Genomic DNA, 72089 nt, shown 5'->3' on the forward strand with positions numbered 1-72089 from the left:
ACTCTATTTCCCCACTAAACCTAGCAGCCAGACATAAATTCTTCAGGAAGAAGATTATTTCTGGGGAATTCGATCAGCACACGGCAGGAAACTACCAAGTGTGGGGGAAGAGTAAAGATGTTTTCAGACATGCAAGTTCTCTAAAATTTACATGTTATGCACCCTCTCAGGAAGCTGCTGAAGTATGTACTTTGCCCAAACAAGGAAGTGAGCCAAAAAAGAGAAGATATATATAATCCACTAAATTTGAGATCTCTCTTTTCCTCTTCCAGCCTAATAGATTGCATATTCTCTTTAGTCTTGGTTTACTCTCTTGAGGAGGAATCAAATAACACAGTGGTTAAGAACATGGAATGCCTGAGGCACTAAAAGCAAAAATAAAGTAGTGAGACTAGATAAAACTAAAAAGTTTTCTGCACAACAAAGGGAACCATCAATAAAATAAAATGAAAAGGCAACCTACCAAATGGGAGAAAATATTTGCAAATCATATATCTAATAAGCTTGCTTCTTGGAAGAAAAGCTATGACAAACCTAGACAGCATATTAAAAAGCAGAGATATTACTTTGCCAACAAAGGTCTGTCTAGTCAAAGCTATGGTTTTTCCAGTAGTCATGTATGGATGTGAGTTGGACTATAAAGTAGGCTGAGGGCTGAAGAACTGATGCTTTTGAGCTGTGGTGTTGACTCTTGGGAGTCTTGAGTCTTAAGAGTCCCTTGGACAGCAAGGAGATCAAACCAGTCAATCCTAAAGGAAATCAGTCCTGACTATTCATTGGAAGGACTGATGCTGAAGTAGAAGCTCCAATACTTTGGCCATCTGAAGCAAAGAACTGACTCATTAGAAAAGACCTTGATGCTAGGAAAGATTGAAGGCAGGAGGAGAAGGGGATGACAGAGGATGAGATGGTTGGATGGCATCACTGACTCAATGGGCATGAGTTTGAGCAAGCTCCAGGAGATGGTGAAGGACAGGGAAGCCTGGCATGCTGCAGTCTGTGGGGTCTCAGAGTTGGACACGAGTGAGCAACTGAACAACAACAAATATCTAATAAGAGTATATAAAATATGTAAACCACTCATACAATTCAATAGGAAAACCCCCCAAATAATCAGATTTTAAAATGAGTATAAGATCTGAATAGACATTTTCCCAAAGAAGACATGCAGGTGGCCAACAGGCACATGAAATGGAGCTCAGCATCACTAATTATTCAGGAAATCAAAATCAAAATCACAATGGGATAACATCTAATATCTGTGAGAATGGTTATTATCACAAAGACAAGAAGGAAGCATTAGCCAGCATATAGAGAAAAGAGAACCCTTGTGCACTGTTGGTGGAAATGTAAATTGGTGAGCCATTATGGAAAGCAGCATGGAGGTTCCTAAAAAATTAAAAATAGAACTGTCATATGATCCAGCAATTCTACTTCTGAGTACTTACCTGAAGAAAATGAAAATACTAGTTCAAAAAAAAGTATGCACCTCTGTGTTAATTGTAGAATTTACAATAGCTAAGATATAAAAAATGACCTAAGCATTTATCAGTAGATGAATGGATAAAGAAATTGGGAGATAGATATATATTTATTTATTCATAATGGAATATCCTCAGCCATCAAAAAGACTGAAATCTTGCCATCTGCAATAACATGAATGGATCTTGAAGGCATTATACTAAATGATAAGTCTGACAGAGAATACCATATAATTGTATGATTTCACTTGTGTGGAATCTTAAAAAAAAAAAACCAGAGATCATAGATACAAAGAACAAATAGGTGGTTGCCAGAGGCAGGAGGTGAGAAAAAAGGGTGGAAGGCTTCAAAAGGTACAAACTTTCAGTTATAAAATAAGTCATGGGGATATAATATATAGCATTTTGTGTGTGTGTGTGTTAGTCACTCAGTTGTGTCTGACTCTTTGTGACCCCATGGACTGCAGCCCACCAAGCTCCTCTGTCCATGGGATTCTCCAGGTAAGAACACTGGTTGCCATTCCCTTCTCCAATAGCATTGTGAATAGAATTAATAATACTGTATTGCATATTTGAAAGTTGCTAAAGAGACTAGATCTGAAAAGTTCTCATCACAAGAGAAAAATTGTACCTTTGTGTGGTGACAGATGTTAACTAAACTTATTATGGTGATCATTTTGTAATATATATAAATATTGAATCTTATGTTATACTTGTACACCTGAAACTAATCTAAAGGCCACGTGTCAGTTATACCTCAATAAAAACAAATAAATAAAATATAAATTATTTTCCTAAAAAAAGAAAAAAGAATATAGATGCCTGGATATTGCCTTGCTCTGTTCCTAAATTTCCTCATTTGTAAATTGGGGATAACAAGACCTACTTCAAAGGGCTACTAATAAAGATCAAAACCACTTGGAGGAGAATGTGGCCCATAGAAAAGGTACTGAATATACTTAAAGGAGAATCATAGTCCCGAGGAAGAATTGAGGACTTTTTAATGAAGCAAAAGATAATTAAAGAAGCAAAGAAGACACTTATTCAAATAAGAGAATGATAAATATTATGGTATGGTGGCTGAGGTGAAGTCACTCAGTCATGTCTAACTCTTTATGACCTCATGGACTGTAGCCCACCAGGCTCCTCCATCATGGGATTTTCCAGGTTGCCATTTCCTTCTCCAGGGGATCTTCCTGGCACAAGGATCAAACCTGGATCTCTTGCATTGCAGGCAGAGGCTTTACTGTCTGAGCCACCAGGGAAGCCTGGTATGGTACGTGACTCAAATGTGAATAGCAGTTAAGTAGTAACAGTAGTGTAAAAAGTGATTACTACTCCAACTGAAAACGTAAAATAAATAATATATATTAGAAAGATGGAGAGGTTCAGAAAACATGATAAAAAGCAAATCTTCATCTTTCATAGCAGGCAGACAATGGAGAATGCCTACGGTTGAAAAATTAAGTTTAAAATAGGCTGCTGCAGTAATTTAGAGGAGGGGAAGGTTGCACTTAGGGTGACAGTGATGACAGAAATTAAGAAAAGTAAGATTTCAAAGGATATTTGGACAATAAATTCAAGAGATATTTAGAAGATAAAAACCAAGAAGTCTTGCCAGTACGCCGATATGGTAAGTTGAAGGAAAGTAAAGCATCAAAAGCTACCCCTATATTTTTGGCCTTTTTTATAGTTTGATGATTGCCATCAACTGAGATGGAGTACACTTAGAAGAGGGAATGTTTGGGGACTGGGGAAATGGGTGGAGATCACGAGCTGTTTTTGGACATCTGGGTTTAAAAATGCTTCATTCCACCCAAATGGAGTTTTTCAAGAAAACAGTGGAAATACTGATTCAGAGCTCAGAAAAGTTATTTGTCCTGAATTTACAAACATATGTTAGTCATCTGCAAAAAGTAGTCATTGAAATCTTGGACATAACTTTCCCCAGCAGGGGAAAACCAAAGAATGAGAGGAGTCAAAAGTCTACGGCTGAGACCGTAGGGATTCCATATCTAATGGTTTGGTAATGGAGTCAGAGAGCAGGAATAACCAGAGAGTTTGTTCTAGAAATAACCTGGAGGAAAACCAGAAGAGTGTTCTATCATGGAAGTCAAGTTCCGTTTAGAACATACTGAATGTGAAAGCAGCAGTTGTTTACATCTAGTTGTTTATAAGTAAGAGACTGGAGATTGGGAAAGAGTACAGGACTCACCACACAAGGTGCCCCAACTGAGGGATCTTGACCTAATTCCTCTTTGGACCACAGCCTCCACTTTTGCACTTTGAATTTGGCCTTCACATTCTTTGCAATATTTTAATTCATTAGTCCTCTCATGGGCTCACTTGCCTTTTCCTTTTATTTATTAATGCCCAGGAAGGCACGTCCAGGGATTCAGGAGCACGAGTAAAGAGTCAGGGTTAAAAGCATGGGCTCTGGTGTCAATTGCCAGGGTTAGAATCATGATGTGAGTGTGACCCTAGAAAATCACAGATGTTTCTATGCCTTGGGTTTTCTCACCTATAAAGTAAAGGTGATGATAATGGCTCCAATTTAGTGTTAAATGAGATATTGCAGTGCCTGGCACATTGAAAGCAAGCGATTAATATCAATTATTTCAATTATTATCCATGGTCCTAACTCCCACCAACATACTAGAAAATTCCTATAAACTGAATTTCTACTTTAATTTTTTTTTATTTTGGTGAAAAGCCTTTATCTGCCCCAAGTATTTTCAGTGTTCCTTTAATGTCACCATCCACCCAGCCACAAATCCTAAATCAGGAAACCTGGGAATGATCCTTGTTCCTGTTTCTTTACTTCCTCCATCCAAGCCTAAAATTCTCACAATAATCCCTCCTAAAACAGCTCTTTCATTTATCTTCTCCTGCTTCTCACTTCTTCCCCTGCCCTTAGACCCTAGATTTCTGCTTTAACTTTCCAAGGCATCTCTATCTCTAGAGGTTTCCATATGTTTTTTCTCTAGGATATTTTCTAAAATGAAAATCTGATCAACAGTAGAAGACACATAACAAGCATTTAAGAACCTTCATTTTTAGTTCTTCTTGCCTTTCAAGCTTCATCTCCTGCCACTGACCATACACCCCCCACACCTCAGGCATGCTGACATACATGTCATTTGCTGGTGTGCCTGTTCACTGGTGCCTCTGGTACTGCTCTGGTGGAGCCGCGAATTATCCTGTCCTTTGTATCTTCACTGATCTCCCTCCTTCCCAGTAAGGCAGGGGTAATAACATCTGCCAGTTGCACAGTCTCAAAGACAGCATTCGTCTCAAAGTAATTGTTTCTGTGTCTGCTTCTCTACAAGATTATGAAGCCGCTGAGTGAAAGCACTAGGGATAGCTCTTGTCCCCAACAAGTGTCTACTCATGTATGTGTACGCTCAGTCACTGAGGTGTGTCCGGACTCTATGTGATCCTGTGGACTGTAGCCCGCCAGGCCCTCTGTCCATAGAATTTTTCCAGGCAAGTATACTGGAGTTAGTAGCCATTTCCTCCTCCAGGAGATCTTCCTGACCCAGGGATCCAAGTAGTGCTCAACACATGTTTGGAAAATTCTCCACCGAAGATGAGCTGCCTTCTGACTTCTCACCTCAGGCTCTCTTCCCTTGTGATTCTGCTTCCCTGGTGGCTCAGAGGTTAAAGCGTCTGCCTCCAATGCGGGAGACCCGGGTTCGATCCCTGGGTCGGGAAGATCCCCTGGAGAAGGAAATGGCAACCCACTCCAGTATTCTTGCCTGAAGCATCCCATGGACGGAGAAGCCTAGTAGGTTACAGCCCACAGGGTTGCAAAGAGTCAGACACGACTGAGTGACTTCACCTTAACTCCGTTTAGGGATTCAAATACACAATAGTCTTTGGGATACTCAAAATGATTTCCATTTCTGGTTCCAAACTCTTCATCAAGCCCGAGACTATCACATCCATTTTTGTTATATCTCTCTACCTGAGTAGGCAACTTGCTCAACATAATCAAACTACACTCATCTTCTCCATAAACTATTCATTTTGACCCTAGAACCTTCCTAACCCTACCCTCTATCTGCTCCCACTCCGACATGATTCAGCTTTGTAGTTAAGATCTAGACTTGCTGCCAACTTTCAACTCTAGATGATTCCCCTTCCAATTATCTACTCTATCTTTTCAAAGAATTTCTTCCTTTTACCTATGTTCTTTACTTAGAAAACTGATCTTACTCAACTTCTCTAATCCTTAGTCCTAGATTTCTGGATGGTTTCACTCACCTTTCTCTTTTCTTCTAGTCTGAGAAAGAATGACTCTCTTCCGATTAGGTGGTCTTCCTCCGAGTCTTGGTGGCTCAGATGGTAAAGCGTCTGCCTGCAGTGTGGGAGGCCCAGGTTCAATCCCCGGGTTGGGAGGATCCCCTGGAGAAGGAAATGGCAACCCACTCCAGTACTCTTGCCTAGAAAATTCCATGGATGGAGGAGCCTGGTGGGCTACAGTCCATGGGGTCACAAAGAGTCGGACATGACTGAATGATTTCACTTTCACTTTCTCCCAGTCTTACATCCAAGTCTTTGACTCCTTCCCAGAAGCTCAAGAGAGAGTCAATTATTCCTTCTTTATTTTGAATCTCTCTTCTACTACTCCTTTGGACTTCCCTGGTGGCTCAGATGGTAAAGCGTCTGTCTACAATGCGGGAGACCTGGGTTCGATCCCTGGGTCGGGAAGATTCCCTGGAAAAGGAAATGGCAACCCACTCCAGCACTCTTGCCTAGAAAATCCCATGGACAGAGGAGCCTGGTGCAGGCTACTGTCCATGGGGTCGCAAAGAGTCAGACACGACTGAGTGACTTCACTTACTTTCCTTTCCTCTCCACTAATAGACATATTCTTCTTATCCTAAGCAAAAATTAAAATTGTTTTGGCTCAGTCCCTTCTTTTGCTTTCCTTTCATTGTCAACGTACTCTACGTCTGTTGGTTACTCTTTCTTAGTGCTGCTCTGTGACTCACTTCTGCTCTTATCGCTGTAATAGAGCTGTGCTGTAAAAGACAAATAATGATCCCCTAATTGCCACATCCAGACTTTTTCTCCATCCTCAGCCCCTTGCCTTTCTGTAGCATTTATATTGTTAGGACACACAGCACTGTGGTTAAGCAGCCCTGAGAGTTAAACTGCCATAATTTAAAGTTACCTCTGTAGATTGAAGTCTTTGTATTTTGGTAACTTTGAAAAATCTCCTTGTTGCTCCATTAATCTTCTATAAAAAGAGATGAGAATAACGGTATAGGTTTCATAAGGTTGTTGAGTGGATGATAATTTTGGTAAGGCATGTTGCAGTGCCTACCTCATTATAGATGTTCAATAAGCATTCACAACTGTGTTTGAACACACCCTTTCACCTTTGGGGGGTAAAGTTCTTCCTAAGCTTATTTAAACCATGTTCTTCTTCTCATCCACTTCTATGTATCCCTCTTTAACTTCTTAGCTGGGTGATATTGGGCATGTTTTTAAGCCTGATAAATGGAGATTATTACTTATTCATAAAAGATTGAAATAACGCATGTAAGAAGTTTAACTTTAGCATAACATCTGGCATTCAGAAAACACTGGCTTTCCTGACTAAAGAGACAGAGAAAACATCTCTGATTCAGTAACTTTCCTTCTTCTTGTCTTAAATCTGAATGTTGATTTCTGGTATAAGGCAATCACAGGGCAACTAGGAGAGAAAAACCAAGAGAACTGCAGAGATGACCATCTGATATCATTGAATAAACATCAGCAGCCCCTATGTCAGAATTTTCATGTTTGCTTTTGTTAAGCCATTGTGAACTGGCTTAAACTGTGTGATTTTCTATTACTTGCAGTGAAAATATTCCTAATGATACAGTCCCAATTTATGCTTCACAGTTTTAGGTAACAGTCTTTCTGTTATCCTTCTAGGCAGTTTATAAAGATGAACCCAGAGTATCCACAGTTATTTTAAATGTAACTACATCTATTTTGAATACTTCTGCTACAAATAAACTCTCTATTTAGCTCTTTGGGAAAGATGTTTTTTAGGTGAAATGCCTGAAGGTCTTAGACATCCATCGTTCCCCTGCCTGTGGTGTAAAATGGCAGTATCATCTTGTTAACTAAAGACAACAGGTTTACCTACATATGCAATATGCCAGATTTTTTTCTCTAACTATTCCACTAAGAAGCCACTTAGTAGATTGAAAAGAACATGTTTTGGAGTTGGACAGATGGAGATAAAGTTTGGTTTCACCACTTCCTAAAATATAAGTTTTTTAATCCTCAGTTTCTTTGATTATAAAGTATCCAAAAAAGGGGGGATAATATTCCTGCAAAAGGTTATTATGAAGAGTTAACGTTAATGCTGCCAAGGGCCTAGCATAGTGCACAGTGTGGAACACAAATAACCTGCTCTTTCACTGCTTCAATTATATAGTACACAATGAGTAAATATCACCACCCTGAAGCCTCTCACAGAGTATTAAAAAAGATGAGTTAAAATTCACCCATAAGAAGCTTTTGTAGATTAATCTCAACTATTCTGACCATACCCTTTCTGAGCTCCTATTAACATTTGTACAGTCATATGTTTTTCAAAAATTATTTCAGATAAGTAACTTCTACTTCAAATTATAGACTCTAACAACATGGTAATTACTCAAAAACTTTTTATAACGCGTATTTAAGGAAGAGTTTTCAGAACATACACCTCTTTCTGTCATAGATATTAGTGACAGAATGAATGTTGGTCTTTTGCAGATGGTCACATGACAAATACTAAGCCTAAATATGGTTAATAAATTTACCTAAATTTCTTAGACATATTTTCCCACAGGTACTGAGAATATTATGTGTGTGTGTGTGTGTGTGTGTGTGTGTATTCTCCTTAATAGTAATAAAGTCATTTCAAGGTATACTGATGAATAAGGTGGTTTCAAAATATGCCAGTTTTATTGGGGAAGAAGGACAAAATAAAACAATAAAACAAATAGAATACAACAAAAGCAGAAATGAAATTTAAATATTAAAAAACAACTTTTTCTTTTATGACCCAGAAACTGGCTTTGAAGGTAATTCTAAAATGTTTTGGACCCAACAGCCTCTAAGAGTGCCCATTTTGAAAGACAAAAATCACGTATGTGTATATTTGACTTAAAAAATAGATTCCTTCTTTATTTACACCTGGACTAAAGATCTCATTTTATGAACATGATTTCTATGCTCAAAACAAAGAACATAGAAACACACAAAAAAGGTCTGTCAGGAAAGATCTTTTTTCAGTGAAGTGAAAGTCACTCACTCGTGTCCCACTCTTTGAAATCCCATGGAGTGTAGCCCACCAGGCTCCTCCATCCAGGGGATTTTCCGGGCAAGAGTACTGGAGCGGGTTTCATTTCCTTCTATAGAGGATCTTCCTGATCCAGGGATTGAACCCCGGTCTGCTGCATTGCACGCAGATTCTTTACCAAGCCACCAGGGAAGCCCTCTTTTTCAGTGCTTGAGCCAATCGTCCAACATTACATATTTCAAATCTGTGGGGTTTTCCCCTACTTTTTGGACAAGTGTATCTTGACAAATACATTATTGGGTGTGTCCTTTAACATGAAAATGACCATAAGTTTTGTTGTAAATATCATTTAACGACTTAATGAAACAATACTTTAAATTTGTGTGATAAAATCAGATATTTTCTTGGCTGCGGTTACCTATTTCGCGACTTCTGAAATTGATTTCCCATCCCGGAAACGGGTCGCTTCATAGAGTCTGAAGTCTGGTCGTGTCTGCCAGGCTACAGGGTTAGCTTGCCTCTAACTGATGCTTTTTGAATTGCGGTGTTGGAGAAGACTCTTTAGAGCCCCTTGGACTGCAAGGAGATCCAACCAGTCCATCCTAAAGGAAATCAGTCCTGAATATTCAATGGAAGGGCTGATGCTGAAGCAGAAGCTCCAGTACTTTGGCCACCTGATGTGAAGAACTGACTCATTGGAAAAAAACCCTGATGCTGGGAATGATTGAAGGCGGGAGAAGGGGACAACAGAGGATGAGATGGTTGGATAGCATCACCGACTCAATGGACATGAGTTTGGGTAAACTCCGGGAGTTGGTGATGGACAGGGAGGCCTGGCGTGCTGCAGTCCATGGGATCGCAAAGAGTCGGACACGACTGAGCGACAGAACTGAACTGAGCCGAACCCATCCTTTCCCAGATCGTCAGATTCCCGCGGCTTTTGGTAACCTAGCAACCAGGCGAAGCCGGCCGACATTTCCGGAACACCGGGGCGCCGCGATCCAATCAGCTCTGCAGAGTCGCCGCGGAGGCTGACGGGCCATAGGAGACGTCCTGGCCGCCGGCGTCTGCACCTTGGCGACGGGAGGCCGCGGGCCTGTGGTGGCGATGGCCGCTGGGTCCACCCTGTCGGCTGCGAGTGTGACTCTGTTCCTCTTGCTGGTCCTCCCTCGCGTCTCACAAGCTCAGACCTTCTTTTTCCCTTTCCGGCAGCCGGAGACGTGCGGCCACAACCAGTACTTCGATATCTCGGCGCTCTCCTGTGTGGCGTGTGGCGCCAATCAGAGGCAGGATGCCCGAGGTGAGACGGCTCGGGACGGGCCCTGGCCAAAGGAGCAGCCCCGCCTTGATGCTGTGCCCAGATCCCGGCGTTGCTGAAACATCTTTTTTTTTTTTTTTTTTCCTGCGGAAAGAATGTTTCAGAAAGGTTAACTGCCAACGCCTGAGAGGAGGGTCTTCTTGAAGGATTGAGGCTTAAACACACAACGAAGGAGGTTGGGGAAACCTTGAGTCGGCTACCCGCTAGGCCTCGTAATGAATTTCTTGGCTCCAGTCCCCTCCTCCTCATCAGCGGGCCCTTAGGGAGGCCCCTGGAAAGCTGACTACCGAAGAAAGCGAAAAGGAGAAGTAATCTTTAGGGTCGCAGAGAGTCGGACAACCAGGACTGTCTGAGGTGCTAAGAGCAGGTGACAGGACCTGTTTGGGAAGGAATGCAAATGAGCGCTCGTAAACTTTGGTAGTTTTTTTTTTTTTTAATCTCAAATCTAGAAATGTAAAGCTGGAAGGGACCTTAACCATTTATGGTCCAGCCTTCTCAATTTATGGATTAAAAAATGGAAGTCCAGATGAGGTCGTCACGTCTTCTTTGTCCTGTAAATTGGAGACAGGAAGAACTCCTGTATCTCTTTGCCCTCTGCCCTCTGTATTTCCACTATACAAAATGTCCGTAATAGTATAGATTTCCTTAGTACTTAGCCCTTTCATTGTTGAATATTACTAATTCCCTCCAAAGTATTTTTATATTAATTTTTTTTTTCTTGAGATGTTCATCATTCATCCTAGTTGTTCTTTGAAACTGCTCAGGATAAGACGTTCCCCGTATTCTAAAGTCTAGGATGTTTTTAATCTCAGTTTGGTCACCCATGGTATTAACTTTCTGCCATCTTGAAATTTGATTTGTCTTTAAGTCATTGTGTAGGACAAGTCAGGCTTCTCAGGTGAGGAAGTAAGAAGAAAGCATTTCCCAGACTCATTCTATAAAATGTAAGGTTCATAGTCATGCACCCTGTTATCATAAGCATTCTACTACATGGATTCCTATTAAGTATCCACTTAATGCCTTCTTAGAGAATGCTGTCCTTACCTAGCCAGCAAATTGAATAGTGATTATCTTATAAAGTTTACTTTAATCTTTCCAAACAGAGGAAAACAGTGATTTATCTTGGTAACTTTCCTAATAAGATTTTGTTTTGACAGAATTTGAATTCAGTGAGTATATGTGTATGGTTGGGTGAAATAGACATGTAAAATCTCCCATAGCGATTAGTCAGTAGTTTGGTTATTAGTTTAATATTTATAATTTAATAATTTATTTATGCTTGCACTTAAAATTATAGCAAACACAATACCTAGTGTATGCCAGACACATTGTAAGATATAAATATAACACTTTTATATGCTAATAATATGACTAATTTAGTACTTATATTAACCCCACAAGGTACTTACTGTTCCTAATTGGAAGCCAAGGCACAGAACAGTTCCTTGCTCAGGGTCACAAAACTAAGCAGCAGAATCAAGGTCAGAACCCAGGCAGTACTGGCTCCACTATCTTGCTCTTAGCTCCTGCTTCTCAAGATCTTTAGAGTTATTAAAATTTTCCTATCTTGGAATTTTATTTATCAAGGTCAAAATTGGCTCTTCTTTTTAGGAACTTCATGTGTGTGTTCACCAGGATTTCAGATGATTTCTAATAATGGAGGATCTGATATTACTTGTAAAAAGTGCCCAGAACACATGGTATGGAGTATTTATTTTTTTAAAAAATCTTACTGTAAAAAATAGCAAATATCATTTTTTAAACTGTAATTTAATGCTGTACTCTAATATTTTCCCACAGACTTTAAAATTATTAAGCCAGCTTTGTTTTTACTAGAGTAAATTTTGGGAGATCAGTGAAATTTTGCATACTTGGAGAAAAATAAAAAGGTATTTTTAAAATCTGAAATTAAAAAAAAGCCATATTTTATCTCTATTTCATAGAGAAACTACTTTATAAAGGAAAATAGATGAATGAATGATATATAGAGTGAGTTCAGTGTCTTAGACTTACTGTGTCAACAGTTTTACATAATGATTCATGTTCATAATGATACCTGAGTGATAAGTTCATCAAATGCCAATTTCATCACTAAATAAATAATACCTGATGCTGTTTTATTAATCATTTCATTATATCATAATTTTTGGAAAATTAATGTATTAATAGTTACTATATATGATGATTCTTGATTAACAGAAATGTATCTTCCAATCATTTTGAATAATAAAGAGTCTTAGTGTGGCAATTCTAACTTTCATAGTAATATTTCTTCTCATTTTTTTTCAAAATGCAATATTACCTCTTCTCATTATTGTATTTTAAAAAAATTTAATCTGGGAATTTAATATTTACCATTTGTCCTGGTTTATGACTAGTACTTATAGGTTTGATGATCATTTTCATACTTGAAGTTTTTGGAAATATTGACCCTAGCTGAATTATGATGAGCAAAAGCTACTAATATGAAATGGTGCCAAAACAGACTAATTTTTCAGTGATGTTACTAAGCTTGGGGGGCTTCACTGATGGCTCAAGTGGTAAAGAACTCACCTACAATACAGGAGACACCGGAGATGCAGGTTCTATCCCTGGGTTGGGAGGATCCCCTGGAGTAAGAAATGGAAACCCTCTCCAGTATTCTTGCCTGGAAAATCCCATGGATGGAGGAGCCTGGTGGACTACAGTCCACTGAGTCACGAAGAATCAGATATGATGAAGCACGCACACACACACAACTAAGCTATCATAATTTTTAAATAGTCCTATATGTATATATGTATTAACAAATACAGGGGCATTTCTTGATAAATCCATTCTTTTCAACCAAAACTTACCATAATTTGTGTCATTGTTTTGTTATTACCATTGTTTTCTATTTATTTTGTTTATATCCATGTTTGTAATAAAATTACTGTATTTTTACCCCAGGTTTTTTTCTAAATCATGCAAGTCCAGTTTTGGATGATGTCATATTTTATCAGAAATCTTTACTAGTACAAACTATTAGTGGATTAAAAAAGATCTCATAATTTAAACAACTTTAAGTATATTTATTTACCATAAGATTCATCCATTTTGTATCATAACTTAATTGCTAAAAGCTAATTATTTGAATTTTAAAAAATTAGAATAATTATTTTAGAACAGGTAAGGCTAAACTATTAATTACCTATTTGTAGATTCAATACTGTTGAATTTTGTTGCATTTTATCTTGGTAAATTGAAAAACTGGATGACAATATTAATCATGGTAATAAAAGCTCATTTGAATTGAAAATCACAATGAAGAACTATTGCCTTTAGTTCTTAGTAGTTAATAGTAGTCAGTACATAGTTATAATGTATAGCTTAATGTTTGAATATAAACACAAATTGTCTTTCCAGGAAATTTTTATGTAGCTCATATGTGTATAATTTATTTACATATTGCCTACAAATTATGCCCTATTGTGACTTTTTAAACTCACATGATCAGTTAAGAAGGAGAACATTAATTAAGAAAGGGGAAATAATTTTTTTTTTCTTAAATTTAGAAAGGTGTTACTGAAGATGGCTTGAACTGTATTTCTTGCCCTGGTGGTTTAACTGCAGAAGGAAAATGCCGCTGTCCCACTGGCCATATTTTAGGTGAGAAGTAGATTCTAGAATGTGTCCTTCTAGACTCTTTTTTTTTTCTTTTCTGTTTTTAATGTATACATTGTAACCACAGGAAATATAAGTGCTATTTTTTCTGTAGCTATTTCATAGGCAAAGAATGTTCTCTAGCGCACTCTTTTCAGTTAATGGTATGATTAAGATCATACCATTTAGATCTACTTCATTCTTTTTAATCCACTCCATGGTATTTTATAACTTTTTGCTATTTTAAATATTTAGATTGTTTTCTAATTAGTAATGTTTTGATGAATATTCTTATGTACATAACCAAGTGTCTCTGTAGGTTAGGTATCTAAAAATGAAGTTTTAGTATTATAGAGTGTGTGAATTTATAATACATACCACCAAAAGCCCTCTTAAGTTGAGAAATTTACCATAAGTCTGTGAAAATACTTGTTTCCCCAAACCCAGTGTAACAGGAGTATGCAGGTAAGAGGAAAGAAAATTTTTTAAGGAAAATATATTAATTTATGATGATGATGATGATTTGGAAATTTCTGTATTGTTATTATTTTTAATGTGGGAATGGGGAAGGCTTCACTTTCAATACTTTATGTAAGGTGTTGACATACGTTTTGTTCTAACAAGTTGTTTTGAGAATTATTGGAATAATTACCAGTGGGTTTTACTAAGTATATAGAAGCTTATATATTGATTATGAATTACATCTTATTGTTTCTAAATTGTTTAGTGGAAAGAAATGTTAATGGAACATTGTTGTCTCAAGCAACTTGTGAGCTCTGTGATGAAAGTGAAAACTCTTTTACAGTAGCAAATGCTTTAGGAAACAGGTAAGCAGTATGCTGGGTGCTGTCTTCATTAATATCTTATTTACATATTCCTTAGGCTAAAAGTAGGCATTAACAGGTAAAGAAGCTGAGGTCCGAGAATGAGACAGAATAGGATTTAAATGGGCTTCCTAGGTGGCTCAGCTGGTTGAGAATCTGCCTGCATTGTGGGAGACCTGGGTTCAGTCCCTGGGTTGGGATGATCCCCTGGAGAAGGGAAAGGCCACCCACTCCAGTATTCTGGCCTGGAGAATTCCGTGGAATATATAGTCCATGGGGTCGCAAAGAAGATTTAAATCTTGTTTCTGTCTCTTGCTGGTTGTTTGACCTTTGTTTGTTAAGCCAGTGTTCTTGTCTTCAGAAACGGGACATACCATCCACTTCATAGGCTATTATACCACAGCTCAGAAACATACTTTACATACCTAAAGTTTTTAGCTAAGTACTATAGAGTAAGTGCTCAGTAAAAGGTAGCTATTTTTAGCTATTTTTGTTTTATTATTGATATTATGTAATTTGCACATATCTATAATATATAGTATATAATAATAACTTTTATTTGCAATCTACTTATATTTTCTAGGTACTATATTTATATATATTATTGATTTTATTTATACCTTGCCTTTTAATACAGAGTGGTGTATACTTTTGATATGTTTACTTTATTGCAAGTAATTGCTTAGTTGAATGAACCTATTCTAATCTATTAAGTTAGAAAGACAAGCCCTCAGTTAAATTAGAGCTAGTTCATTAACGTTTTAAAAATAATTTTTGTTGTATTGACAGGTGTGTCCGATGTGAACCAACATTCATTAATACCAGCAGGTCCTGTGCATGTTCAGAACCTAACATTTTAGTAAGGCTAATTACATTGATAATATATACATTTTAAAATTGAATTGTTGATATTCTTACATAAATTGTTTTTTTTTTTCTTATTTATTTATGAAGACAGGGGGCTTGTGTTTCAGCAGCACAGGGAATTTTCCTCCACGTATGATTTCAACTGTACGTTATGGAGAGCTAGTGAGTATGCTTCAGTTTTTTTGTTCTAGTGTTAAGGATATTTGTGCTTTTCTTCCTTTGGTAATTAATTTGGGGCTAAAATGAGCTTCAGTCCATTGTTGCCCAAATTGTCATAGGTTTGGCCATTAGAAGCCCTTTGAGTTTGTTCCTATGTCTTTTGAACATAACTGTATTTTTCTTGGAGCATTTCCTGTCTGGCACAATAAGATTTCCAGGCTCATCTTATACTTTTCCTGCTTTGATCCTAGAAACAGCTATTTCTCTGAGAAGCTCTTAAGGATAATATTTAGAAACAAAGATTACCATGCTTAGTATGCCCTCATTAGCAGACATAGCTAGAAAATATATACACACATTATGTATAGACGTGTGTGTGAGTGTGTGCTCAGTTGCTCAGTCGTGTCCAACTCTTCGAGACCCCATGGACTTAAGCCCACCAGGTTCCTCTGTTCATGGAATTTTCCAAGCAAGAATACTGGATTGGGTTGCCATTTCTTACTCCAGGGGATCTTCCTGACCCAGGAATTGAACCCACTGCTCTTGCCTCTGCCACATTGGCAGGTGGATTCTTCACCACTGTACCACTGGGAAGGCCATGCGTATACATACTCAGATCTATAACTGTTTCTGTGTTTATCTTATTGTTTTATGTAATTTCTAAGAGAAACATCTAGTCCTCTATAGTAATATATCAGACAGTCAATAAAGAATTTCCAAATATTTGAGTCAGTGTCTTCACATTCCCTTTCCCCGAAGACAATGAGCTTACATCTTGGTTTGTTTTCCCAACTTTAATTTTGAAAAAACTTTATTGCAGAAACGTTAAAAAAAAAAAAAAACAAAGACAATGACTGTGCATGGATCTTTTACTAGTTTAACCAATTATTAATGTTTTGCCAAATTTGCTCTCTCTGTGTATGTAAACATGCATACACACACATACATTCATTTTTTTTTTCTGAACCACTTGAAAATAGGTTGTAGCTGTGTAACATTTTACTCCTAAATATCTTGTAGCTCCTAAGGAAAACAGCATTTTTCTGGTATCACACCTAAAAAGGTTAATAGAATTATTTGATATACTATTCATATCTAAATTTGCCTACTTATTTCAATAGTCTTTTATCCCTGCCCTCTTTTTTGGCAAAGGGACCCAGGATCAGTGAAAGATCCCACATTGAAATTAAATCTCTTCAGTCTCCTTTAATTTAGAACAGAGATCTTTATCCTGTTTTGCTTTTTGGATTATTTTTTTCTTTTTTTTTTTTTTTTTCCTTTTATGGTCATTGAGTCTTGCAGAGTCAATGCCAGCTTTCTTGTAGAGCATCCCAGAGTCTGCATTTTTCTCATTTTTTTCTTATGATTAGACTCTGTGAAACATCTTTTTGGAAAAATATGACATGGGTGCTGTGTATAGCCCATTGTATCATAACATGGAGCACCTAATGTCAGGATATCCAGTTATTGGTGATGCTAAATTTGACTGGCTGGGCATGGTGCTGTTTACCTTTCCTCCCCCTTGTAAAGGTACTGTGACTAATAAGTTAGTCTGACTATATACATATCCTGTTTAGCAGTCATTGATTAATCTTATCTGAATCAGTTATTAAATTGGTTATATCAAAATGGTTTCACAATTTTATTGTTCCTTTTTATATTTTTAAGTTAGCAATCCTCTATAGAGTGCTTTCTTTTCTCTCTGTGCTTTTTTTCCTCTTTAGCTTTACTGCAGACCCCTGGTATCACTAGTGTGTTATGAACTGTCACTGTTATTCTTCTTTTCGAAGCTCAGTTCGGTTCAGTTCAGTTGCTCAGTCGTGTCCGACTCTTTGCAACCCCATGGACTGCAGCACACCAGGCTTCTCTGTCCATCACCGACTCCCGGAGCTTGTTCAAACTCATGTCCATTGATTCGGTGATGCCATCCAACCATCTCATCCTCTGTCATCCCCTTCTCCTGCCTTCAATCTTTCTCAGCATCAGGGTCTTTTCCAATGAGTCAGTTCTTTGCATCAGGTGGCCAAAGTATTGGAGCTTGCAGTTCAGCATAGGCTCTTCCAATGAATATTTAGGACTGATTTCTTTTAGGATTGATTGGTTTGATGTCCTTGCGGTCCAAGGGACTCTCAAGAGTCTTCTCCAACACCACAGCTCAAAAGCATCAATTCTTTGGCACTCAGCTTTCCTTATAGTCCAACTCTCACATCCATATGTGACTACTGGAAAAAGCATAGCTTTGAGTAGATGGTCCTTTGTTGGCAAAGTAATGTTCTGTCTAGGTTGGTCATAACATTTCTTCCAAGGAGCAAGTGTCTTTTAATTTCATGGCTTCAGTCACCATCTGCAGTGATTTTGGAGCCCCAAAATTAAAGTCTGTCACTTTATTTTTATTTCCATTTATTTCCAACAATTCCATTGTTTCCCCAGTTATTTGCCATGAAGAGATGGGACCAGATACCATGATCTTAGTTTTCTGAATGTTGAGTTTTAAGCCAGCTTCTCCACTGTCTTTGATTTTCATCAAGAGGCTCTTTAGTTCTTCACTTTATTCCATAAGGGTGGTGTCATCTGCATATTTGAGGTTATTGATATTTCTCCTGGCAATCTTCATTCCAGTTTGTGCCTCTTCCAGCCAGCCTTCCTCATGATGTACTCTGCATAGAAGTTAAATAAGCAGGGTGACAATATACAGCCTTGATGTACTCCTTTTCCTATTTAGAACCAGCCTGTTGTTCCATGTCCAGTTCTAACTGTTGCTTCTTGACCTGCATATAGGTTTCTCAAGAGGCAGGTCAGGTGGTCTGGTGGTCCCATCTCTTTAAGAATTTTCCACAGTTTGTTATGATCCACACAGTCAAAGGCTTTGGCATAGTCAGTAAAACAGAAATAGGTGTTTGTCTGGAACTTTCTTGCTTATTTGATGATCCAGTGGATGTTGGCAATTTGATGTCTAGTTCGTCTGCTTTTTCTAAATCCAGCTTGAACATCTGGAAGTTCATGGCTCACGTACTGTTGAAGCCTGGCTTGGAGAATTTTGGGGCATTACTTTACTAGCCTGTGAGATGAGTGCATTTGTGTGGTAGTTTGAACACTGGCATTGCCTTTCTTTGGAACAGGAATGAAAACTGACCTTTTCCAGTCCTGTGGCCACTGCTGAGCTTTCCAGATTTGTTCAGCAGTGGCCAAATTTTCAAAGCTCAAATTGTCCCAAATTTGGACTTCCCTTTGGTATAGCTTCTGTGTTATTTTAACATGTCTCCTTCAGTCTTCAGGCACTACTTTGGTTTCTCTATACCATGTTCCAGGCTCAACCAATAATTATAATTTTAAATTGTCACATAATACTCTAGTTTATGCATTGAAATTCATGTAATTGTATGTCTATTGAATATTTAGGTTTTTTGTTATTAATATTGCTGTCAACCATTTTATGCACATAGATGTGTTTTTCCTTTTGGAGAGATTATTGACTTAAGGCACACGTCCTAAGTGTTTTTAAATTCCTGGGTTAAAAGTATGTGGATATTGTTTTATAAAGGATCATGCAGCTTTATCCTTGGCATTTGTCTGTGGCTTCATTTTGCATGCATTTGCCAGTACTGTTGTCAATACTTTCCATTTTTACTAGGTTTTTTGTGTGTGTTAGCCAATGTTCTACACATATGTTTTTTCCTAACAAAATGAGAATTTTTGCTTGTTGAGGAGATGAAAATAGTGACTCATAATAATTTTATTTTAGATTTCTTGGACAGTTATGGTGCCATATTTCATATAATTTGGTTTTATCACCTTTGTCCATGTTCAGAGAATTTACTACGGATGGTGTTTCTCAGTGTCTCATTTTTAAGCAGGATATGCAGATGAGCTTTACAGCAGTGGTTCGTAACTAGAAGAGGCCTGTATCTGCAGTTTTCAGAGGATGTGCGTGCCTAGGTCTCATTCTAGAGCTTCTGATTCATTTGGTTTAGAATGAAGCCAGGCATTTTCTGTTTTCAGGAAATTCCACAGTTGATTCTGATATTCATCATTGTTTGAGAATCACCACTTTGGAGATTTTAAATGTTAGTTTCTCTGTGTATCCCCAATCTCCTGTTGCTTAGAAATCATTCACAAATATTTCTTTTTTATTACTTGCAATTTAATACAGTGTAATAATCCTAAATCACCAAATGTTAACCAAATCTGTCAAGATCTAATTTTTCTTTTATTCTTTTGCACTTTGATTTTCATTTTAGTGAAATGGGCATAATAGGTTTTTTTATTATTATTATAAACATACTTTATTTCCTTGTATCTTTTCTGAGCGATGTGATTTTGTAATTCAGTCCTACTTGTAATTACTGATATTGGTTGGAACTAATTCTTTTATTCTTATTAGAGTCTATTTTTCTGATAACACTGGGAAAGTAATATTAGTTATTTCCCACTCAGCAATGTGCACAGTAATGTCTTCCTAAGGGTGTAGGGTTAAGGAATTTCTATTTAAACGTAAAACTGAAATTCATCTTTTTGTTTACAGGGCATATCTTTCACTTCAGAATGGTTTGCAAAGTATTTGCAGTCATCAGCAGCTGCTTGTTGGGTATGTTTGAATTTCTAGAAAATAGTTTTTATTTCATTTCAAAGAAACTATGGAACCATTTTTTTCCCCAGTTAATAAAACTTTTCTAAGTAGATATATCTCCTTGGTCATATTCTATTAAAACCCTTTCTAAGTGGACTGAAAGAGACTAATAAAGAATATGTTATTCATTTCACACTTATTATACATAAATATGTCCAGACTTACTTAGCTGAAATTGAATGTTAGGGGAAACTGATTTGTACTATCATTTAGTAAATGTTTGTTGATGACCTACTGTATGCCAGGCCCTGTTCTGAAATCTTTTAAGTTATCTATTTTAGGAAAAGACAGAGAAAAATCCCGTGTGGAATTGTAAGTAATTGTCAGGTGATGCCAAGTGCTATGAAGACAAGCAAATTGGGATAAAGAGCATAGAGAGTAGAAGGTGGGCCTAATTTATGGAGGATGGTCAGGACAGGCGTCTCTGAGAGTATGATATTTGAGCCAAGACTTGGAAGTGGAAGTGAGCCACGAAAATATCTAGGGGAAGAGAATTCTAAGCAGAGACCACAGTAAGCGCAGAGGTCCCAAAGCAGGGGTTCTCTGGCATATTCACACTAAAGAAACAGGAGAGAGACCTAAGTGGCCAGAGCAGTGAGCAGGGAAAGTGGAGAAATGAGTTGAAGGATAAAGGGAGTGACTATAAGACCTAGAGTTTACTGGAAGGGGTGTAGAAGATTTTGTGCAAAGTTAAACAGTGGTTGGCGTCAGGGTTTGAAAAAGATCATTCTAACATGGAAAGTAGGTTTTGTTAGGGCAAAGACAAGCAGGGGGACCAATTAGGAGGTTATTAGAGTAATCCAAGTGAGAGGAAATGGACCTTTGGACAAGGGTGGTTCCATGGAAATGAAAGAAGTGTTAAGCTTCTGGATATATACGTTTAAAATTGAGCCAACAAGGTTTAGTGATGAGTTGGATATGAGAAGGGAGAGAAAGAAGATTACGGCAATGATTTTTATTTGAATAACTGTAAAAACGAAGTGGTCTTTTCCTGAAAGAGAAAATTGAGAAAGACGTTTGAGAATCAAACTCCGCAGATTTTGTTGTTCATAAAACAAATTACTTAAAATAGATTAGCTGTATATGCAATAGATATAAAATAGGTTAAATAAAATAAAAATAGGTTAGATTTCTATTCTAATATTAGGAACCAGTTATTATTCTTTCAAATATAATTATTTCATGTAACAGTTTTTTAAAATGTCATGTTGTAGGTTTTTAGTTGGTTCTTCTTCGTTCAGTTGCTTGTCTTTATATTTTCACCTAAAATTTCAGGTAAAATTTATAAATTATTAACCTGCCATATGGAAAGTTCTTTTCTACTTTAATTAGAGGAAAGGTATTAAAACCAAAAGAGTATCCAAAAAGAGAATTTGCAGAATTCAAATTCTAAGCATAATTAAATTAAAACTAAGCATAATTTTTGTATCAACTTTTGTTTAGGATATTAAAGTCTGTATATTTCTTTGTCATTGTTTTCCTGTAGGTGTATGGCAATCTAACATCTTGCCAAGCTCTTGGAAATATGTGTGTAATGAACATGAATTATTATGACTCCTCTACTTTTGATACATGTGGATTGTTTCAGGTTATCTTTGAAAATACTGCTGCACTGGGCACTGTTCATTCTGTTTCCTTTTGGTAAGGTTATTCTAATTAATGAACCAAATTTGCAAAACTGGTCATTGTGACCAAATTCAGTGCAATTACTTTCACAAATATGTACTAAGACCGTTCCCCCAATATTAAAACAATTGTGATTGTTTATAGGAGACAGAATCTTCCATGGCTGTTCTATGGAGACCAGCTAGGATTAGCACCTCAAATACTTAGTACTACACCTCTTCCTACAAATTTCAGTTTTAAAGGGGAAAACCAGGTACAAATCTCTATATTATTGAAGGTTAACTACATTTTGATTTATAATTTTGAAAGGTAACAAGAATATTACTAGACATAATTCTTGATAGATTTAAAAAATTTTAGTGACCAAACTAAATCTAAATATTAGCTACTGAGGAACTAAACAATATAGAGTCTAGTTTTCTTACTTGAGTGTGTGGATACCTCTGGATTGTGTGTTATGGCAGCAAGAAGTACCTGTGGGTTGGGAGGGGTTTCATCACCAAACACAAAGCCTTTTCTGTCCTATATCTCCACATTTTTCAAAGGGCTGCCAAAGATTGAGTGGGATTCTGTGTGTTTCCTCAGCATGTCACAGGTCCAAATTCTTACCTTCATTTCTTTGACCTTCTAGAATGAAAGAATAGATTATTTCCCCCTCTATTCATCCCCCATTCGCACATACACACACTCATTTAACAGGTTTGGAAAGAAGTTATCTGTCACTGCCTCTCAATTCTGAAGTAATAGTTTTTGTGCAAAAACCCAATCCATTTATATTAAGTGTGTTTAATCAGAGAGATACACTGATTAATTTTTCCTCAAAGTAATGATTGATGAATTCAATATTTGGTCTCTAGAAAAAGAAAAGATCATTTGGCAATGAAAAAATTTGTATAGACTATTATATATACTCTGAAAGTCTGAACTCTGAAAGTTTTTATAGACCGTTGTATATATATTCATAGACTTTCAGAGTATGTGACATTATTTTATTCTTGTTTTTCTGTAAGCAGAATACAAAACTGAAGTTTGTTGCTGCTTCCTATGATGTGAGAGGAAACTTTCTCAAGTGGCAAACTTTAGAAGGAGGGATTTTACAGGTAAGTATGATTCTAGAGAGAATCCCTAACATGTGTTATTTTTGACTGAGGCAAAATGAGGAAAAAACTAGATTATTGCTTGAATAGAACATCAGTTTGCTTGCTAGAGTTGATTTTTCTTGTTTTAAATTGGAATTTCTTAAAACTAAGTTATAACAGAGATGCCCCCTTAATTTTTCACTCTCTTGATAACATTAAATAAGTATTATATAAAGTATATATCCATGTTAAGTCTTGAGAACCCTTAACTATAAGCAAAGAAAAGATTCATGAGACATATTTATCAGTTGTGTTCTTTTGTTGTAGCTTTGTCCAGACACAGAGATGAGACTAAATGCTGCTTATTCCTTTGGAACAACTTATCAACAAAGTGTAAGTTGGAACTATTTTAGGCAGTCTACATTTTGGCTTTATTTTTCACATCAGCAATAATTGGAATAATTATTGAATATTGAAATTAGTAATTTTTTGTGAAAAGAAAGTGAAAGTGAAGTCGATCAGTCATTTCCAACTCTTTGCAACCCCATGGACTGTAGCTCCTCCATCCATGGAATTTTCTAGGCAAGAGTACTAGAGTGGGTTGCCATTTCCTTCTCCAGGGGATCTTCCTGACCCAAGGATCGAACCTGGGACTCCTGCATTGTGGGCTACTGAATAATTTATGAATGATTTTTATTAATATAATCAGCATGAAAACAGTACCTTGTCATCCATAGAGTCTTAAACATCATAATTGTGTATTTGCTTCTGGCATATAGGTCTTAAAAATAATCCCTACTTTTGAGCATTTTAGAATGAAGCAGAAGTACTTCATTTTAAATAAACAATAAAGTGTTATCACTGCCTCCTCCCTCCACCCTCCAGTAACAAAATGCTTCCTTTTCTCTCCCTCCATACTCGCCTCCCTCCCTCCCTGACCTTCCTTCCTTTGGTAATGCGTTTTAAAACTACAGTATGGGACAAAGCAATATTATGAGCCGTTAAACATTTGAAAGACCTTCAATAGTCTACAAAAATACTTCTTGATAAAATGCTTATACACACACCACAGAACAAAACTGTGATTCCAGCTTTGTTAAAACAACAAAAAGCACCACTGGGGAAAACAGATGAGAAAAAGAAACATTTTTAACAGTGGTTATCTCTGGATGGTGGGATTACAGATTATTTTCTTTCTTTTCTACATTTTCCAGATTTTCTATCATGAACTTGAATTTGCTTTTATTATCAGAAATGACTTGTGTTACTTTAAAAAACTGTTGTGTGTCTACTTTGGGCCAGAATAGTCAATACTTTTTAAATGCCACTGCTCTGTCCTCAGCATTTTATCATTTTTATCTCATCTGATCCATGAAATAGCTTTGTAAAATACATACTAGTTGTGTTTTGTCAATGAGGAAATGTTGCTCAGTAATATTAGGTAATTTGTTCAAATTCTTTCATCAAGTAAATGTTCTGTTAGGCTTGAAAACCGTGGTTTTTCCATCGAACACAGTTGCCTCTCAGGGAGTTCACAGCCTAGTAGAGAAAGCAGCTATATAGACAAAGAATTGAAAAGAATGTGATGTGTTGGTCTATAGATATGAACAAGGAACTGTGTTGGTTCGAAGAAGGGTCCTTAACAGTTCTAGGGAAGTTCAAAAGGCTTTACGCAGTGAGCGACACTTGAGCCTGCAGAATGAATATCAGTTTCCCAGGGAGCACAGTGGGGAAGGGAATACCAGACAGGAACACCATTTGCAGTGTCAGAGAGATGTAGAATAGCATAGCATACTTAGAGACTAGAAGTAGGTTAGTGTGACTGAACCAGAGACAAAGAGGAAGCAGTGGGAGATAAACCTGGCGCTATTAAGGGGAGTCAAATCATAACCAGTGTTTATCCGGAGAAAGAGTTGGGACCTCACCCCACAGGATAGGAGTTTTTAAACCTTTTTATTGCTGTACAGTTACAGTTGAGAATGAATGTATAGCCTCTACAGCTGGGTTGTAGGACAAGATTCAGGTGGTTCTTTACTGTTATTTTGGCCCTTATAAAAGGATCATATATAGTATTCATGTTTTAAAAGACGTATGAAAATGTGTATAAACAGTATAGTTGGAAGATACTTTCTTTTACAATTACAAATCTTTTAAAGATAATAAATATGCTTTCTAACTTTCAATTTGGGTACTTTTATTTTTAATTTTATTTTTCAGTGTGAGATTCCTATCCCTAAGATCTTAACTGACTTTCCCACTCCTACATTTTATGATGTGTACCTTGAATATACTGATGAGAATCAACACCAATACATTTGGGCTGTGCCTGTGTTAAACTTAAATCTTCAGCACAAGAAAATGTTTGTGAACCAAGGTAAGGCATCCATACACACCACTCTTTCTCTGAGCTGGAATCAATAAATAAGTCAACCAACATAGCTTAATAAACCACAGATTATAAGAAAAGTCATGGATTCTCTATGATGGTAAGCTTGTTTGTTTTTTTTAAATATTTGTCTGTTTGGCTGCACCAGGTCTTAGTTGCAGCATGTGGGATCTCAGTTCCCTGACCACAGATCAAACCTGGGCCCCCTGCCTTGGGAGCACAGTGCCTTAGCCACTGGACCACCAGGGAAGTCCCTGACTGTAAGGTTTTGCGTAGCATGCCCCACAGCAAAACAGTGAGATTGTTGGTGCATGTACTCAGTGTGCTTAGTCACTCAGTTGTATCTGGCTGTGCAATGCCATGGACTGTAGCCTGCCAGGCTCCTCTGTCCATGGGATTCTCCAAGCAAGAATACTGGAATGGGTTGCTCTTCCCTTCTCTAGGGGATCTTCCCGACCCAGGGATCAAATCTGTGTCTCCTGCATTACAGGCAGAGTCTTTACTGTCTAAACCACCAAGGAAGCCTTATTTACTAAATATATCAGGCTTTTTATTAAGAAATTTTATCATTCCTGAAAGTTTATCTTGAGAAAAACAGTAGAACTATAACATCAGGGCTTCTTCAAACCATCCTTGAGCTGCTTTTTGGACAAATTAGTTTCTTTTGTTGTTTCTCATTTTATAAAATCCTATTTATTCAGGTAATTTGCAGGGAAAATCCTTCCAAACTGATGAAAAGTCCAGACAATCAGAAAACATTCAAGTGTAGGTAGGGAACGCTATTAGTAGGAGTTTCTCACAGCAGGAGTTGTTTTTGCAACCATCTTATTAAAACAAAGTGTACTAATTTTATGTTTTAAATTTGTCTAGTAATGTTCACCTTGAGTGCCATCTTGAACAATTGAAAGTATTTTTTTAAACCCATCTTTTTTTTTTTTAATTGATAAAAGACAGTAGTTCGGGCAAGTGGCTTCTGACTCGGCGCATTTTCTTAGTGGATACACTAAGTGGACGGGAAAATGACTTAGGAAGCCAGCCAAGATTAATTAGAGTCGCCACCCAAATATCACTGAGGTAAACAAATGTCTAATTTACTGAATGAGGCTTGGAGTATATGGAAAAATGTCATAGTGAAAGTGTTGACCTGTAGTTGTCAGATGAAAACAGTAAGAACACCTGAACTGGAATGACACATAATGTGTTCTTAGATGTCTATATAGATTGGGATAGACTAATAGAGGGGATAATTACTTCAGAAGGGCTTCAAGAGTTTGCCAAAATCCATGTCCTAAGCCCCACTCTAGACTTGCCAAGTTAGAACGAGTTGAGAGGTGGGGAGCAGTGAAGATCCACGAGCTGATGGAGCTGAGTTAGAGCCCACCAGATGATTGCAGCAGGCGGGCCTCCCGTGGCTCCATCTCCTTCAGCACCCGCTGCTCCAGGTTGGCCCTCGTTAGTTACCAGCACCTCGCTGTTCCTCGGATACTTGGACGATGGCCCTGCCTTAGGGTAGTGCCATGCAGCCCTCACCGTCTCTTCTCCGCTGTGAGATTCCCATCTCTGACCTTATCCGGCTTTCCCACTCCAGTACCTTATGATGTGCACCTTGAATACACCGATGAAAGCCACACCATCATCTTTATGGTGTTTCAACATACACTGCTTTTCCATTGTTTTTTCATTTTGATTTTCATGACAGTCTTCATGAGGTAGGCAGTACAGAAGCTTTGTCCTAACCCTTTCTGAAATCTACCTGTGCTCTTTTTAGCATTCCCTCAATCTGCCAGTGTAGATTCCCCAGTGAAAATGAAGTTGAAACCAGCCAGGTCTGACTTTATACTGATGAAACCATGTTGGCCGCTGGTACTTGGCATTTTCCTTTCTGAGTTTACAGATGGTATGTTACTAATGCGTTGAATTCAGCAAAATGTACCCTATTATATGCCACAAATAGTACTAGATATGACACATTATCTTTAAGAATTCATCTTTTTTTTAGTATTTATTTTTATTTTATGTATTTATATGGCTGTGCCGGATCTTAGTTGTAGCACGTGGAATCATTAGTTGCGGCATGTGGGATCTAGTTCCGTGATCAGGGATTGAACCTGGCCCCTGCATTGGGTGTGTGGAATCTTAGCCACTGGACCACCAGGGAGGTCACCAAGAATTCATCTTTTTTCCAAAATCAGGATATTATCTGCCTTTCTCTAGGCATTACTTAAAGTTCTCAAAAGTTGTATACAGTACTTCATTGATTTTGTTTGTAAACTTTGTAGGGCCTAGATCAAGAAGTGTTTTTTGAGGGTGTATTTTAATATAAAGTTTTGACCACTTCAGATAGCCTGTGTTAGTACTGTTAGTTTACATTTAACCTTTTCTAGTTTTTAATAACTGCTGGTTCTGAGATCACCAAGACTATGCATATCACATTCAGAAGAAACAGTAAATTAAATGTTATGTTTAAGGGCCTCAGTGTATTTTTAACTGAAAATGAATTTTCTTTTAAACAGCATCCACCTTGTACCCAACACAAAAAATGGAAACATTTACCCTCCCTTAATTACCATTGTCTACCGTGACGTTGATATCAAAGATCCCAACAGCCAGTCTGTGAAGGTGAGCTCCGTCTTGGTCATTGCCTGTCTATGTGTTAGTGTGGAACTGAGAGGGTTTGCATTATGATCAAAAGACTATTAGTCCTTTTCAGAGTTTTAAATAAACATAGCACTTTATATAGTCAAGACAGTTATTTCTTACTAATGGTGAGCTCTTATGGATTCTGCATATAAAAAGGCAAGAGTTAAGTTTGTCAGCGGGTAGTGTCACCAGCCGCTGGGCCTCCCTGTTCTGGATGCCAGGACATGCTGAGCCATATGGCATCTCCTCTCGTTCTCTTTGGCCATCTTGCTTCTGTTAAGATTTTGCCTCTTTGCCTAACTAAACCAGGAACTCAAACCTTAAGTGGGCATGTGTGTTTCTCTTCTCACCAGTCTTGCCCAGTTGATAGAGACATACTTAAACAGGCAGAAAGAGAATCTAATTTTTAGTTTTGTAACTAGTAGCACTAAAGTGAAATAGAGAATGCAGTTTGGACCTACAACCAGTCTTCTGACTGTTTCCCAACTCAGTTAAACTTAACCCCAGAACCCGAGTCCTCCGCTGCCTAGAAGGGTCTGTGTGTGGAAGTGAGACCACATACACACTGAAAGCAGGCTGTACCAAAGAAGGAGCCTGGCAAAGGCCGAGCTCTGCCTCACCCTGCGATTGAAGCACCCCTGCCTGAGGAGGGGTAGATAAGAGAGGATGGAGGTTGGGACCAGAGCTCATCCTTCTAGACTTCTTCCTCATCCCCTGTCTCCTCCAGAAGCATGACAGTTGGAAGGTGAACATTCCTTACCTCCCAGACTCACTGATAGCTTTTAATTTCCACTTTTTTACTTTTCTGAATTTTAATATTCTAGTTCCTCAGCCAGAATTTTTGGCCTCTCTGTTGAGCTTGTACTTCTACTCTGCTACTGTTGGGTTCAGGCTTTCATAAAGTGAAAAGTAGGCACACAATATGACTTCGAGGTTTCACATCCTCATTTTTATTACCTGATTTGATGTTAAAATTCATTTCTGTTGCCTGAATTTATATACACTGTAATGAGAGGAGAAAATCCAGGAACGTGCTTAGTAACAACAAAAGACTGCCTTGTTTAAATTTTCCTGGAAGGTCATTTTTGGGTAGTTAAGAGTATATTTATCTTAATATAAAACACTTCTGGGTGTTTTCTTTAAATATTTTTCTTGTCAAAAATATATCTAAACTGTTTTGACAAATTGGAAAATAAGCGATAGGAAAAAAGTTGAGAGAATCATAAAACTATACTGAGGAAGCCCACCTCAATCATTCTAATTATAGAATGCACAGATTTCATCATTTCTTAATTTCTCATGACAGCTATTGTAAAAGTTCTACATTCATTTTGAGCATCCAGCTGTATTTCTGTTCTCTTACCGTCTCTGCAAATAACCTATCTTCCTGTTTTTCTGAGCAGATCAAAACCATCCAATATGAATTCCCTCAGATTTCCTCTTTAATACTTAAGTATCTCTGTTTCATTATCTTTCTTGACTCCGGTTCCTATTTCTAAGAATAAAGGACCCTTCCCACTTTCTTAAGTGATTTTCAACCCTTACTTGTTTAGGATATCTTCTTCTATTTAATTTTATATATTTTATTATAATATATTCATGTGTATTTTCTCCTGTTTCGCCCCTGACCTTTTATTCAGCCAGCTTCTCTGCTGGTTCCTTTCCTTTGCCTTTCAGGTTGCCCCATCTTAAAAACAAATTAGCACAACCAAATCATAAAATCTTCTGTCAACTCTGCCAACAATTCAGGCTGCTATCATGTGTCTTTCCTTGATTTCCCAACCATTTATTCTTTTGTCATTTGCAGTTTGGGTCCTGCCATTTTGCTTCTTTGAACACTTCTTTCATGAAGTCAGCAAGGTATTCCACATACACTGGCTTTTTTTCTTTGACTTTACACTTACACAGTTGACCCTTGAACAACACAGATTTGAACTGCATGGTTCTGCTTATATGTGGACTTTTTCTTTTTTTATAACTAAATATGTACTGCAGCACTCCTCAAAGCTGGTCCAGTTCATGGATGTGGAGGACCAACTCTAAAGTTCTATCTGAATTTTTGACTGCATCAGAATTGGTGCCCCTAACCCCTATATTGTTCAAGGGTCAGTCGTATAACAGTTGACTCTTCTCATGACCTCCTCCTTCTTGACCCTGTTCTGTGAACCTGGTAAGACTCTTCCCTCTCCTATTTCTCATGCTACTGTTTCTCTTAATCCTTTGCGATTCTTCTCTCTCCTGTCTCTGTATTATTGTGTCCCTAAGATTCTTGTTTACATCTTTGATTAATTGGCCTTCTTCCTATGTGATTGTTTAGCCAGTTGCTGAACTCTTGATACACAAGATAGGTCACATGCCTCAGTTACAGAAACCTATCAGAAAATGAAATATGATTAATTTGACTTGACTGCTGTTAATGAACCTAATCTACCTTCTAAAGAAACCCTCTTTCTTTAATATATGCTCTAAATGGATATTTAAAGTAGTGTGGGTAATTCCCCAAAGTGTATTTATTTATGTATAAGTAAAGGTCAACTCTAGTAATATTGATAGTTTAAAAGTATGATATTTTTGGTAAAATGCAGCTGTGAATGTATTTTTATAGTAAAAATAGGTTTGTATCATATAACTTCAGTATGGCTAATTTGCTTTCTTTTGAACATCAGGTTTCTTTCTCAGTCACATACGAAATGGATCAAAGAGAAGCACAAGTCCAGACAGATGTGAGTTTCTTTTAACCTGTGAAAATACTTACAGTATATTTTTTAATTAAAACAAAAATTTTTTACATGTTCAGGAAAGTTGTCAAAATAAAGAGATTGCCACATATCCCTCACCAAGTCTCCCTTAGCATTAACAGCTTACGTAACTGTAGTTATTGTTGTTCAGTCATTAGTCGTATCCAACTCTTTGCGACCCCGTGGACTGCAGCACGCCAGGCTGCATGCTGTAGTACAGTGGTCATAATCAGGAAATTAATAGTGATGTAGTCCTGTTAACTTATCCAGGCTTTCCTGGTGGCTCAGTGGTAAAGAACCCACCTGCCAATGCAGAGATGCAGGTTCGATTCCTGGGTTGGGAAGATCCTTTGGAGAAGGTAATGACAACCCACTCTAGTATTCTTACCTGGGAAATTCCATGGACAGAGGAGCCTGGCAGGCTTCAGTCCATGGGGTCACGAAGAGATGGACACTATTTAGTGACTAAACAACAACAAGTTAACTCATGTAAATACTCTTTGGATTTTACAGATTTTTTTCACTATCCTTTTTCTGTTTCAGGACCCAACCATCAAGTGTGTCTTTAGTTTCCTTAGGTCTGTGACAGGTCGTCAGTCATTCTTTGTCTCATGACTGACCCTAACACTGGTATTTTGTCCTTCAGTTGGTTATCTGGTATTTTCCCATGATTAAATGTAGTTTCAGCATACATACCATGAAAGTGATGTTATACCCTTCTCACTGAGCCGTATCAGAAGATACTTGGTGTCAGTATATCTTATTAATGGACTTCCCAGGTGGTGCTAGTGGTAAAGACGCTCCTGCCAATGCAGGAGAGATAAGAGACCTGGGTCCCATCCCTGGGTCAGGAAGATCCCCTGGAAGAGGACAGGGCAACTCACTCCAGTATTCTTGCCTAGAGAATCCCATGGACAGAGAAGTCTGGCTGGCTACAGTCCATAGGATTGCAAAGAGTCAGACATGACCGAAGCTACTTAGCACACACCTATCTTATTAATAGTGATGTCAACTTTGATCGTATGGCTAAGATGGTATCTGCAGAGTTCTCCATTGTATTTTTCCACTTATAATTAATAAGTGTCTTGTGGGGAGATACTTGAGATTATACAAATCTCCTGCTCCTTATTATTCTTTTGCCCTCTAATTTTAGCATCCATTGATAATTCTTGGCCAGTAAAAAATATTACTGTGATATTTGTCTGGTGGTGGTTGTGTTTTTCCATCATTTCTTCTATATTGATTAGAATTCTGTAAAAAGGAATTCTCCCTTTGTCCATGTGGATTTATTTATTCATTTATTATTAAATCAGTATGGGCTCATGAATATTTATTTATTCTAGTAATTTTAATTTGTTACCTTCTATTTTCTTGCCCAAATTGTCCCAGATTTGTCCATTGGGAGTTTCTTTAGTTTGGCGCCTATGTCCTTTTAGTGTACCTTCTAATTTTTGAGCCTGTTTTGAGTACTTTGTTACTTTTTATTTACAGTATCTTTGAACACTGATGAAACTGCATTATGAAATTACATAAATCCCAATTTTTTTTTTTTACTTTAGATTGCTTTAGGTGTGTTGGGTGGACTAGCTGTTTTATCATCTCTTTTGAAGACAGCAGGTTGGAAGAGACGCATTGGGAGTCCCATGATTGATTTACAGGTATAATCACAGGACTTTTTAAAGTATATTTTTATCTTTTGACTATTTTATATCCTTCTAATAAGACACAGCTAGCGAATGAGTAAAAAGTTGCCCCAAGTTTCTCTGGGGTATATGACTAGGAGACGTACATGACTAGGAAATGTACCCTTGTTTTCCCTCCAGTGTGCACCATGGCTGGTGGCCAGTCTGCACCCACCAGCAGTGGTCTCCTTGTTTCCTCGCATCCTCACCAACACTTGCTGTTTTCCCACCCTTTCCCATTTTTTTGCCAATCTGGTGGGATTTAATTTCCATTTCTTTGATTACTCTTCATATACTTCGTTAATCATTTGGGCTTCCCCTTCTGTGAACTTCTTATTTATACCACTTGCTCATTTTTCTACTGTTTCCAATTTTTCTTGTTTATTTAAACAAGTTTTTTATATTTTATTTTATTTAGTTTTTTTTGTATTTTCTAAATGTAAATCTTCTTTTGGTTTTTGACATTGAAGTTTCTTCTCCAAGAGTAAATCCATCTGTTATTTTATCTGTCTGTTACTTTGTTTAGTAGAAACTCTTGATTTTAATACTGTCAAATCTGAGTAGGTTTTCATATTATGGTGTGTGCTTTTAGGATCTTGTTTGAGATATCCTCCCCTATGTCAAGATCAAAAAGATTCTCCCATATTTTATCCTATTAACTTTATGGTTTCACTTCTCATTTAATTGTTTTTACATTTGTTCTTGTTTTTATTTTCATCTGTCATTTATTGAGTATTACAGTAAGCCAGGTACTTTTTTAACCTTGACATGTGTAATTCCTTTAGTCCTCACAATAGCTCTATGAAGTTAGGTATCATGGTCATTCCCATTTTATACGTGCTGAAATTGTAGAGATTAAATAAATTTCCTATTCATTTAATTTTTACCGTATCAAAGTAATAGGTGGTATTTCCATCGAGAAAGGCTTATAGTAAACTGGTTTGTGCTGGGTTATCTTCCTGTCTCCAGAGCTAATGTGCCTGGAAATCAGAGGAGGGGGCTTGATTTACTGTTTGGGGAGTCAAGAAAGGTATCCAAAAGAAGTGAATTTTAAGCTGGGTTATCAATGCACTATCTAAGTTTGAACAAACTCTTGGAGATAGTGAAGGACAGGGAAGCCTGGCATGCTGCAGTTCACGGGGTTGCAAAAGTCAGACACAACTTAGCAGCCGAACAGCATCAGCAGTCTTTGCATTCCACAAATAGTCACTGATGGCCTGCTGTCTGAGTGCCAGATGCTCTATGAGGTGCTGGGGGGTGTGATAATGGGCAAAGGGAGACATGGTCTCTGCCCTCAGAGCTCCAGAGAGTTTGCCAGAGAGAAGAAGAGAAGAATATCTGTTGAAATAATGCTCATTTCATTCCCCAAAACATTTGGGATTAATTTGTGGAGTGGTTAATTATTGAGCGAGTTGTTGGAACTGACAGATGAAGCTAAAATTTAATTTTGGCCTAGGTTGTAAAGGACCTTGTGGATCAGGAATTTACATTTTAATGAGGCATCACTGTACATTTTTAAGAAAGAGTGACACAGTCCAATTTACATTTTAGAAAGCCAATTCTGATGGTAGTATGGAGGGTACATTGGGGAGAAGGATTCCAAACGTGAAAATTAGAAAGCGGTTCTAAAGTTCTTAGTTGGTGAAAGATGAAAAGGGTTGAATAAGATAGAAGTTATTGGAAATGGATCAAAAGGTATCTAGGAAGTGGCTGCAGTCAGTCCTTCTGACTGATCCATGGATACATGAAATAAGACTTTAAGCTTGAGAAACTGGGTTGATAATAATGTTATTAATAATAATATGTTATTAAAGTAGTATAAATAGAATGAGTCTATAACAGCTGTGATTCTCTTTTTAAATTGCAGACAGTTACGAAATTCTTGGTTTACTATGCTGGTGATCTGGCCAATGTTTTCTTTATCATCACTGTAGGAACAGGTCTTTACTGGCTTATTTTCTTTAAAGTAAGTGATTTTCTGAATTTAACCTTAGTGCCACAACCTGAATAACTTGTAAGCTCTCTTTATAAAGCAACTGTTTTTACTTAAGGGTGTTTCTAATCAAGAGTACTGGGGCAAGTGCTAAACTCACTGTTCCCTGAGTGTGTTGTGTTTATTTTATGCTTTCTTTGGGTTATAAATTGTGCCTAGTAAAAACCTTGTGTGGTCATACTTAGCAGTGTAATTTTCATCACAGGCACAGAAGTCTGTCTCTGTTTTGCTACCAGTGCCAGCTCAAGAAGAACGCTTTGTTACTTATGTGAGATGTGGTTTTGCTCTGAAGGTAAGTTTCAAAGCACAGGTTACTGAATTTTAAAAGTCTGCTTAAAAAAAAAAGTCTGCTAATAAGCACGTAAGTCTTCAGAGTTAAAATGCTTTCAAAATCTTTGGTGTAAAATTTAGTTGAATTTTAGAAGAAGGTATGAATTGTTCTTTTTTACTAGGAAGTCTGCATTTATTTATAATAGGTATCTCATTCTGAAGATCTGCCTTAAATAATTTTTTATTATTTAATGTAGACTGTTAATCAAGAGTGAACGGTACCACTCTGGATAAAGTGCTGAATCTTAGCATTGGTTCTCTCTGCCTCCACATTCCTTTCCTCCTCTTCCCATGGGAGCCCCCCCCCTCCTTGCTTCACTGTTCTATCAGTGGATGTGACGCTCTTCACATGTCTCTGCTGTACGTCTCATCCAGTTATGTTGTGATTATTAAGTGACTGCTGTTCCCACTGATCTGTGAGCCCCAGGAAGAGAGGAATCATCCCATACTTAAATTTTTGACCTTTGTTTGATCAATAATGCACCTTCTCGGAAGAAGCCTCAGTTGACCCAGAGAGATGTTGTGGGGAGGGAGGTGGGAGGGGGGTTCATGTTTGGGAACGCATGTAAGAATTTAAGATTTTAAAATTTAAAAAATAAATAAATAAAAATAAAGAAGATTAAAAAAAAAAAAAAAAAACAAACAAAAAAAAATAAAATAAAATCAATAGAGAGAGTCCAGGGTATACGTAGTTAATAAAGGAAAGAAAGTTAAAATTAGATTGGATGATTGTTAATATAGTTACAAATCAAGTTAAAAACATATTGGGGGGTATCTTTTCTAACAGAAATTATTAGTGTTTCTACTAAATAAAAATTATCTGCAAATTAAAAAAAAAAAAAAACATATTCTGTAAATGAAAAGGATTTTTTTTTTCATCAGTAATCTTAATAGTAGAAATAGAGAAAAAGGCAGTAAGAACATCCTAAAACTTTCATTAGGATAAACCAATTACAGTTGGAGATAACCTTTCCTTATAAAGAAGTTAAAGGCTTTTGGAACCCTTGGGAAAGAGAGTCCTTTAGGCAAGATCCCTGTGTGAGGAGGGAGGCAGTATGTCTACCTTCATATTCCTATTTCTAAGAAAGACAGAAGGAGGAAAGGTGAAATTAATATGTGTGTAGAAAGTCTGTGAATTTGGTGACTGTTATATGATGAGTTTCTGGTGAGCCCCTGAGGGTATGACAACTTTGTCACTTGTGAAACTTAACAGTGAAAATACTAGTCGCTCTGACTCTTTGCGACCCCATGGACTATAGCCCACCAGGCTCCTCTGTCCATGGGATTCTCTGCAAGAATACTGGAGTGGGTTACCATTCCCTTCTCCAGGGGATCTTCCTGACCCAGGGGTTGACCCTGAGTCTCCCCCATTGCAGGTAGATTGTTTACCATTTGAGCCACCAGGGAAGCCCCGTATATCTTCTTGTGATTGCAGATGTTTGTTTCTTAAAGAATCAGTGTTGGTTTCATAAGCAGACTTAATGCCAGTACTTTAAGGTGTTTCGTTTGTCATTCTCAGGCTCTGCAATTTTTGCATAAGCTCATCTCCCAGATTACCATAGACATATTCTTTATCGATTGGGAGCGGCCTAAAGGGAAGGTTCTTAAAGCTGTTGAAGGTAATGAAAGTAACCATGTGTACCAGGTTTCTTTCGCCACCACTGTAAAGCGAAGAAGGTGAAACGGTTTACTCATTTTACCTCCCCAACCAGGTGAGGGTGGTGTCCGGAGTGCTACTGTTCCTGTCAGCATATGGAGAACTTATTTTGTGGCAAATGAATGGAACGAAATTCAGACTGTGAGAAAAATTAACCCACTCTTTCAAGTACTTACTGTCCTCTTCCTTTTGGAGGTATAAACTATTTGATATAATTGTATGCAATTTATGGGTACCTCATAAATGTTAATTTAATGTAATTCCAGCTAAGTTTTCCTGTCAGTGAGAGAGTTTTCTGAAGTTTAAAATATTATTATCGAGCCTTTAAAAAATAGGCATAACATGAAATTTACCATTTTCAGTGTACAGTTCAGCAAGTGTTAAGTGCACTCGTATCGTCGTATAGCCCATCTCTAGAACCCTTCATCCTGCAAAACTAAAACTCTGTGCTCGTCTTTTTCCCTCTCCTCAGACCTGGAACCACCATTCTACTTTCTGTCCCTGAACACCTACTAAGGACCATGTCCTGTGTTAGGATTTGGGGCTACAGCCTAACAACACACACTGAATGGGTGCATGCTCATGGCCCCTTTACAGTTATTTGATGGACCTGGGTAGGATTATCAAAGGAAGTAGTCAGAACTGAATATGAGACTGAAATATGGAAACTGCATAAGTAACAGATTTTCTCTAGAACTAGCTGCTTAAGTAAGGTTTGATGTAAATTTTGTTGGACTCCTTTCTTTGTCTGCATTCCTTTTTCCTTCTTTCTTGCTTTTCTCCTTCCTTCCCTTTTTTGAACCTAGAAGAACATGTGTGTCTCTGGGACATAAGAACACCATCACAAAAACTTACTTATAGTCCTGTTTTTTAAAGCTTAAAAGGGATTGTGTGAGAAAGTCATTTTATAATCAAGTAAGTTTGGAAAATACTGGATTCCATAAAGTCATGTAACTTCCTTTACCATAAAACTTTCCAGAGCCTTTAATCTATGAGAGTAGAAAGCACAGAGGTGAGTATAACATGATACCTTCCTCAAAAAGCATTTTGGAAAATAGTGTTTTAAAGTATAATAAGTATTTTGCGTAGTGCCTGTCATGGATTGCTGGTTGTTCATTGGTAGTTTACTGAAAGTGAAAGTGAAAGTTGCTCAGTTTTGTGCGACTCTTTGCGACCCCATGGACTATAGTTTATGGAATTCTCTAGGCCAGAATCCTGGAGTGGGTAGCCTTTCCCTTCTCCAGGGGATCTTCCCAACCCAGGGATTGAACCCAGGTCTGCCATACTACAGGCGGATTCTTTACCAGCTGAGCCACAGCTTTATTTTTTTGACAGAAATTTTTAAGCTTTGTCAGTGTATATGATAATAAGGTTATATTTGGCCTTGAGTCAAAGGGGATGACAGAGGATGAGATGGTTGGATGGCATCACCAACTCGATGGACATGAGTTTGAGCAAGCTCTAGGAGTTGGTGATGAACAGGGAGGCCTGGTGTGCTGCAGTCCACAGGGTCTCAAAGAGTTGGGCATGACTGAGCAACTGAGCTGAACTGGCCTTGAGTCATATCGAAGAGACTACCTAATAGACTAGCTAAAATTTTGTATTAAATACTTTGTAATTAAAATACTTGATAATTATTTTTATCTAGATTTTCTACTGTTTGTACAAACTTGAATACTTTAGTTTTTCAAGGGAAGGAGTAGAGAGAGGTGTCTAATTTTCAGACTACAGGGGTTTTCTTTTTCCATATATTTTAAAATTATTTTGTTCTTTTTATTTAAGGTTGTGGGATTCAAGAACTTAGCATTAATGGACTCATCCTCTAGTCTTTCCAGAAGCCCATCTAGCTACATAGCTCCTTATAGCCGCATTTTGAGATATGCGGTGTCTTCTGCTCTTTGGCTGGTCATTGGAATTATACAGGTAACAGGAGATTATACTTTTAAGCAACATAACCTCTCTATATTTTTAACTCTGTTTATATACTGATCGTCAGCTGTTGACCACAACAGGATTTCTACAGTATAAAGAAGGTGACAAGAATAATAATAAAGATTCCCTGGTGGCTCAGATGGCAAAGAGTCTTCCTGCAATGCAGGAGACCCAGGTTCAATCCCTGGGTTGGGAAGATGCCCTGGAGAAGGAAATGGCAACCCACTCCAGTATTCTTGCCTGGAAAATCTCATGGACGGAGGAAACTGGCAGGCTACAGTCCATTGGGTCGATGTATTAATAATAAAGATAGCAAATAGCTAATTCTTACATAGTATGCTAATCCAGGCACTGTGTTAATTGCATTATGCAAATGAACTTACTTAATCTTTATAGTAGCCCTCAGAGATAGATTCTTTTAAATATCCTCATTTTATAGATGAGGATGTGGTGGCACAGAAAGGTTAAATATTTGCCCAAATATTATATTAGAAACCGACTAGAAATGAGCAGAACTGGAATTTGAACCCAGAATAATTAGAAATCAGCAGAACAAAAAAAAGAAAAAGAAACCAGCAGAACAGAAATTTGAACTCAGGCATTCTGATTTCAGATTTCATTTCTTATCATAGTGGGGCTCTGAAGGGTCTTTCAGAGTCTACAGGATTTAGTTTATGTATAATGATGGGAATTGCTAAGGTACCCTCAATCTTTGCTTTTGAAAACTAACATTTTGTTTACATTCATTTATATATCATTAAATCTCACTCAAATTACCAGTACCCCTGCTGAAATTTTCTTTGAAATATTAATTGAAATAGCTGAAACTAAACTCTGAGGACCCACAGCTCTAGCAGAGGATCTTTACTATGCTTATTTCCTTTATCTTCTTATAGCTAAAAAAAAATAAAAAGAATGAAAGGAAAAAAGGAGAAGCAGGAGCTACAGCACTTAACTAACTCTAGTCTCTGCATTTCTTTTTCTTGCTTTTAGACACGCCAATGAGTGGGAAAAGCCTTCAGTTTAAGATTTCTTTAACTTTTGCCAACTGAACTATGAAGTAGAAAGTTACTTATTTTTAATGTGATTATATGTTCCTGAGCAAATATAAACTGTTGTAGTTGTGTGCACACAATGTAATTTAAGGCTAAAGAGTGCTTGTGGTTGGGGGGAAGGCATAAGTAATAAAGTTTCAGTTAAATAGAAAAAAAAAAGATTTCTTTAACTTTTAAATAAGCAAAGGAAGGTGGGATTTCCTATAAACTGGAGAGCTTATATTTGCCTTAAAAACTAAATTTTAAAAAGATTTTGGAATTGAAGTCCCCAAATTCCTACAGAATTAGATCTAGGTGTCATTGTTAAGAGTTGTTCAAAGTTAAAGCTGCAGAATAGAGCTAGTGAGGGATAGTTTGACAATCACAGAAGAAAGACAAACAGAAATTAGGATTTGAAATAAAATTAGATTAAAATAATATGGGGTTTGATTTTTTTTTTCCCTTTTAGTTTTATTGAGCTATAACTTACATGAAAGTTGCTCAGTAGTATCTGGCTTTTTGTGACTCCAGGGACTGTGCAGTCCAAGGAATTCTCTAGGCCAGAACACTGGAGTGCGTAGCCATTCCCCTCTCCAGGGGATCTTCCCAACCCAGGGATCGAACCCAGGTCTCTCACATTGCAGGCAGATTCTTTACCAGATGAGCCACCAGCGAATCCCTGGTGACATATAGCAGTGATAGTGACTGTTGTTTGTCACTGTATGTCACTAATACAGTTTTTGTGAACAGATCAGATTTTTCTGGATGTGGAGAAGGCAGTGGCACCCCACTCCAGTACTCTTGCCTGGAAAATCCCATGGACGGAGGAGCCTGGTGTGCTGCAGTCCATGGGCTTGCTAAGAGTCGGACACGACTGAGCAACTTCACTTTCACTTTTCACTTTCATGCATTGGAGAAGGAAATGGCAACCCACTCTAGTGTTCTTGCCTGGAGAATCCCAGGGACGGGGGAGCCTGGTGGGCTGCCGTCTATGGGGTCACACAGAGTCGGACATGACTGAAGTGACTTAGCAGCAGCAGCAGCAGAGAATTTAAAGGAATACCATCTGAAGCTTTTCATATTGGTTGAGTACAACAACTAAAAAAAAAACCCAGACTGACAGGATCTGAAATGAAAGTAGCTTTTCTCTGTCTCATGCGAAAGAAGAGTAGGGGTCAGCAGTGCAGGGCCAGCAGGGTGGCTGCCATCAGACCTGGAGGCCTGTTGTTCTGCTTTGCCCCTCAAGACTTCACCTCTCAGGTCACCTCATGGTCCATAATGTCTGATGGGGTTGCAGGTGTGAACCAGGGGAGAAGACCTCACCCTTTCCTCTTTTTTTTTTTTTTCACTATGAATTTTAATTGAAAACATTACAACAGCTTAACTACCCATAATGAATTATGAAACTTTAGTAGTTAAATTATTATTATCATTTATGAGGCATTTATTCTTCCTTATTTTATAGACCTGCAGAAACTTTGCATACTTGTTGTTTTCTCCATTTCAGAGGAAGATTGTGAAAAGAAAGTCTAAAAGTTTTATAAATCAAAACCTAATTGAGAAGTAAAACACAGGCAGAACAGAATCTGTGTATAGCTGAGCGTAGGTGGTTTTTAGCTCGGATTTTAGGCGTGAAAACTGTTCAGCTCATTTCACGTGAAACAAGCAGGTGAAGTAGTGAAGCTGAGCTGTGAAAACCCCTATCAATTGTTTTTAGCATGCCTCTTAATTGTTTTTTTCCCTGGTTTCTTGTCTTGTGTGCCGGAGTCTCGAACAGGTAACCCCTTGAGGAGGTGTCGGTGATAAATGGGCTGTGAAGTAAACATCAGCAAACGCAATAAGGCAAATCCTGCCATAACTATGTAGCCCACCCAGACTGTTTAGCCACATACCCATAGATAAATCCAAGTGCTGTAGAAAAGAGTCAGATCCTGAAACGTGTTCAGCTAGTGTCCGGCCCTTGTAATCCTTGAGTGTGAGCAATGAGTCCAGATGCTCCGGCATGACGGGGTGAGCGGGTGGGAATGGGACAAGGGCCCCAGCTTGGGGGCCATACGGGCCGGGGGCTGGTCCTCCCTACAGACTGGAGGGCCGGCTGACCCAGGGAGTGTGATGACCACTCACCCCCTCCTCCTTTTTTTTTTTTTTCCCCTCCTCCTTGAGAGCCTTTTCAGAAGTGTGTTCGACCTCTCCTTGGCCAGAACTTGGTCACATGGCCACTCCTCCCCGCACTGTCCTCTGGGCAGCAGTGTGCCCACACAGGGGGTCTGTCCCGAGGAGAGAGGGGAAAGGCTCGTTGGAGCAGTAGCTGGCCGTCGTGGGCACTACGTCTAACCTCGCTTTTTGTCTTTCACTCTGCTGCCATTTGATAGAGACGTATGTCTCTCCATGGTCACATCCTCAGATTATCAGTGTTTATGCATCCTTAAGAGTTTCTTTAACCTTAAAGGTTAAAGGAGTTAACTTTTAGCAGTTCCATAAATTTGTCTGTACAAACGCTTCTGGATTCTCATAAGGTTAGGTTTTATTATTCACTCCCCAGCCCAGCTTCTTCAATTTTTAAGCGGTGTGTCTCTTAGTTTTTAAACTTTGTTACTGTTTTTCATGTCATTTAAAGGAGCTTTAAAATATGTATGTAGTATATTTAGGAAAGAGTTTTTAGTATTCAGCTGCTGTAGATTCATTTATGTATTAATTCCCATATCTGAGTATATTTTATGTGGGAGGCAATGGCCAGCCCAAAGATACGCTGTAACAGGAGCAAGTTACAAGTGTGACAAGTGCCGTGAAGAGTGTCAGCAGGCAGATGAGACGGCAAGTAGAGGGAGGTAAGGGGGAGGAAAGTTAGGAGTGGGGACAGCTTTGAATAAGGTGGTTAGGAAGTGTTGTCTTTCTCTGAAGGATATCTAAGCTCTACAGTGTAAACTCTTCTCTTTTGATTTATATAACTTCCCTTTGCAGCATTATTAGATCTAAGAAAACACTTGAAACCATTCCATCTGAATGTTTAACACATTATCTGTAGTTGAAACACAGTACTTGACATATGCTTTTTATATGCTACTCTATCAGAGATTAATTTGAAAAACAAGCAATTTCTCTAGTAGACTTTGGAATTTAGGAGATGAGCAGAATCGCAGAACGAGACCTAAACTGGCCATAATGCATTGGTTTATCCTAAGGTTTTCAAAGCCCCTTACTTCCTCTCCCTGTGTTTGTCCTATCTTATTTTAATGACACAGAAAAGTTTTTAAATTCAAAATAAGCCCCCTCAGTGAATCTTAACAGAATTCCAAAACACTCTTCCTTTGACAGAAGAATAGGAGATGCTAAGTAGGATTTTATCCCACAGGAATCACTATTGGCCCCTATGTTCTTGTTTGGAACTTAGTTTTTCTTAATATACTATACTGTGGCTATAAAAGAAAATTAAATCCTAAAATCTAATAAGCATGAACTTGGCTTAATGTTTCAGATTGTGTACTTTGGTGTCTTCTATGAGAGATTTATAGAAGATAAAATTCGACAGTTTGTTGATTTGTGCTGTATGAGTAATGTAAGTACTTTCTGACTTTATCTTGCAACTGTTATTTCTCCCTTTTTAAAGGTCACGAGTACATTAAAAGAGGCTTTGAAGTGATTTGCTATGATTGGATTTTTAGTCTGATTTCCACTGGTGGTTAATTCCAGAGATGGTTATAATGAGCTACAAGTTTAATATTTGCTGCCTTAAATTTTCCTTCTCTATTTGCAACTTCTTAATTATAAATCCCTTATGCTACCAAATAGTTGACTCAGCCTGAAATCCCTGAAAGGTTTTCATGTGTCAATCCTGTTTGTTCTTTTCTTGGAAGTGTCTTCAGTCTCTTTTTCATCTACTTTTTAAAATAACCTCATTATCCTTTATTACCTTATTATTCCCTTTATATGTTGTCTAAGAATTCAACTCCCATTATTTTGAGAGAAAGGAAGCAATTTCAAGAAGCCCTTAATTTTCATTGTTTTGCAGATGAATTGCTAACCAGTCCTTCTCTTTTTATAGATATCAGTGCTTCTGTTATCCCACAGATGTTTTGGCTACTACATCCATGGTAGATCAGTACATGGGCATGCTGATACTAACATGGAAGAAATGAATAGGAATCTTAAAAGAGAAGCGGTATATTTTACATCTTTTGTTTTTTTAAGCTGAGAGGTTCTTGTAATCTGGGATTTGTAGTAGTATTTTTTAAAAAATCCTCATTGATTACTTTTAAAAGTTGCTAGAATATCAATTCATTACCCTGAACATTAAAAGAGAACAAATCACATATCATCCTGCAGTTCCTTTATGGAGTGTATTTCAAGGTAAACTGAATAATTCACGAGGAAAAGATCTTCCTAAAGGAAGCAAATAAAAGAATTCTAAATTAGAAAATTACCATTTCGTATTGACTAATGAATTAATACATATAGGCTACAATCATCAATGGATGCTAAAACAATTAAGTGAAGGATAAGAGGGAACTTTATAATCAGGTTGACATTATCTGAACACACTGGCTCAGTCTTACAACAAGTAAAAATTAGGAAGACTGACATTAGGTACTTCCTGTTATGATGCAGTGAGGAAGTACATAATATCACCCATGAAATACTCTTGCCTAAGAAAATTGAGCCTGAATGTAATCAAGCCTCTAGCTCTAACAGGAAATCAGGTCTCTAGTTTACAGTAAATAGAGGGGATAGAGAGACAAAATAAGTAATACCACAGAAGTGTTTAGCCAGATGCAGAATGTTAGGATGTCTCATAAGACAAATGACCCAGTGTCCCCAACAAATTAGAGGCATGAAAAGAAAAGGAGAAGTGATAGTGGTGGTAGAAGAAAGTTGTTAGATGTTAATTTTAAGGAAAAAAAAAATCAAATACAACATGTAGACTTTGAATCCTGATTCAAAGAACCATCAAAAAAAAAAAAAAAACCTTTGGAAAAAATCTTGGTGATTTAATGGGCTAAATATTAAATTATATTAAGGGAAGATCAATTTTATTAGGTGTGAAAATGGCATTTTTTTCAAGGTCTTATTGTTTAAAGATACTAATTCGCAAATGAAATGACATGGTATCTGGAGTTTGCTTTAAAAGAAAAAAATTAGGAAGATAGATGAAACAAAATTGGTAAAACAGTAATTGTTGAAGTTGAGTGATGGATGGTTCACTGTTCTCTCTACTATATATTTTAGAAAACGTCCATAAGAAAATTTAAAAAAGAAAAATATGTACCTAAGAGGAAAAACCAAGAGGATTTATTGATTAAGGGACTATACCTGTGACTTGCAAGAATAAAACATGGTCATAACATCTCAGTTCAGTTCAGTCGCTCAGTTATGACCGACTATTTGCAACCCCATGAACCGCAGCATGCCAGGCCTCCCTGTCCATCACCAACTGCCAGAGTCTACCCAAACCCATGTCGATTGCATCGGGGATGCCATCCAACCATCTTATCCTCTGTCATCCCCTTCTCCTGCCCTCAATCTTTCCCAGCATCAGGGTCTTTTCAAATGAGTCAGTTCTTTGCATCAGGTGGACAAAGCGTTGGAGTTTCAGCTTCAACATCTGTCCTTCCAGTGAACACCCAGGACTGATCTCCTTTAGGATGGACTGGTTGGATCTCCTTGCAGTCCAAGGGACTCTCAAGAGTCTTCTCCAACACCACAGTTTAAAAGCATCAATTCTGGATCGCAGCCATTCTCACTGGTGTGAAGTGGTACCTCATTGTGGTTTTGATTTGCATTTCTCTAATAATGAGTGATGTTGAGCATCTTTTCATGTGTTTGTTAGCCATCCGTATGTCTTCTTTGGAGAAATGTCTATTTAGTTCTTTGGCCCATTTTTTGATTGGGTCGTTTATTTTTCTGGAATTGAGCTGCAGAAGTTGCAAATCTGCAAGCAATAAATGCTGGAGAGGGTGTGGAGAAAAGGGAACCCTCCTACACTGTTGGTGGGAATGCAAACTAGTACAGCCACTATGGAGAACAGTGTGGAGATTCCTTAAAAAATTGCAAATAGAACTACCTTATGACCCAGCAATCCCACTTCTGGGCATACACACCGAGGAAACCAGAATTGAAAGAGACACATGTACCCCAATGTTCATCGCAGCACTGTTTATAATAGCCAGGACATGGAAACAACCTAGATGTCCATCAGCAGATGAATGGATAAGAAAGCTGTGGTACATATACACAATGGAGTATTACTCAGCCGTTAAAAAGAATTCATTTGAATCAGTTCTGATGAGATGGGTGAAACTGGAGCCAATTATACAGAGTGAAGTAAGCCAGAAAGAAAAACACCAATACAATATACTAACACATATATATGGAATTTAGGAAGATGGCAATGACGACCCTATATGCAAGACAGGAAAAAAGACACAGATGTGTATACCAGACTTTTAGACTCAGAGGGAGAGGGAGAGGGTGGGATGATTTGGGAGAATGGGAATTCTAACATGTATACTGTCATGTAAGAATTGAATCGCCAGTCCATATCTGACGTAGGGTGCAGCTTGCTTGGGGCTGGTGCATGGGGATGACCCAGAGAGATGTTGTGGGGAGGGAGGTGGGAGGGGGGTTCATGTTTGGGAACGTATGTAAGAATTAAAGATTTTAAAATTTAAAAAAAAATAAAAAATTTAAAAAAATAAAAATAAAAATAAAAGAGCAGTTCACATTATAAAAAAAATAAATAAATAAAAGCATCAATTCTTTGGCACTCAGCTTTCTTTATAGTCCAATTCTCACATCCATACATGACTACTGGAAAAACCATATCCTTGACTAGACGGACCTTTGTTGGCAAAGTAATGTCTCTGCTTTTTAATATGCTGTTTAGGTTGGTTATAACTTTCCTTCCAAGGAGTAAGCATCTTTTAGAGGAACAATTTATTTAATACATTGAACTGAATCAGTTGGTTAACTGTGAGAAATTATACCTGGATTGAAGAGTTAAATTTTAAAAATGAAACTATGAAAACCTAGAAAAGAATATTTTAGTTTGGGAGATGACAAAGCATAAAATAGAGAAAGTATCAAAGTATTATTTATGGTGTAGAATATTTATTAACGTATAGAACATTTATATAGCCACAATTATATAGATAAAAGACGTAGGGTAAAATTTCCATAGTAAATATGACAAAGATATTGATCACAATACTGAAAACATATAAATCAATAAGCAAACTAAGTTAAAAGCTTAATAGAGGGAATTCCCTGGCAATCCAGTGGTTAAGACTCTATGCTTCCGTTGCAGGGGGACTGGTTTGACCCTGGTTGGGAAACTAAGATTCTGCTTGTCGCACGAGTACAGCCAAGAAAAAGAAAAAAATAAGCAAGCAAAAAAAAAAAAAAAAACCTCTTCAATGACACAAAGATTTTTTAAAATAAGTAAAGTAACAGAATAGACTAAAAACCTCTAAAAATGTTAAACTCACAAATCATGGAGGAAATGAATGTAAAAATGATATATTTATTTTCTTCAAATTACCAAACTTTTATTTTAAAAAGCTAATACTTAGTAGCATCAAGGACAAGGTGTAATGGGCACTGATCTTAGGATACATTTTCATAAACCTGCTGGAAAGCATTTGTTACTAAGAGCTTTCTTAGAGTTCATTATCTTCAGCTTACTGATTCTATGAATCTAACTAAAGGAAATAATTAACAATGTGAATAAGTGATTATGTTCAGGGTCTTTATCATGAGTTATTTATCAGGACAAAGAATACATAAAAATGAAAGAATATTAAGTTATTTATAAGGACAAAGAATACATAAAAATGAAAGAATATTAAGTAAATTGGTTTATCTATACAGTGAAACCTTAGGTAAACATTAAAACTCATGTTTTATAGAACATTTAGTGATCCCAAGAGTTGCTCAGAATATAATGTTACATGAAAAAGAAATCAGTATGATCCAGATTTTATACCATCTCTATGTATATGCCTAGACAACAGCTAATGGAATACCTTAAAACACTAGTATCTCCTGGTGTTGCAATTATAGATGAATGTTTTTTTTGTATTTCTCTGTATTTTATAAATTCTCTACAATCAGAATTTTTTTTTTATAAAGAAATTGACTATACATACACTGCCTTGAAGTCAGTAGAAAACCAAGTGTCATGTTTGCAGCTTAGGTTTAGACAAAGGAGGAGAATGTTAAGCTCCAGAGTAGGCAAATAAAGTTAAGAACAGAGGCAAGAATACTTAAGCTGAACTGTGAAGCATCTATGAAAATTGGCTAGGTCAAGGGTAGGGTAAAATGTTACCTATGAGAAACATATCTCAGCAATCAAATTGTGTCAAAGAGACTTGCAGTAGAAATCTGATCTGTAACATTAACCATTGGGTCATATATCACTACCTTTTTAGTGAAATTTAGGAAGTGTATTGAAAGTGTTTGACACTATTTCCACTGTTTCCCCATCTATTTCCCATGAAGTGATGGGACCAGATGCCATGATCTTCGTTTTCTGAATGTTGAGCTTTAAGCCAACTTTTTCACTCTCCTTTTTCACTTTCATCAAGAGGCTTTTAGTTCCTCTTCACTTTCTGCCATAAGGGTGGTGTCATCTGCATATCTGAAGTTATTGATATTTCTCCCGGCAATCTTGATTCCAGCTTGTGCTTCTTCTAGCCCAGCGTTTCTCATGATGTACTCTGCATATAAGTTAAATGAGCAGGGTGACAATATACAGCCTTGACATAATCCTTTTCCTATTTGGAACCAGTCTGTTGTTCCATGTCCAGTTCTAACTGTTGCTTCCTGACCTGCATAAAAGTTTCTCAAGAGGCAGATCAGGTGGTCTGGTATGCCCATCTCTTTCAGAATTTTCCAGTTTATTGTGATCCACACAGTCAAAGTCTTTGGCATAGTCAATAAAGCAGAAATAGATGTTTTTCTGGAACTCTCTTGCTTTTTCCACGATCCAGCAGATGTTGGCAATTTGATCTCTGGTTCCTCTGCCTTTTCTAAAACCAGCTTGAACATCTGAAAGTTCCTGGTTCACGTATTGCTGAAGCCTGGCTTGGTGATTGCAGCCATGAAATTAAAAGACGCTTACTCCTTGGAAGAAAAGTTATGACCAACCTAGATAGCATATTCAAAAGCAGAGACATTACTTTGCCAACAAAGGTCCATCTAGTCAAGGATACGGTTTTTCCTGTGGTCATGTATGGATGTGAGAGTTGGACTGTGAAGAAAGCTGAGAGCTGAAGAATTGATGCTTTTGAACTATGATGTTGGAGAAGACTCTTGAGAGTCCCCTGGACTGCAAGGAGATCCAACCAGTCCATTCTGATGATCAGCCCTGGGATTTCTTTGGAGGGAATGATGCTGAAGCTGAAATTCCAGTACTTTGGCCACCTCATGCGAAGAGTTGACTCATTGGAAAAGACTCTGATGCTGGGAGGGATTGGGGGCAGGAGGAGAAGGGGACGACAGAGGATGAGATGGCTGGATGTCATCACGGACTCGATGGATGTGAGTCTGAGTGAACTCCGGGAGTTGGTGATAGACAGGGAGGCCTGGCGTGCTGCGATTCATGGGGTTGCAAAGAGTCGGACACGACTGAGCAACTGAACTGATGCAAAGTGTTTAGAGAACAAAAAAAGACCATTTATAAAAGTTGGTAATTCTAGACTAGACTTTTTATCATTTATTAAAGAGCAACAAATTGATTATAAAGAAAGCTAAGACTATCAATATATGGTAAACTTAGTATTTGAGTTTTTGTTTGTTTGTTTTTAAGTAGGGAGGAGTAAAGCCACCTGCACAGAGGTATGATGTAGAAATTAGTAAGACCTGGAGGGTAGTGGCAACCTTGGATACTATTAAAATTGCTTTGTCTCAAATAGAGTTTCAGTACAACTTTAGTTGGCTTCCAAGTCTTGTAATATTAAATATTGCATCTTCTTTTTAAGATAGGCAGAATTTTCATTATCTTGATCGTAACATAATTTTTTTTAACTTTTCAGGAAAATTTATGTAGCCAAAGAGGTTTGGTACCTAATACAGATGGTCAGACTTTTCAGATTGCAATTTCTAGCCAGATGAGGCAACACTATGACAGAATTCATGAGACACTAACAAGGGTTTGTACAACTACAATGCAGATATATTTTCTCAATATTTCGTGTTATTTAGATACTGAGAACATAAGGCACGTTTCATTTACCCTTGTCTCTTTTCACATTAGAAAAATGGCCCTGCGAGACTCTTGAGTTCCTCAGGAAGTACTTTTGAGCAGAGTGTAAAAGCATATCATACTATGAATAAATTTCTTGGCTCTTTCATCGATCATGTATGTATCATCATTTATTTCTAAGCTAGAGTCAAAATGCAGTATTTAAAAGGGTAACCAGGAATGTCAGTTATTTCTTCTGTCAACCAAGTCAGTGAACTTAGAACCCTTGTGGAGTTGGTTGGTTGGTTGGTTGGTTGTTTTTGCTGTAAAAACTAATACTGTTTTGGCTGAAAAAAATTAATACTTTGTAGATGGAGTTAGGTTATGTAAAAGTAAAACGAGATTGTTACATGTCTATTAGCATGATGATTACCTTAAAATATGTCTATACTGGAATTTTGTTAGTCACCAAATATTATCAATTATTTATTGTAGAAATATGCTATGGTTGTATTTATGAAAAGCTCGTTATAAACTGATTTTCAGTACAGCTAGCCCTAAGTACTACTATCAGAGTTTAAAATTTAAAACATTCTTAAAGAGAATTTTGTTATAAAGTCCAGTGTAATAAATTGTCTTTGAAGAACCAAACCCAAAGATTTTCTTTGGGTACTTTCATTTTTCTTTCCTTCTGATTTTATAAAAATTGGGAAGCATTTATTTCACTGCTATTTTCAAATGACTCATTTTTTGTATTAGGTTCATAAGGAAATGGACTACTTTATAAAGGATAAATTGCTTCTTGAAAGAATTCTTGGAATGGAATTCATGGAACCAATGGAAAAAAGCATCTTTTACAATGGTATCCTTCAAATGCCTTTGATGAACTTTATTTTTATTTCCCAGGCTTGAAAGAACATAATTGTAGTTATTGTCTTTTGATTTTATACCTTTATCTAGAAAACTTAGTAAACTTCAAGGAATTATAGTAGTTTTCTATGTCCCATTTTATTATAGGTCATGTAGGAAGAAACATATATACAAGATAATTATTCTACAAAAAAGTAAAAAATGAAGCTGAATTTTAAAATCAGTTGTACACATGGAAGAGATAGTAAAACAAATACATAAAAGTTTATGTATTGAAATATTCATTCAGTGCCACACTTATGAAACATTTAAAGAATAATGTTCATGATTTATCTTAAGTTTTTGTTTTATCCAACTTCTTAAAAATGGCACATATGTATGACAGGAATAGTGACTAAAATGGTTTTTTTATCATTAAAAAGAAAGTATGTCACTTTTAATACATATGTTAATAACCTCTTGTGTGGCTTGGGAAGAATGGAAATGGTATGCTATACCCAGTATCCTGGCCTGGATATCACTTACCCTCATGTTATTGAGAAGCACATGTTGTGCCAGTCCTGGGATACACAGACCAATGGTCCCTCCCTTCGGCATCTTGATAGCAGATTGTGGAAGGTAGGCATGTGATGGATGAGTGGAGTGATGCTGGGATAGAAGTGTGTGCAGACACGAATTATACTGGGTGTGGAACGGAAACTTAGCTAGACGCAGAGTGAAGCCAGATGACAACATGGTGAAGTCTGAACTGGGTCTTAAAAATAAGTTAGTTGTCAAACAGGAGGGTCCAGGGAAGAGAGGTGAAGACATTTGTGCAGAAGGGGGAAAGGGCATTATGTACTTACGAACTTTATGATTGAAGTCTGGAATGGAGTGAGAGAATGCGTGAGTGATAAAGAGGGCAGAGACCGAATCCCAAAGGCCTTGTGTGACACCTTAAGGAGTTTTGCTTTATTTTATCCATAGAGCACTTGTTTTCAGAAACATTTTTTAAAAATGTTTTATCCTACAGGACATGCACTGGTTGCTCCATGAAGGTATGAAAAGAAAATATTAAAAAGTCTATTTGTATATTTGCAATTCCATCATTCTTAATTTATATATTTTTAAAATTATATGTAGTAGTAATTCATAAACTATGCCTATTATGAGATGCATGCTCAACATTTTATTCTGATAGGGATACATGATCAGAATAATTTGGAAACCACTTCTAATGAACATGGATGTCATCAGGAAGCCTTCATATCTGATTCATAAATTGGAAGAATTATTTTGGCAGGAGTTAAACAGATGCAAGACTATAATAATATGACTTAGTCATTAAGAATATAGCTTTCAGAGTCTTCTGGTCTTGGGTTTGAAATCTGCTACTAGTTTTGTGAACGTGAGAAAGTTGTTTTCCTTTCTGAACTTTAATTATTAAACTCCTGTAAAATATAACCTTCTAAAGGTTATTGTGTTTACACATGTGTAATCGTTGTGTAAAGAACCTGGTGTGGGTAGGCACTCAGTAAAATGATGTTGTTACCATTTCTAATAATAATAATACAATCATCATCACCATCTTCATCTCTGTAGGGAAATGAGAATATGAGCAAAGGCAGTAGTGATGGGATAAACAGGAAGAGATTGCCAGAAATGTTAAGGGAAAGAAGGGGTAGGAGAGAAGAAGCAGTCAAAAATGATGTGGACTTCCAGCTTGGCGAGGTGGCTGCCGGTGGTGCCGCCCTTCGCCGAGAGACGGAGTAGAGTGCAGGTGGAGGATCAGGTTGTGAGGGGAAGAGGATGAGTTTGGTTTTGAGTATGTGGTGTCTTGTGGCACCTTTGAGACATCTTGGAAGAGATGTCCCGTTGGCCATTAAATGTAAGGGGCTGGGGGACTGGATCTGAGGGGAACGTGAAAGTGCACAGTAAGTTGGGAAGTCTCGTCAGAGGAGGTCATTGCTGGAGCAGCAGCAGTGAAAGGTTGCCTGGAAAGAGTCTACAGAGCTGGCTTGTTTGTTAGAATATGTATACAAGTATATGCACAGAAGTGCACATCTTGTAAGGATATAGCTTCATGCTCAGTGAATTTTCACAAACTGAATATATTCCTGTAACTAGCATCCTGATCAAAAAAGTGTTATAAGCAAGCCAGATGCCCTCTTGTATAAAAACAAGGGTCCTAACTGGGTGTTCCTGGGCCACTGCCTCGCTGAAGAGGCTCTGGCCCTCTCTGAAATTGTGTGCGAGAATCATGTGTGTGTGCTTTCCCCACTGCCTCCTGTGAAAGGATCTGTACCTTTCATTAGACTCTTAAAAGGGTGTTCACATCCCCAAAAGGATGAACCCACCCCTGCTTGGAGAGTGAAAAGAGGTCTCAGAGCAGAACCTTGGGGAACTGTTTGAGGCATAAGTTGTAACACACTCTTCTAGTCCTTGCTGGTTTTTTTTTGCCTTAAAAAAAAAAATTTGAAGTATAGTTGATTTACAGTGCTGTGTTTTTATTTTCAATGCTCTGCTATACAAGAGAGTGTGTTTTGCTTTTTAAATTTAATCTTATCTTTGAGAATTTTTCTAAGATTCTTTAACCTTTAGTTATATAAACAAATAGAGAAAGGATATTCATTATCTGATCATTGAAAAATACAGACTGTATACTTAAATTAGTAGCAGTTACCAAGCTTTTGCTGCAAATGTTAAAACTACTTTCCTTGGTTAACGTTTTAGATTAGCAAATTTAATACCCCTTGTTTATTTTTTATAAGTCATGAAATATTTTTTCTTTTTTTTAAATTCAAGTATAATTGACATATAATAGCCATGGAGTATTTATCACATTTATTATTCTATTTTTAAATTTCTAATTTATATCTTCTAAATTGCCTTTTTTTTAATAGATGAAGGATATTCTTTCAGCAATGTTCTGTATTATGGAAATGAAGCTACTCTTCTTATTTATGATCTGATGTTCTTCTGTGTTGTGGATTTGGCTTGCCAAAATTTTGTTTTAGCAGCCTTCCTTACATATCTACAACAAGAGGTAAATTTAAGAATTTTTTGTGGATTTCTTTGAAGAGAAATATGTGGAAAGTGGATATTTATTTTTATTGCAGAGAGTATCAGTGTCTACTTACACTCAGAATTTATAAAGATTTAGAATTTGATTAGCCCTGCCAAAGAAAGGAAAAACATTTCAACCAAGTTCATTTTACACTCTCCTTCAGAGTCAGTGAAATATCAAGGACTTGTGGAGGGCATAAGTTGCTTGACCAAATGTGAAAGAAATCCAGTAGGAAGACACTTAAGTTACCTTTCTCTCTTAGATGCCAGCATTGAGCAGAATTAGAATCCCATTTACCATCTGCACCAATGTTACCATTACAAGAGCCAAACTCTGAGATCTAGCTCAGGGCTCAGCCAGTATAACTTTCAATTCACATATCACCTACCTGCTTGGATGAAAAAACAGCTGCGTGGATCAGTGTGGAACCTGAAATGGAGACTTCAAGTAAAGCCAAGTTTGTTCTAGAAATGTTAGCATTCGTATCACCGACATATTCCCCACTTAGGTCAAAGTAGTGTATGAATTAGTGGTCTGATGAGTTAGTTCTTGATAGAGATCTAGAATTAGGAACACATTTTGTCCCTAACAGTTCTTTTGATATTTCCATAGATTTTAGAGCTCGGGGAAACTTGTCTTGCCAAATATTTCAAAGTATATTTCTATGAACATAAGGGAATTTGTATTAATTTATTAAAACATATTCTGAATAGGGACATACACTGCTTCAGTATTATGAAAGATGATAGTCTTGAAATAGTTTTGTATATCACCATGGAATTCAGGTGTCTGCTACATGAAAATAGCTGCAAGAATTGGCTAGTTTAATTTAGATATTTTAACTGACATTCACATTTAATTTCCTTTATATGTATTTTCTCTCTGAATTGTTTTTACTTTTTTTTTTTTTTTCAGATTTTTAGATTTATTCGTAATGCAGTAGGACAGAAGAATTTGGCATCCAAAACACTGGTGGATCAAAGATTCCTGATTTAATTTATTAATTTATTAAGTAGATAAGGACAATTACAATCATGGCCAAAAAAAAGGTCATGATTATCAAGTCAGTTTGCTATATTTTTTAAAACTTGTAATACAAATTATTCTATTTTTATTTGTTTTTTAATCTACAGGAAGATCTATTTTTATAACTCATAGAAACATAAACTTGCTTTGTGAATATGTAATATGATACAATGAAAAATATTGTTTTCCTGTTATGCATAGTATTTAATTCACCAGCTCATAAACTAGATAGCTCTGACAATGGGACCAAAAAAAAAAGTCTAAATTGCTTTCAGCATAACATTTTTTAAATGATAATCAAAACAGTCCCCATCATTTGTGTCTGTAAGATTATTTTATAACTAGATTTGTGTATATTTTCTCACATTGAACAAAAAATTGATTCCAGTTCAAGCCTAGTTTTCAGTTCATTTTGTTCTACATATTTTATGGTTAAATAAATGTTGAAAATATTTTCAAGTTTACTTAGATATTTGAAATTGTATGTGGGCTGACTCAGTTGCTCACTCTGGCAGTGAACTGATTCACTACTGGATTAATAGGCAGTTTGTGAAGTGGTACACTCTCATTCCTTTGTTTCCCTGAAGTATGCTGTTTCTATGAAGTGTATTTATATCTATAATATATAAATATCACTTATATTATTGAGCTGTAATATGTGACATTTTCCCTGATAGTTTTTTATACATTTTAATTACTCAACATTTTAAAAGCACTTCCAAACATTTGCTCTTCAATTGTGTTTAAAGATTATAAATAACAAATGAACTATAAGTTATCATGTTATGTGAAAGTGGTTTATTGAAAGTGAACTTAGGCCTGAGCCACATAGCCAATAATTCTGCATGATATCATTTTTTTTCTCTTTAATAATCCTTTTCATTGTATACTGTGAACTTGAAAGTCACCTTTTATTCAAGTATAATAGTCATTAATGCCCAAAGCAACATTTTTTTCTGCCTTCTGGTTAATGCTATGTAAATACTTAAATGTATTGCTATGTAAATATTGTTTATATTACCAAATTGAAAATATAGAATAAAGCATATTATTAGTGTTTCTCTTTCCTGTTTGATTTAGTATGTATTTTGTGAAGTAGCATTTAGGAATACACTGCTGGATCTGGTGTCCCCAGCCATTGCTGAAGCCGAATCCTTTAAAATCGTTACCGGAACCTTGAGGATGACTGAGGAGAAAGAGGGGAGGCTAATCAGTTGAGGATCTGAAATTCTGCTTTCTTAAGGGTCGGCGTATAGAGATGCCTTTCTAAAAGGCTCAGAGATAAGTAAACATACCAGCCTGGATTTATAAAGCCACCTACTCAGAAGCTTATGAAAAAAATAACAACTCTCATTCCACATATGAGAAGTTAATATTCATGTGAATGTTTGTAAGTGGAAATTTCAAAACATAGGTCAGTTGGCTCATCTGCTGATAAATTAAGGCAGAGAAAAGACATTTGAAGTAGTTTTGCACAGTACTATTTTTACTTTGGTGAGGTATATAAGAGTGCGCTCGGGTTTTCCTGTATTGTTGACTCCTGTGTTCATATTGCATGATTTAAGCTTTGGGATCATGTGCTTAATTCTTTGCTAGACCTGTAGTCTTTTGTCCATTTCTGTAACACCAACCCACTGTGCGTGCGTGCTCAGTCGCTCAGTCGCTCAGTCGTGTCCAGCTCTTTTGCCAGGCTCATTTGTCTACGGGATTATCCAGGCAAGAATACTGGAGTGGGTTGCCATTACCTCCTCAAGGGAATCTTCTCGACCCAGGGATCGAGCCTGCGTCTCCTGTGTCTCTTGCGTTGGCAGGCAGATTCTTGGGAAGCTCCCCACCCACTATACTTTGTATCTTATATCTGTAATTTTTCTGATAACATGGAAACATTTGGTAAATCTCTTGGTCATTTCATCATGAAGCAACCCTAGGTTCACCTAGAGGTCCTTTACAAGCTGCCGTTTGCTTCGTACCGTCCTTAGAAATGCACAGGCCCTGAAAACAAGTCTGTACATCATTCTCTATCATGTGATGTTCATGTTTGCTTACTTCTTGTGCTGCTTCCCTACCAAACTGCCTTTTGAGAAGGTCTGCTGTTTACCTAGACTGAGAAGCATTCAAAGTGCCCATTAATTCAGTGCTTGCAGGCATGAAACAGGTGAAACAGGTACTTTTTTGTTGTCTGTAAACATTGACAATAAAAGCTGAGAGGAAATAAATGTAAATGGAAGAGCAGTATGGCTTAATGGAAAATGCTTCAAATTTAATAGCAGAAGCTATGTATTTGAATTAAAGTTTTGCCCTTTGTCACTCACCAGCTTTGTGACTTTACACCAAGTCATTTGGCATCTTTGAGTTTCATTCCACATCTTTACAATGGAAATGATATCCTTTGCTTACCACTTATTGTGACAATTAATTCATTAGGATAGACTTATAATAACCATAAACACTGGAATTTTATATACTTTAGTTTGAAATTTGTGCCTTCTTGCTAATAAATTCTATGATATTAAAACTGTGGCTACTGATTTCAGTAGTTAACCAATGAAGATGCTGGGCCTTCTGCTTCAGTCACCCCAGCCTCAATGAGGAAGAGGCCTCGGTTGATGTCACAGCCTTTAATGAAAGAAGGCAAGAAGGAGCTTTCACACCATGTAAGTGTGCTTTGTGGTACACATTAGAAAAAAAAGAGTGGAGAGTGGAATATCGTCTCTGGAAGGAAGGGTTTCCCTCTTATATGTTCATTCAAGCGACATTGCTTCCCATTCCCACTCTAGAGGTGCTCAGAAGGGTAAGACAATTAGTAGAGGAAACAGGCGTGTTAATCAATAATTACAGCAATCTGAAAAGTGCTACAGCCACCACGGTGTGATGTGGGGAAAGTTCTTAGGTATCTGGTCATCAGGGCTTTGACCTGACAAAGTGGTATTTGATCTAAGATTTAGACGAGTGCAGTCAAAGGAAAAGTATAAGCTCCGAGATGAAGCGCATGGCCATTGAGTACTCTAGGTAGTTTAAATACATATATTTATGCTTTTTACAAATAATCTGTATATTACATTTTAACATCTTAATTTTTTTTTTTTCCTGGCTAGGGAGAGACTGCCCTATTGGGACTAGCCAATTCTTAGAGGTAGCAAAGGGCTCAGCCAGAAGCGGGCCTCTGATAGCAAAACTCACCAATCCAGAGCCATACCTGCACTATCTGGCCCTAATCCCCCAGAAAGCAGCATCCCTCTGCCTTTGTCATCCAGGCAACCGGGGAACTCCTTTAACCTAGGGCCTGCTGGAATGATTCAAGCTCGCCAGTCCCAAGTCATTACCCTGCCCTGCCTTGCCTTTCCTGCAGAATGCAGAAACTGATAAAGGCCAACCCAGGCTCACCCCTCGCTCCTGTCACTGCCTCCTGACTGACGCTGGTGCTTCCCCACGTGGCTCTGCGTGGCGTGGGTCCTGTTCCTAGGACCTGCGACTATAATAAACTCTGTTTTCCTGAGCCTCTCCTGTGTCTCCTCTTGGTGCTGAACCTGACTGATTCCCATAAGAGAACCCAGGACAGCATATTTGGGGATTTTGGAGGGAGATGGTTGGAAAGGAAAACAGGAGCCGTATCTCTAAAGGTCGTTATATCAAGCCCCAGTGTGTGGAGAGTTAGCCAAGCTAAGTTACCCAGTCTGCCTTCAAATGAATACTCAGCACCCCAGCGAATGAGTGAATGGATGGGGCGAGTGAGGGCCTTCCACATTCAGATTGCTGTGGTATTACTGATGCTCTGGGGCTCAGATTGATTATATTCTTTGCAGCCAAAGATGGAGAAGCTCTATACCGTCAACAAAAACAAGACCGGGAGCTGGCTGTGGCTCAGATCATGAACTCCTTATTACCAAATTCAGACTTAAATTGAAGAAAGTAGGGAAAACTGCTAGACCATTCAGGTATGACCTAAATCAAATCCCTTATGATTATACAGTGGAAGTGAGAAATAGATTTAAGGGCCTAGATCTGATAGATAGAGTGCTTGATGAACTATAGAATGAAGTTCGTGACATTGTACAGGAGACAGGGATCAAGACCATCCCCATGGAAAAGAAATGCGAAAAAGCAAAATGGCTGTCTGGGGAGGCCTTACAAATAGCTGTGAAAAGAAGAGAGGTGAAAAGCAAAGGAGAAAAGGAAAGATATAGGCATCTGAATGCAGAGTTCCAAAGAATAGCAAGGAGAGATAAGAAAGCCTTCTTCAGTGATCAATGCAAAGAAATAGAGGAAAGAATAGAATGGGAAAGACTAGAGATCTCTTCAAGAAAATTAGAGATACCAAGGGAACATTTCATACAAAGATGGGCTCAATAAAGGACAGAAATGGTATGGACCTAACAGAAGCAGAAGATATTAAGAAGAGGTGGCAAGAATACACGGAAGAACTGTGCAAAAAAGATCTTCACTACCCAGATAGTCATGATGATGTGATCACTAATCTAGAACCAGACATCTTGGAATGTGAAGTCAAGTGGGCCTTAGAAAGCATCACTACGAACAAAGCTAGTGGAGGTGATGGAATTCCAATTGAGCTGTTTCAAATCCTGAAAGATGATGCTGTGAAAGTGCTGCACTCAATATGCCAACAAATTTGGAAAACTCAGCAGTGGCCACAGGACCGGAAAAGGTCAGTCTTCATTCCAATTCCAAAGAAAGGCAATGCCAAAGAATGTTCAAACTACTGCACAATTGCACTCATCTCACATGCTAGTAAAGTAATGCTCAAAATTCTCCAAGTCAGGCTTCAGCAATACGTGAACCGTGAACTCCCTGACGTTCAAGCTGGTTTTAGAAAAGGCAGAGGAACCAGAGATCAAATTGCCAACATCCACTGGATCATGGAAAAAGCAAGAGAGTTCCAGAAAAACATCTATTTCTGCTTTCTTGACTATGTCAAAGCCTTTGACTGTGTGGATCACAATAAACTGTGGAAAATTCTGAAAGAGATGGGAACACCAGACCACCTGACCTGCCTCTTGAGAAATCTGTATGCAGGTCAGGAAGCAACAGTTAGAACTGGACATGGAGCAACAGATTGCCAGGAGAAATATCAATACCCTCAGATATGCAGATGACACCACCCTTAAGGCAGAAAGTGAAGAGGAGCTAAGAAGCGTCTTGATGAAAGTGAAAGAGGAAAGTGAAAAAGTTGGCCTAAAGCTCAACATTCAGAAAATGAAGATCATGGCATCCCATCACTTCATGGGAAATAGATGGGGAAACAGTGGAAACAGTGTCAGACTTTATTTTTTCAGGCTCCAAAATCACTGCAGATTGTGACTGCAGCCATGAAATTAAAAGACGCTTACTCCTTGGAAGGAAAGTTATGAGCAACCTAGATAGCATATTCAAAAGCAGAGACATTACTTTACCGACTAAGGTCCGTCTAGTCAAGGCTATGGTTTTTCCTACGGTCATGTATGGATGTGAGAGTTGGACTGTGAAGAAAGCTGAGTGCCGAAGAATTGATGCTTTTGAACTGTGGTTGTTGGAGAAGACTCTTGAGAGTCCCAACCAGTCTATTCTAAAGGAGATCAACCCTGGGATTTCTTTGGATGGAATGATGCTAAAGCTGAAGCTCCAGTACTTTGGCTACCTCATGCGAAGAGTTGACTCATTGGAAAAGCCTCTGATGCTGGGAGGGATTGGGGGCAGGAGGAGAAGGGGACGACCGAAGATGAGATGGCTGGGTGGCATCACTGACTCGATGGACGTGAGCCTGAGTGAACTCTGGGAGATGGTGATGAACAGGGAGGCCTAGCGTGCTGCGATTCATGGGGTCGCAAAGAGTCCGACACGACTGAGCGACTGAACTGAACTGAACTGGGGCTGGGATGTTGGTGCTCCTGCCCCTCTGTTGCCTGGCTGCATGTTAACTAGAAAATATATTGCCTAAGAGAGGCGGTGAGGCGGTAAGGCAGTAAAGGGTAGTTAGTGGTTGAGAATACAGACTCTGGGGCCTACCGCCTGTGTTCAAGTCCTGGCTCCACCATTACTAGTTGGGTAATTTGGGATGGCTTCCTCAGCTGTTGTTCAGTCGCTCAGTCGTGTCTGACTGTTTGTGACTCTACGAACTGCAGCATGCCAGGCCTCCCTGTCCTTCACTTATCTCCCAAAGACTGCTCAAACTCATATCCATCGAGTCCATGATGCCATCCAACCATCTCATCCTTATCTATACCTATTTCATGGAGCTATTGGGAAGATTAAATGAGTTTAATGTGTGTACAGTGCCTAGAAGAGTACCTGGCACACAGTAAACACTGTGTAGTTAGTAGTCAGTTCAGTCACTCAGTTGTGTCCAACTCTTTGTGACCCCATGGACTACAGCACGCCAGGCTTCCCTGTTCATCATCAACTCCCAGAGTTTGCTCAAACTCATGTCCATCGAGTCGGTGACGCCATCCAACCATCTCATCCTCTGTCATCCCCTTCTCCTGCTTTCAATCTATCCCAGCATCAGGGTCTTTTCAAATGTGCTGGGAGCCAGTGTGAGGAACTCCGCCCATGGCAAAGGTCATGAGGAAGGAGGCTTGGCATACAAAAAGGCGTGATCAAGCCTCAGGAAACCTCCTTTTCCCAAGCATCTACCCCCAAAACCAGAGTCTATCCACTTTACTGTTTCATGCTCTCACCTACACCTCTGACTTTATGGGGGGCTGTTCCCCACCGGTTCTCTCGGAGAAGGAGTAAACGTGCAGCTCCAAGTCAATAAAAATTCCTGGGCATGACAAGAGTGTTTCAACTTACGAACTCCTCTGAAGGTTATCTAGCCCACCTGTATAGGTTCGTCCAGCCACATGTGATTGTTTACAGCCTCCCAACCTGAGAGGCATGAGATGTTTTAGACTTACTAAAGGCAAATTCTTTTGGGGAGTTAGAAATTATTAGTATAATGGGTTGGTTAGGAATTATATTGGTGAAGGGTTTTTCATTTTTTGTGCCAATAATTACTGCTAATTCCCTGCCCTGGGTGTGACAAGGGTATCTCAGGTCAAACCTCTCTGCTGGCAAACTAGCTTGTGTGACAGGATTATCCATACTCCTGCCACTATGCACGTGATTGTTTACTACCTCTCAACCATAAACAGGACTTCCCTGGTGGCTCAGACAGTAAAGCGTCTGTCTACAATGCGGGAGACCCGGGTTCAATCCCTGGGTTGGGAAGATCCCCTGAAGAAGGAAATGGCAATCCACTCCAGGACTATCGCCTGGAAAATCCCATGGACAGAGGAGCCTGGTAGGCTACAGTCCATGGGGTCGCAAAGAGTCAGACGTGACTGAGCAACGTCACTTCACTTCACTTCAACCATAAACAGCACCGAGAGTTTGGAGTATTTTGAGAATCTTAATTAGCATAGGGCCTTTCTCATTGTTGAGTCAATGATTGCCACCAGGCCTCCATATCCTTAGGCACCTGGGAATACATTAATCAATGTATTTGGAATATAGAAAAGGAAATATAGTAGTTTTTAAGGTTAGCAATACTAGACTTTTTGAGTTAATGGATTTTCTCTTTTGTAATAGATCACTGTACTTTGTTATAAATCACTGTGTCCTTGCTATGTAAAAATGTAACTTTATTACTATCTTAAGACTAAATAGATCTTAAGGGGAACATTGGTGAAAGGATTTTTATTTGTTGGGCTGATGTTTGCTGCTAAATCTCCATATTCCCTGCCCTTATAATGAATACAACTAGCATATAGGAGAAATAAGTATTAACCTTTAAGATTAATCATGTTAACCTTGGGTTAAATACATTCCTTTCTTGATTGTAACTCACTACACCCTCACCCTATAGGAATGCAACTTTATTTGGAGGGTGGTGCCAGGTTTAAGAAAAAATACCCTTGGAAAAAATAAGTTTTTTGGTTATCAGAAAGAAAGGGTCATAAATGTCAGCAGGCCTCATGGCCAGAAGATGATGTAAAACCCCTAAGATCTTTTTTTATGTAAAGCACCTGATTTTGATAAAGGTCAGGACTGCTGACCCCCACGTGACTCTGTATTCATCCCTATGTGTAACAAAAGGTATATAAGCAAACCCAAAAATAAAGAAATCCAATCAGTTTCTGGAAAGACGGATTCCCCCATGTCGTTCTTTCTTGCTCCCTGTTTTTCTTGCTGAATTCCCATCTGGAACGTGGGTGCTCGCCATGTCTACTTACTTGTCCCGGCTTTCAAGCCCACGCGAGAAGGAGCCTAAGGAGGGGCACCTTCTGATATTCAAGTGGCACCGGTGGCCCAACGTAGATGGTGCAAATTCCTTGTCTTGGAATTTTATTGGTATCCCACGGAAACATGGCACCCCACTCTAGTACTCTGGCCTGGAAAATCCCATGGATGGAGGAGCCTGGTAGGCTGCAGTCCATGGGGTTGCTGGGAGTCGGACACGACTGAGCGACTTCACTTTCACTTTTCACTTTCCTGCATTGGAGAAGGAAATGGCAACCCACTCTAGTGTTCTTGCCTGGAGAATCCCAGGGACGGGGGAGCCTGGTGGGCTACCGTCTATGGGGTCACACAGAGTCGGACACGACTGAAGCAACTCAGCAGCAGCAGCATGTAAACCAATTTATTCAGCCTCTTTTTCTATCCTACTATTCTGGCCGAATTCCCATCTGGTGCATGGGTACCCACCAAGCCTACTAATTTTGCCTGGGCTTCTAAGATCGGACTGGGGGGGGGGGCCTCAGTGTCTCCTCTCCTTTGGGAGAACGGGAAGACGCCTGCGGCCTACATAGGTGGTGATTGGTATTCCATGCAAACCAAGTTATTCAGCCTCTTTTTCTCTGCTAATTTTCTAATCCCTCTCTATCTGTAATTAAATAAGTTATTTCCAAGGATGCTGACTCCGTCCCCACCTTCAAATCACCCTGGATCCACCGGGGCTGGACCCCAGCACAAATGCATCAGTTCTTTGCATCAGGTGGCCAAAGTATTGGAGTTTCAGCTGCATCATCAGTCCTTCCAATGAATATTCAGGACTTTTTTCCTTTATGATTGACTGGTTTGATCTCCTTGCAGTCTAAGGGACTCTCAAGAGTCTTCTCCAACACCACAATTCAAAAGCATCAGTTCTTCAGCACTCAGCCTTCTGTACGGTCCAACCCTCACATCCATATGTGGCTAATGGAAAAACCATAGCTTTGACTATGAGGACCTTTGTTGGCAAAGTGATGTCTCTGCTTTTTAATACATTGCCCAGGTTTGTCATAGCTTTTCTTCCAAGGAGCAAGTGTCTTAATTTCATGGCTGCAGTCATCATCTGCAGTGATTTTGAAGCCCCCCAAAATAGTCTCTGTTTCCATTGTTTCCCATCTATTTGCCATGAACTGATGGGACTGGATGCCATGATCTTAGTTTTCTGAATGTTGAGTTTCAAGCCAACCTTTTCACTCTCCTCTTCCTCTTTAGCTCTTTAGTAGTAGTAAGTCCCATTAATATTTAATTCTGAAAGAAAGACCTAGATTAGTTCCTCAGGAATCTCCATTAAGATACTGTCACATTGCTGGGAATGCTAGAAGACACAGCAGACAAACTGTGGATCTTAAAAAATAACTTTGCCTCTATTCTAGTTGCATTACAAAAGAAATACATGTCTGTGGCCCAAGGATAAACAAATGGCAGTGGGACGGAGACTAGAAACAGAGCCACAGGCATACATATACAGTCACCTGATTTATGACAAGGGCAGTACCGTGAGGAAAGGGTGGTTTCTCAATGGTCAACTGAATAGTGCAGCAGAAAAAAAAATGAATCTGTCACCCTTACACAAAAATCAGTTTCAGGTAGAGGGTAGATCTAAATGTGAAAGGTTAAATGATAAAGCTTCTAGAAAATAGCATTGGAAAATATGTGCATAACATTGGTGTAGGCCAAGATTTCTTAAACAAGACCCAGAAAAGACTGACCGCGAAGGAAGACACTGTTAAGTTGGACTTCACAATTTACAGTAAGTTTACAATTGTGTGTATTTACAATAAATGTAAAATTTCCATTTACCTTGAAATTAGGAACTCTGTTCATCAAAAGATACTGTTATAAGGATGAAAAGAGAAACTTCAAGTATGAGGAAAAAAAGTTTTTTTAACTTGTATCTGACAAAGTGCTCCCATTCAGAATTAAAGAACTCAAACCGGTAAGGAAAAGGCAGACAACCCAATGGACAAATGGGTAAAAAAATTGAAGGATGCACCTCCCAAAAGAGGGATTTCAGTGAACAACAGGCACATTATGAACAGGGCTCAACTCTAGTCATCATGAGAAGGCAAAATAAAATCAAGGAGGTACATGGCAACCCACTCCAGTATTCCTGCCTGGAGAATCCCAGGGAGGGAGGAGCCTGGTAGGCTACAGTCCATGGGGTCGCAGAGAGTCGGACACGACTAAGCGACTGAACTGAACTGAACTGAACTGACGGAAGTGGAGCGAATGACCGTTGATACTACGTTTATTATGTAAAGTGAGAGGATGTGTCTTACTGGGTTGGGCTGTTTTCCAAGTCTCTCAAGGATGTGGAGACGCCGTCTCTCCCGCAGGCGGCGGCAGAGCGCACGCTGGGCCCGCCGGCCGCCCTCCGGGCCGCGCGTCTGCGCTGCGGGGCTGCGGGCCGCGCGTCTGCGCTGCGGGGCTGCGCTCCCCGCGGCCGGCTGCGCGGCCTCGACCTTGTGACCGCTCCTCACTTCTACTGTCCCGCCTGTATGCGTAATGCTGAGGTTTTCCCCAACCCAGGTTTAGGAACTGGATGCTAAAAATGGAAATACAAGGGAGAGACAAAACAGCTTATGTTCCAGGGTAGAAAAAAGAGCTCCTTAAAAATCTAATGATTATGGAACTCCCCCCATCATTTTTAATAGGCTACACCTTCTCATTAAGATCTCAAAATCACACCATTTTCCAGAGTATGTAAGGTCTCTTTTATACATACAGTCTCATCAAATGGGACTCTATATGGTATTTTCCTTGTATGCTATATGATATATCACAACAAAATATGACATATGTTAATATATGTTATCTACTTTAATTGTGGCAACTTCAAACCTTCAGCAAAAGGCAATATAGTTTCCAAAACTGTGCAGCCGACTGTCTTTACGTGAGGCCCCTATATTAAGCAAGATAATAAGCTGCTGCTGCTGCTGCTACTAAGTCGCTTCAGTCGTGTCCAACTCTGTGCGACCCCATAGACAGCAGCCCACCAGGCTCCTCTGTCCACAGGATTCTCTAGGCAAGACTACTGGAGTGGGTTGCCATTTCCTTCTCCAAGAGAGGTTTTTCGATAAGTATGCAGCATGTGGACATGTGTGTGCTTCCCCCCTATTTTTTGCTTATGCAATATTTGTACTTTCTAATACTATTATCCTATCACTTCTGGGGAAATAGATGGGGAAACAGTGGAAACAGTGTCAAAGACTTTATTTTTTTGGGTTCCCAAATCACTGCAGATGCTGACTGCAGCCATGAAATTAAAAGACGCTTACTTACTCCTTGGAAGGAAAGTTATGACCAACCTAGATTGCATATTAAAAAGCAGAGATACTTGGCCAACAACGGTCCGTCTAGTCAAGGCTATGGTTTTTCCTGTGGTCATGTATGGATGTGAGAGTTGGACTGTGAAGAAAGCTGAGTGCTGAAGAATTGATGCTTTTGAACTGTGGTGTTGGAGAAGACTCTTGAGAGTCCCTTGGACTGCAAGGAGATCCAACCAGTCCGTTCTGAAGGAGATCAACCCTGGGATTTCTTTGGAAGGAATGATGCTGAAGCTGAAACTCCAGTACTTTGGCCACCTCATGAGAAGAGTTGACTCATTGGAAAAGACCCTGATGCTGGGAGGGATTGGGGGCAGGAGGAGAAGGGGACAACCGAGGATGAGACGGCTGGATGGCATCACCAACTCAATGGACATGAGTTTGAGTGAACTCCGGGAGTTGGTGATGGACAGGGAGGCCTGATGTGCTGCGATTCATGAGGTTGCAAAGAGTTGGACACGACTGAGCGACTGAACTAACTGAATACTATTATACTGTTACTTTTCTACTTTATATCTCATGTTCTTTTACCTGATGGAATCAGAAAAAAATAATCACACAAAGTCTTAGCCTGACTGAGAGAGCCATGGTCAGTGCTGTCGCTGGGCCTGGTCTCTACCAATTTGATCACCTTTAACTTTGCCTGTTTCTCTTCCATGGGGAGAGAATAGTGGGATTTACCTCAATATATAATTGATATGTTTACTGCATTCACTAAAACTATATCCTATAACTGTATGAACTTACAAACAACTTTCCTATATACATCTTCCAATTACAAATCCATGTTTAAATGATGTAGCAAATATAAACAAGCTTTTTCACCAAAGATTTGGACTACCGCCCCCCGCCCCGCTGCTCTCCACCCCCCCAAACAATCAGTTATTTTGGCTACTTGGGCACAACCATGAGATATAAAAGGAAGCCCTTGGGTAGCAAGAGGCACCACTTAAATTCATCTCAAGCGAAAGATCAGGTCTGTTTTGACCACTTTCTTATCCTAATTGTCTGACATTGCACCTTGAAAATAAAAGCAAATGTGTGAAGGGATGAAAATGGATGGAAAATGAATGAATGAATGAATGGGTATTCTGGTCAAGGTTATTGTCTCTAGTCACAAAGTCCGGGGAAGATCTCATGAGGCCATTACTTCTGGCCCCTGTGGAGCAAAATCAGTTTTCAAGTATTTATCCAGTGCTTATATATGTCAGATACTGGGCTCTACTTTTATAGAACTTAAAGGTGAACAAAAAAGGCAGAATAACAAAAAAAAATACAACTGTTATAAGTATTCTATTAGTCTCCTATAGCAGCTGTAACAAATTACCACAATTTAGTGGCTTAAAACAACATAAACTTAAGAGGTCACAGTTCTAGACAGCAGAAGTCTGAAATGGGTCTCACCAGGCTAAAACAAAGTTGTCAGCAGGGCTGTGTTCCTTGTGGAGACTCAAGCACACACTCTGCTTCCTTGCCTTTTCCAGCTTCTGGAATTCCACCCGTATTCTTTGCCTGTTGGCTCCTTCCTCTTTCTTCAAAGCCACCAGCATCAGTTCAGTTCAGTCGCTCAGTCGTGTCCGACTCTTTGCGACCCCATGAATTGCAGCACGCCAGGCCTCCCTGTCCATCACCAACTCCCAGAGTTCACTCAGAGTCGCGTCCATCTAGTCAGTGATGCCATCCAGCCATCTCATCCTGGGTCGTCCCCTTCTCCTCCTGCCCCCAATCCCTCCCAGCATTAAAATCTTCTCCAATGAGTCAACTCTTCGCATGATGTGGCCAAAGTTACTGGAGTTTCAGCTTTAGCATCATTCCTTCCAAAGAAATCCCCGGGCTGATCTCCTTTAGAATGGACTGGTTGGATCTCCTTGCAGCATAGCACCTTCAAATCCCTCTAGGACTCTGAATCTCCTGCCTCCTTCTTTCACTTATAAGGACTCCTGTGGTTATTGGGCCCACCAGATAATTCCCATCTTAAGGTCCTTAACCTCATCATATCTTCAGAGTCCCTTTTACCATGTAAGGTCATGTATTCAGAGATTCTGGGGATTAAAATGTGACTATCTTTGGGGGCAGGGGGCATTATTCTGCCTACCACAAACAATTAAATCTATAGGGTACAAGAACATAGAACTTAAAATACCTAAAATTGTTTTGTAGCCTGGTAAGGCCTTGTGTAGGAGGAATATTTTAACTTTGACATAAACAACGAGCAGGAATCAGCCAGGATGATGGGGTGGGAATGAGGGTGAAGATTTGCAGAGACAAGGAACATGAGCAAAGGACCTGTTCTTCAGTAGCTCAGTTGAGTCTGACTCATTGTAACCCCATGGACTGCAGCACACCAGGCTTCCCTGTCCTTCACTATCTCCCAGAGCTTGCTCAAACTCATGTCCACTGAGTTGGTGATGCCATCCAACCATCTCATCCTCTGTCACCCTCTTCTTCTCCTGCCCTCAGTCTTTCCCAATATCAGAGTCTTTTCCAATGAGTCCATTCTTCACATCAGGTGGCCAAAAGTATTAAAACTTCAGCATCAGTCCTTCCAGTGAATAGTCAGGGCTGGTTTCCTTTAGGACTGACTGGTTAGATCTCCTTGCTGTCCAAGGGACTCTCAAGACTCTTCAGTACCACAGTTCAAACGCATCTGTTCTTTGGCACTCAGCCTTCTTTATGGTCAACTCTCACATGCATACATGACTATTGGAAAAACCATAGCTTTGACCATATGGACCTTTGTCAGCAAAGTGATATCTCTCCTTTTAAATACACTGTCTAGTTTTGTCATAGCTTTTCTTCCAAGGAGGAAGTGTCTTTTAATTTCATGGCTTCAATCACTGTCCACAGTGATTTTAGAGCCCAAGAAAATAAAGTCTGTCATTGTTGGCATTTTTTTCTCCATCTAGTTGCCATGAAGTGGCGGAACCAGATGCCATGATCTTAGTTTACTGAATGTTGAGTTTTAAGACAGCTTTTTCACTCTCATCACTTTCACCCTTATCAAGAGGCTCTTTTAGTTCCTCTTCACTTTCTGCCATTAAGGTGGTATCATCTGCATATCCGAGATTGTTTGATGTTTCTGCCGGCAATCTTGATTCCAACTTGTGATTCCTCCAGCCCGGCATTTCACATGATGTACTCTTCATATAAGTTAAATAAGCAGGGTGACAATATACAGCCTTGATGTACTCCTTTCCCAATTTTGAGACAGTGTGTTGTTTGATGTCTGGTTCTAACTGTTGCTTCTGTCCTGTATACAGATTTCTCAGGAGGCAGGTAATGTGGTCAGGTATTCCCATCTCTTAAGAATTTTCCAGTTTGTTTTGGTCCACACAGTCAAAGGCTCCAACATAGTCAATGGAGCAGAAGTGGATGTTTTTCTGGAATTCTCTTGCTTTTTCTATGATCGAATGGATGTTGGCAATTTGATCTCTGGTTCCTCTGCCTTTTCTAAACCCAACTTGAACATCTGAAAGTTCTCGTTCTACAACCTGTTGAAGCCTAGTTTGAAGGATCTGAGCATTACCTTACTAGCATGTGAAATAAGTGCAATTGCATGGCAGTTTGAACATTCTTTGGCATTGCCCTTCTTTGGGATTGGAATGAAAACTGATCTTTTCCATTCCTGTGGCGACTGCTGGGTTTTCCAAATTTGCTGGCATATTGAGTGCAGCACTTTAACAGCATCATCTTTTTGGATTTGAAATAGCTCAGTTGGAATTGCATCACCTCCACTAGCTCTGTTCCTAGTAATGATTCCTAAGGCCCACTTGACCTCACACTCCAGGATGTCTGACTCTCAGTGAGTGACCACACAACCGTGGTTATCCAGGTTATTGAGAACTTTTCCATACAGCTCTTTTGTGTATTCTTGCCACCTCTTCTCAATCTCTTCTGCTTTGTTAGGTCCTTACCTTTTCTGTTCTTTATTGTTCCCTTAGGTATCTCCAATTTTCTTGAAGACATCTCTAGTCTTTCACATTCTATTGTTTTCCTCTGTTTCTTTGCATTGCTCACTTAAGAAGGCTTTCATATCTCTCCTTGCCATTCTCAGAAACTGCGTTTAGATGGGGGTATCTTTCCTTTGCTCCTTTGCCTTCTGCTTCTCTTCTTTTCTCAGCTATTTGTAGGGCCTCCTCAGACAGCCATTTTGCTTGGTTGCTTTTTTTTTTTTTTTGGAGATGGCTTTCATTGCTGCCTCCTGTACAATGTTACAAACCTTTGTCCATAGTTCTTCAGGCACTGTATCATATCAAATCCCTTGAATCTATTTGTCACTTCTACTGTATAATCACAAGGGATTTGATTTAGGTCATACCTGAATGGCCTAGTGGTTTTCCCTATTTTCTTCAATTTAAGTCTGAATTTTGCAATAAGAAGCTCATGATCTGAGCCACAGTCAGCTCCCAGTCTTGTTTTTGCTGACTGTATAGAGCTTCAGCAAAGGCCCTGGGTAGAAGTAACTCTGTTTACAGAAGCTCAGGGTTGGCCATTTGACAGAACTGACCAACAGTAGAGAGAGGATTTGCTTAGAGTCCAAGAGGAAAAAAATCTAGAAAAAAAGTTCTAGATTCCATTTACTTTCCCATTGCAGAAGCCAGCACAAGATTTCGGGGTTTTTGTTTTAGCTAGCTAAATGCGGTTCCATCCATGGGACAGTTCTTGTTTTCTGGAGCCTTTCTTGAAGCCATCATTTCACAGTTTCGAAGTTTATTTTTATTTAAAAGTGAGAGAGACCAAGGTCACAAAGCTAAAGCCAGGGCCCCGCTACTCCCTGGGGACGGTCTGCTCCTTGCTGGGGCTCTGTTATTCTGATCATGTTTCCATGTGGGCTATTTTCTTTTTGCAGCCATTCTCTGTCTCTGAAGGACAGAACTGACACAGCAGGAAAAAACAGCTATTAGTAGACCAGGGCATTTAAAAAATAGTTTTAAAATAAATCATAGAGCTTTTTCCCCTTATATCACTATTGAACTTTTCTCAAGCCAGCTCTCATTAGGAATAATTATAACCAGTGTTTGTATGACATTTTGATTCCCAATATTTTAATTAATATTTGGGTGTCATTCCATGTATCCTTTTTAGCTGCCTTGTATCATATGAGCACAGCACTGCCAGCTGCCAGGGAAACTGATTAAATTGACATTTTCAAAACTTCTGTAACTTACTAGACCACTGGAGCTCTAATCCCTAGTGTGTAGAGGATTAGGAGATACTAGGACCAGAGTATCTATCTATCCTGGATACTAACAAAACCAGAACTTCAAACCTATTTCTCTTATCATGTCCTCTCCCTTTTGTTCTCATAAAGCAACAGAAAGAGCCCTCATTTAATCCTTTTTTTTTAAAGTTTTTTTGTGTGCGCTTAGCATAAAGAGGCAGAATAGAATTGTAGCAAAGAGCAAAAGCTTTGAATTCTGAGCGATCCAAATCTGAACTCCCCAACCCTCCATTTCCTTTGTGTGGGATCACAGGTAGACCCTTTGGGTCTGTTCTGCATCTGTCAGACTCAATGATCACTGTCTCAAGAGGGTCATTGTGAAGATCAAAGGAGGTAACAGATGTCGAGTTGTTAGCACAGAACCCAGAACAGGTAACTGTACAGTGAATGTACATCACTGTGATTGAATTATTGTCTTGACAACCTCAAGACAAATTGATGTGACATGTGCACGTCTCTGAATGCTTCTGTGTATATCTAAGGTGAGTGTAGAGATGAGAATCCAGACGACAAGACCTGACCACACAATGGTACTCCAGAAAAAGAGAAAGAGCTCGGATGGACCAGCAAGCTCCAGAGGCAGCAACACCACGAGGAGGTGGTTAATGCAGGTTCTGGCCGCTTCAGTTGAGCATCCAAAAGGAAGGAGGAAGTGGCCCTACTATGTGCCACTCATCTTCTCCATGGCTTCTAGCTCTAAATGTACCCAGTTCTTAGGGACCCTGACAAACTGGATTTTATTTGGAGGCTGGTGATTAGGATGATGGAGGATCTAGAAATGCCCCAGGAAGAATAACAGAAGGAGCTGAAACAGACTAACCATGACCTTGGTGAGATACTTCTTCAAATGTTTGTCCCCTGGAAAATGGAGTTAACCTCCACTGAGCTCCC

General features: G+C 38.5%; 1 protein-coding gene across 2 annotated transcripts; it reads left to right on the forward strand.

The window, feature by feature from the left end:
• TMEM67 (transmembrane protein 67) lies at positions 9776–55473 on the forward strand. 2 transcript variants are annotated; one of them, XM_005689243.3, is made up of 28 exons: positions 9776–10072; positions 11702–11790; positions 13627–13720; positions 14442–14541; positions 15328–15397; positions 15493–15567; positions 20087–20149; positions 21678–21832; positions 21962–22070; positions 22831–22917; positions 23224–23289; positions 25114–25270; positions 26233–26356; positions 27796–27901; positions 30589–30645; positions 32220–32318; positions 34210–34308; positions 34541–34627; positions 36185–36284; positions 36378–36517; positions 38105–38245; positions 42764–42844; positions 43331–43447; positions 49317–49433; positions 49538–49642; positions 50225–50327; positions 53218–53360; positions 54297–55473. In XM_005689243.3, exons 1-28 carry the CDS (start codon positions 9880–9882, stop codon positions 54375–54377), a joined length of 2958 nt encoding a protein of 985 aa, XP_005689300.3. In that variant the 5' UTR covers positions 9776–9879; the 3' UTR covers positions 54378–55473. The 2 variants fall into 2 exon arrangements, with proteins under 2 accessions (XP_005689300.3, XP_017913706.1); XM_018058217.1 differs by lacking the exon at positions 11702–11790 and having other exon boundaries at positions 9954–10072; positions 54297–54882.

This window comes from Capra hircus, chromosome 14, assembly GCF_001704415.2.
Source record: "Capra hircus breed San Clemente chromosome 14, ASM170441v1, whole genome shotgun sequence".
Classification (NCBI taxonomy): Eukaryota; Metazoa; Chordata; class Mammalia; order Artiodactyla; family Bovidae; genus Capra; species Capra hircus.

Excerpts from the sequence above, each read along its gene's own strand:
- TMEM67 (XM_005689243.3), top strand. The coding sequence starts at position 9,880 with ATGGCCGCTGGGTCCACCCTGTCGGCTGCGAGTGTGACTCTGTTCCTC. Across the intron at positions 36,285-36,377 it reads GGTTCTTAAAGCTGTTGAAG|GTGAGGGTGGTGTCCGGAGT; the intron begins GTAATGAAAGTA and ends CTCCCCAACCAG. Across the intron at positions 36,518-38,104 it reads CTGTCCTCTTCCTTTTGGAG|GTTGTGGGATTCAAGAACTT; the intron begins GTATAAACTATT and ends TTTTTATTTAAG.